This window comes from Beta vulgaris, chromosome 3, assembly GCF_026745355.1.
Source record: "Beta vulgaris subsp. vulgaris cultivar EL10 chromosome 3, EL10.2, whole genome shotgun sequence".
Classification (NCBI taxonomy): Eukaryota; Viridiplantae; Streptophyta; class Magnoliopsida; order Caryophyllales; family Amaranthaceae; genus Beta; species Beta vulgaris.
This window is the reverse complement of record NC_079204.1, coordinates 29,451,544-29,523,632: the sequence shown is the minus strand read 5'-3', so window position 1 is coordinate 29,523,632 and position 72,089 is coordinate 29,451,544. Positions and strand designations below refer to the sequence as shown.

Genomic DNA, 72,089 nt, shown 5'->3' with positions numbered 1-72,089 from the left:
ATCATCTGCAAACATAAGAGATGGTATACGAGTTCCCCTAGGGTAAATTTTGATCCTAAGGCCTGCATTTGGCTCAGCACTTTCTAGGGATAATTTTTGGATTAGAACATTCATGCAAATAATAAGGAGATACGAAGATAAGGGGTCCCCTTGTCTAAGACCTTTGTTGGGTCTAAACCAAGTGGTATTTTCTCCACTGATTTTAACTGAATAAGAGATATTGGTAACACATTCCTTTATCTAATTATCCATTGTTCAGGAAATCCAAGAGAATTAAAACATTTTCATAGGAAGTCCCATTCATTCTTGTCATATGCTTTTTCCAAATCTAGTTTTAGTGTACACCATCCTGTTTTGGAAGAGGATTTCGGAAAACATTCATAATTTCATGAACAATTAAAATATTATCCTGAATGGACCTTTAGATTTAAATGCATTTTGTAATGGGCTAATATTAGCTTTAGTATGGGGCATAATCTACTAACCAAAAGTTTAGAAATAGTCTTATAAAGAGTATTGATAAGACTAATTGGTCTAAAGTGGTTTGATGTTTTCAGGTTCGAATTCTTGGGGATCAATGTTATGATAGTATGCGTGAGGGACGGAGGTAGATTTCCATGGTGAAAGAAACTGTGAATAGTAATACGTATGTCATTTTTGATAATAGGCCAGTAGTCCCAGAAGAAATGCGCACGAAAACCATCAGAACCAAGAGCCTTATGTGGGTTCAATTCATTTCGAAGAAAATAGCTTTAATTTCTTTGGCAGAGTAAGGTGCAGTTAGTAGTGTCGCATCATGATTAAAAAAAATAGGTTGTATGAAAATAAGATCAATAGTTCTGTTTATGTTGACTGTGGAGGTAAATCTTTTTCGAAAAGCATCATAAAGAAGTAATTTTAATTGGTTCTTATCATCAATCTGAGTGTTATTTTAAGAGTGAAGTCGGTAAATCGAGGAATTTGTGTTTTTCTTTTTCATTCAGTTGTGAAAAAAAATCTACTATTACAATTTGTGAAAGCCATGTTTTTTTGGCGAATGTAGATCTTTTTTTTTGTCTGAAAAGAAGCATTTTTTTTCTTTCTAGCAGATTAAGCTGGTAAGGTGTTGCTGACGAATGGGATTAAAAGGTTGTTCTCGGATTCTTTACTCTACATATTTCATTTTTGTATTGTTTTGTATAAGCTTATCATTAGTATGTCTGTATCTTGTTTTTACCCATTGTTTGAGGGCAATTTAAATCCAGCCTAATTTTGTTGGATGTAGTGGAATCTAGAGCCCCTGATGTTTTGAGACCAGACTATGCGTACTGTGTTATGAGAAAAGGACTCCAAAGTCCAATAGTTTTGAAAACGAAGATGTCTTGTGGAACTGGCTGAGGATTTAGAATCATAAATAATAGGAGCATGGTCTGATATTGTACCAAAGTAGGTAATGCCATGAGGAAAAATAGAATTAATATCCTGACTTGCAATGGCTCTATCTAATCTTTCAGAATTGATGTTGTTATTAATATTCTTTTTTCGAGAAAAAGAGTTTTGCAGACAAGGAATGTCCATGGCATTGAGATCTTGGAACTGCTTTGGGAGTCTGATTAGCTTATTACGTCTAAGAGGTCTGCCACCTTACTTGTCATTAAAATGCAGCATTTCGTTAAAATCTCCTGTAATGATCCAAGGAACGTTATTTGATTCCAAAAATTGGAAAGATGATTTAAAGAATAATATTTTTCAGTTTCTTGAGCCGGGCCATAAATGTTGGAGATCAAATATTTTTTTATTAAGAGGCTTATAGTTAATAAAAAAGATGTGCACATTTTGATGTATTAAGATAGTTGAGAAGGTCGAACTTTATATTATTTAAAAGAATCCAAGTTCCTCCACTATGGTTGACGGAATCAGTGGTAAGCTTATTTTCATAACGTAACTCTTGTAGGATATTAACACTGTTAGTTCTTGATGTCATAGTTTCATAAATAAACATAATATCAGATTTATGTTTATGCATGGAGAATTCTGCAAGAGCTTTGAATTTCTTGGATCTTTGAATATTCCAACTAAGTATTTTCATAGGAAAAATTATAATGATTTACATGCTTACAACACACAAGTTGCCATTGTATAAGGGACGTACTGATGATGCTCTTTTTCCATTATACTTGTATTCACGTGTTGTTAGCTATGACCCATTTTTTCTTTTCTATTTTCTTTTCTTTTCAAAGGGTTTCTTTCTTGTTCCAGTAATTATTATTAATTTCTTTAATCTTTATCTACTTTTTTTAATACAAGTTTTTTTTGAAAGGTTTTCTTATACATTTTTTGTTTAAAATTATTTACAACCTTTTAACTTTTGACTTTTATAATTGGTCTTTGTGAAAAGTTGAAAATTATTTTTAAATTAAATTAAATATTTTCATAACTCATACTCGTGTTCAACTCTAAAACGACGTCCCCATATTTGTAATTTTTAGATTTGTCGTATCAAGGTCTCAAATTCGAATCTATATCCGATGCGCATACCTTGTCCATGTAATATAGATATCAATTAAGGGTTTAAAGTAATCAACAAAATAATTAGCATCATCGAAGAGAGGTTCTCTCTCTAAAAGTTTAGCTAATTAATCTCCCTCTCTAAAAATTAATCTAACTTCAAACTCTTTCCTTCGTGAGCTGCAGTTCTTCATTCGAATTCTCATCGTTCCACTTATACTCTCCCAATATCCATGCTAATCATCAATCACCAAAAGCACAGTGTGTCTACAGATTCCATAACCTATATCTCATCCCTACCCTAGATCCTGTTTATGCTATATATATGATGGACCAATCCTAATCCACGTCCAACTTTGTAATATGGCATCGCAAACAAGGTCCTATAATACAAACCCCCATCGAAAAATTTACTACCAACTCAGTAGATATGTCGCGTGTATTAGTTGGCAAGTTCTTGGACAAACGCAAGTTCCCACTTCGCCACATACAAGCATGGGTGGATACTTGGTTTACAAGGGGTCGTATATCAGTCACAAAGGAAGGAAAACTCTTTTTCTTCCAATGTAGAGAATTACAAGATAAGTCCGACATACTGGGCCTATACGATACCTTGAAATTCAGAGGGGCGCTATTAGTCCTCAAGTCCTGGGAACCTCTAGACTCATATAAATCATTCAATTTCTCGGAAACGGCGATGTGGATTAAACTGGAGGGTATCCCCCTGCTGATAAATTCCAAGAACCTAGATAGAGAGCTTTTCTCCCGTATTGGAAAAGTACTGCATTTTGATGCAGAATCTGAAAGACTGGGCCTTAAAAAATACTATCGTGCTCTAGTTTGGATGAGAACAAAGACGTCATTAATTCCAGGGATGTTCATTGAAGCCCAGGAAGGAAGGCCCATATGGGTAGACTTTCGGTATGAAGGAGTTTTTTTATATTTTGCAAAAGATGTGGTCGAATTGGACACAAGAGTTCCACTTGTACTCAATCATGGGGAAAAGAAAAGAATAGAATTGAACAAGCCATATCAGAGGCGTGCAAGCCAGCAACACCGGTAATGTTTGGAAGCCCAAATCCCTCATTGTATTCCAATAAAATTATAGGGTTGCCTCAATCTCTTGTATTCCTAACAACAATAATAAAATTAGACGAACGTAGACGACCCCCGTCATCGATTCCTCCTGTAGTAGCTCAGATAATGATGATGATAATCAAGCTAGTGATGAAGAAATGCAAAACGCATCAACGAATCAAGAGTCATAATCTAAGAGAGGTAACAACAGTAGTAACAATAACTCAGGCCCATCCAAGCGGCCCAGAACACCCGGGCCCATGAGCCGTTATTTCGAAAGGGGTGAGCCTAGCCAGCGACAGTTGGAAGGAAGAAGCAGGGGAAGTTTTCAGAAGTCAAACTCTCTCTCTCCAACTGGTAAGGGCATAAAAGTAAATTCATTTTCCAAAGCTTCCTTCAAAGAATCAAACCAAAAATTAAAAATGCCAGCTTTGAAGCACCTCACTGCAGTGCATATTGTTGACCCTTAAGTTTTGAAGATGACCTAACCACAAAAGACATAGTATATTTTATTTATGTTGTTGCAAGGTAATTCATGCTCGAGCTAAGAGAATATTTGATTGAAGATTAAAGCGGAGAATTAATCAAGATCGAAGTAAAGATGTTCGAGAGATGAAGAATCAAGCATGGAATGAAAATTAGAATACATTAGGGTATTTATTAATCTTCTTGTTAAGGTTGAGTAAAAGCTATATTAAGTTCGTGGTGAATTCTCAAAGGAACTTGGTTCTGTTCCCATGAAAGGAACAGACCTGGCACTATAGGAACAAGGCTAAGGAACAAGACTTAAAGACTAGGGAACAAGACTTAAAACTAATTTAGGAACTTCTAAGTGACTAATATTGTGCGCCTAAGTGAAATGTGTGCCCAATATAGTTGTTAGAGTTTTTAGGGATATTTTGACTAAGATCCATTATTTTAGGAAGTTAGTTTAAGTTTGTTAGGAAAAGATTTTAAATTAACTGATTTTCAAATAGGAAAAAGTGTTAAAAATAAGTTAACCTTTAACCGATCTTCTTTTAATAATATAACCACAGGATTATCCTGGAATAAGTCAACTTTGATGCCACTTAAGCCTTTAATGAGTTAGATGACTTATGACCTATTTAACCGGTAAAAAGAAAGGAAAAAATCCAGATTTTTTTCGTTTTTAATATTTCTCATCTATCCTCTCTCACCTCTCTCATGTCCTCCTTTTCTCATCTCTCATCACCTCCTTCTCTCATCTCTCATCACCTCCTTCCATGGCTGGCCACCTAAACCCAGCTAGCCTCAACCACGACCCAACACCAAACCCTCGACCCACACCCTCGCACAACACCCTCGTACAACCCAACACCAAATCCTCGAGCCACACCCTCGCCCAACCCCCGTAGCCCACCCTCCCCACACCCCTACTGCCACCCTCAACCCCCCTCAGTGCACCAACCACCGACGCTCCTGCTTGCAGCTCCGCCAACGAGCGTCACGCCTGCAGCCATCAACCGACTATACACACTTGAGCACAATCGCAATCTCGTTGCTCCTGCTTCCTCTCTTCTCTCTCTTGCTCTACCTCCTCTGCTTGGTGTCGCGTTACAACACCACCCTGCTATTAGCTCTGCTTCAATCACGCCCGAGATTGCAGTCACGCTGTGCAACAAAGGTGAAGAGTTCCGGCAAGGCAAGCAGAGGAGGCAGGCGGGTTTTGCGGGACTAAGAGGGAGAGGGTTGCGGGGCTGAAGGGGGGGAATGGGGGTTGCGGGGTTTAGGGAATGGGGGTTGCGAGGGTGGGGGGATGGAGGAGGTGTTTGCAGAGGGTCGGGGGAGGCGGTGGTGGCAGGAAAATGGGTTGGGGGACTAGGGGAGAGATGGTTGGAGGAGGGTGGGGAGGTGTTCGTAGGGGTGGGTAGAAGGTTGTTGTAAGGGTTGGGTAGAATAACCGGTTGTTCGTTGCATTAGCAGGTCACAATGTAATCCAACTTGTTTAATGCTTAAATGATATAAAAGATGGCTTATTCCAGGATAATCCAATGGTTAACTTATTAAAAGAAGACCGGTTAAAGGTTAACTTATTTTAAACAATTTTTCCTTTCAAATATTATCTTTTTAAAATATATATTTTATCTTTCGTATTTTATTTAAAAGATTTAGTTTTCGAAAATTTAATATTTCCGGTTTTTAAATGTTTCGGATTTTTAAATAAAAACTGTTTTCCGGTTTTATAAAAAGATTTTGAAAAAGATATTTTTCCTAAAAACTAGCTAAAGATTTTATTTATTTATTTCCTAAAATCTAGATTCACGCCTAAAGTTTACTGCTACAGTTTATGTAGTTAGTGGATTTAGTGGCTTAAGTTAATTATCCTCCAAGTATTTAATTAAATTAAATAAAGTTAATTATTCTCCAAGTTTTGCAAAAACCACGTAATTGTTACTGCTTCTATGAATGAAGTAGTGGATTAGTGGATGCTTACATGACATGAATAATTAATTTAATTTAATTAATTAATTAAAATCATGGAGAACATGTGATAATGGTCTAAGTTAGTGGAAACATGTCTTGTCTTAATGTCTATAAATAGGCGCCTAATTCATTTGAGAAAATTGTGTCTGACTTAGTTAATTTGTCTTAAGTTATCTAAAGTGTCAGTGCCTTTCCTTAAGAGAATTCATACTTACATTAATCGAGTTTATTACTCTTCCATTGTTTTAAAAGTGTATTTTTAGAAAAAGGGTTTGAGTGAACTCTTGTAAGTGTGAGAAAGCTTTGAGTGAAGCAAGAGAAAGAGAAAGAGAAAGAGAAAGGAACTTCGAGTGAAGTTTGAGAGAAACGTCAGTTGTTGGGAACTGTCGTTGGGAACTTGAGTTGAGTGACTTAAGTTGAGAATCGAGAGAAAAGTAATAGGTTGTAATCAGAGTTGTTTTGGCCTATTATAGTGGAAAGTTGTTTAAAATCCCTTGTGGTCGAGGTTGTTTCTTCCTACTAGGCCTAGGAAGTTTTTCCTCGTAAAATCTCTCGTGTTCCCATTGTTTGTTCCCAAGTTTACTTTTAATTCCGCAAAAAGTGTGCTTATTCTCTCACTATAATTCACCCCCCTCTTATAGTGCTCATATTATACAACAATTGGTATCAGAGCGGGAACTCTAATATTCAGGAAACCCTGTTGAGTTCAAGATCTTGAAAAATATGAATACTAGAGAGAAACTGGAAGAAGGGTACTCTACGCAGAGGCCACCAATGTTCAATGGTAAGTTTTACACTTACTGGAAGAACAGAATGGAGATCTTTATCAAAGCCGACAATTACCAGGTATGGAGAGTCATAGAGGTAGGTGATTTTGAAGTCACTACCACTAATGACAAAATGAGGTAATTCCTAAATCTATATCTGATTTTGTAAAGCTGATTTCGAAAAGATGGAAATTAATGCTCTTGCTATAAAATTGCTTCATTGTGGTCTTGGGCCTCATGAACACAATCGTGTCATGGGATGTAAAACCGCAAAACAAATTTGGGATCTTCTTGAAGTCACTCATGAAGGTACGAGTGAAGTTAAGAGATCAAAAATAGATCTTTTGATGAACCAATATGAACTTTTTCAAATGAAATCAAAAGAGTCTATCCAAGACATGTTTACACGCTTTACTAATATAATTAATGAGCTAACATCTCTTGGTAAAGTGATTACATCTGAGGAACAGGTACGAAAGGTCCTAAGGAGCCTTCCTAGGGATCGTTGGATGGCTAAGGTAACTGCCTTACAGGAAACTAAGGACTTTACTAAGTTCAATTTGGAACAACTTGCTGGTTCCCTATGACTCATGAGTTGCAATTGGACAATGAGAATGGAGAATGTCCAAGCAAAATCGATTGCCTTAAAAGCTGATGAAAGTGAAGGCTCAGAAACATATGAAGAAGAATCGCTCTCATGGTCCGAAAATTCAAAAGAATGTTTAGGAACATGAAGAAGGAGATTACAAAGGTAAGAATAAGAAATATTCTAACAAACTTGTTTGTCATAAGTGTGGCAGTTCTGAGCACTTCATCAAGGATTGTCCCCAATGGGAACAAGAAAAAGGCAAAGGAAGGGAACGAGCAGAGATAGGAACAAGAATACAAAAACTCCTATACTCGATCTGACATGAAGAAAGCTATGGTTGCTGCATGGGGAGACTCTGACTCGAGGAAGAAGATGATCCTCAACCAAATGAGGAGACTGCAAACTTCTGTCTTATGGCTCTTGACAATTCCGAATCTGATGAAGAGATTGAATCTCTTGAGGCAAGTCTAGACACCATCAAAACTCGTCTTAATTCTTTAAGTAAAGAAAAATTATTTGAGTTTATTGTTGACGCTGTAAATGATTGCAAAGATGAAACCATTAAACTAAAACAATGTCAAACATGCTTTAAGTGTAGCAAAGGAACATACCTCTTGGCTTAAAAGTGTTCGATTGATATTGAGAAAAGATTTTTCGAATTGTTTGACAAAAATCTTAAATTAAAAGAGGATTTCGAAAATCTTAAAAATGAGAACTACTTGTTAGCTCTTGAGTTGTCACAACTAAAAGAGTTTGTTCCTGAAGTAAGTTCATTTGACATTAAGTCAGTTCCCTTGCAAAGTTTCAAATCTGAAATAAACGAATTGAAAAATCATGTTTCATTTTTGGAAATTGAAAATAAGGAACTTGTAGGGGAACTGCACCAAATGAGAAATGAAAAGAAAATGCTACCTATTCCAAACTGGATTAAGAACCCTCAAACAAAACGAACTGAAGGTCTTGGTTTTAATCACAAAAAGAAATTTGAAAAACCTAAAAAGAGAGTTGATTTACCAAGTGATAAAGTTTGTATGTTTTGTGGGAACACTGGTCATTTTAGGAACTCTTGTCCTAAAAGACTTGGTCGCATCAATGAGAACTTGGAAACAAGTAAAGTAATTTGGAAAAAGAAATCTATTGTTCCTGAAGGAAAGGAACCCAAGAAAGATTGGGTTCCTAACTCTAACAATTAGTTTTCTTGCAGGTTGGAGTGAGGGGGAACACATGGTACCTAGACAGTGGTTGTTCTAAGCATATGACTGGAGATAAATCAAGATTTCTCTCACTCTCAGCCTAAATGGTGGAAGTGTGACTTTTGGTGACAACAAGAAAGGTAACATAGTTGCCATGGGCAAAGTTGGTAAGTCATCGTCACATTCCATAGAAAATGTGTTTCTAGTTGATGGATTAAAGCATAACTTGTTAAGTATTTCCCAATTCTGTGATAGAGGGAACTGTGTGAAGTTTAATAGTGAAAAATGTTTAATGTCAACAATAGCACAAAGGATATCATTTTGGAAGGAACAAGAAACACATATGTTGTGGATCTCAACCTTGTTCCCAAAAACAAATTCACATGCCTTAGTGTTATTGATGATGATTCATTTTATGGCACAAGCGTCTAGGTCATGCTAGCTTTTCCTTGCTTGACAAACTGCGTTCTAAAGAACTAGTTTTAGGTTTACCCTCTACTAAGTTTCATTTAGATCATGTGTGTGATGCATGCGCAAAAGGAAGCATGTTAGGTCCTCTTTCAAGTCCAAAGAATGTGGTGAGTACCACAAGACCTTTAGAGTTAATACATATGGATTTATGTGGACCTATGAGGATACAAAGTAGGAGTGGAAAGAAATATGTGTTAGTAATTGTAGATGACTTCTCTAGATTTACTTGGGTTATTTTTCTTTCTAGCAAGGACGAGACTTATGATGAGTTCCTTGTCTTTGCAAAGAAAGTACAAAATTTGAGTGGTCATAAGTTACTTCACCTTAGATCCGACCATGGTAAAGAGTTTGAAAATTTAAGTTCGATGACTTTAGCAGAGACAAGGATTAGATCACAATTTCTCGCCCCTAGAACACCTCAACAAAATGGTGTTGTTGAAAGGAAGAATAGAACACTAGAAGAGATGGCTAGGACTATGTTGATAGCTAGTGGCTTCCTAAAAACTTTTGGGCAGAAGCTGTGAATACTGCTTGTCACATTATAAATCGAGCCATGGTAAGACCTTTATTAAATAAAACGCCCTATGAGCTGTATTTTGGTAAAAAGCCCAATATTACATATTTCAGAACATTTGGATGTAAATGTTTTGTTCATAATAATGGGAAACAAAATATTGGAAAATTTGATGCTAGAAGTGAAGAAGCTGTATTCTTAGGATATTCTTCTAGTAGCAAGGCTTATAGAGTGTATAATAAAAGGTCTATGTGTGTAGAAGAAAGTGTGCATGTTATTTTTGATGAAACAGATAAATTTGATGCAAGCACACAGGTTGAAGATGACTTCGAAATAGGATTGAAAGATAAGTCTTATTGATGAGACTTTGGAAGACGAAGTCATGGGAACAAAGCCAAGGGAACAACATCCTGTTCCTGTTCCCAATGAGGAAGAAGAGGAACTAAGTGATGATGCACTAGTGAATGAATCCACTATTGTTGAACCTGGTTCCCAAGTACAGGAAAATGAAGATGATCAAGGAAACCAAGTTTCCATCCAGGATTTCCAACCAAAGCCTTGGAAAACTCATCGTTCCCATCCTGTGGAACTAATAATCAGTGACATAAAAAAGGAACTCAAACGAGATCTCAATTGAAAAACTTTTGTGCTTTTCATGCTTTTCTTTCTATGTTGGAACCTAGGAATCATGAAGAAGCTCTCACTGATGCTGATTGGATCGTAGCAATGCAGGATGAACTTCATCAATTTGAAAGAAACAAAGTTTGGCACCTTGAACCTAAGCCTAAACATAACAAGGTTATTGGTTTAAAGTGGGTGTTTCGAAACAAATTAGATGAGTTCGGAACTATATAAGAAACAAGGCCAGGTTAGTTGTGAAAGGATACAATCAACAGGAAGGCATTGATTATGAAGAAACTTTTGCTCCAGTTGCAAGATTGGAAGCAATTAGAATCTTCATAGCTTTTGCTGCCTTCATGGGTTTAAATTGTATCAAATGGATGTAAAATGTGCTTTTCTAAATGGTTATCTTAATGAGGAGGTATTTGTAGAACAACCTCCAGGTTTTGAAAATAAAGAATTTCCTAATCATGTCTTTAAGCTTGACAAAGCTCTTTATGGGTTAAAGCAAGCTCCAAGAGCATGGTATGAAAGACTTTCTAAGTTCCTTCTTGAAAATGAGTTTAAAAGAGGAAAATTGGATCGAACCTTGTTTTTAAAATCAAAAGGAAAACATTTATTAGTTGTTCAAATATATGTTGATGATATTATATTTGGTGCACTAATGAATCTTTGTGCAAGGACTTTGCTAATCTCATGAGTAAAGAATTTGAAATGAGTATGATGGGTGAGCTCAACTTCTTCTTGGGGTTGCAAATCAAGCAAACAGAAGAAGGAATCTACATCCATCAACAAAAGTACATAAAGGAACTATTGAAAAAGTATGGTTTGGAAGCATCCAAAGTAATCATACACCTATGGGAATTCAACCAGATTGGATGAAGATTCTATAGGAAAAGTGTGGATCAAACCAATATCGAGGTATGATTGGCTCATTACTATATCTAACTGCAAGTCGTCCTGATATTGCTTTCAGTGTAGGTTATGTGCAAGGTTTCAAGCCAATCCAAAGGAATCTCATCTCACAGCTGTGAAGAGAATCCTAAGATACCTCAAGGGAACAGATGATTTAAGCCTATTCTATTCGAGATGATACCTTTGAATTGAAAGGATTTGCGGATGCTGACTATGCAGGAGATCTGGTCAATAGAAAGAGTACATCAGGTATGGTTCAGTTCCTTAGTCATAGTTTAGTTTCTTGGAGCACCAAGAAGCAAAACACAGTTGCTTTATCTACAGCAGAGGCTGAATATGTTGCAGCAGCAGCATGTTGTTCCCAAATGCTATGGATAAAACAACAACTACGTGACTATGGAATCTACTTTGAATGTGTTCCCATCTATTGTGATAATACTAGTGCTATTAGTATTTCTAAAGATCCCGTCACATTCAAGAGTCAAACACATCCATATTAGGCATCACTTTCTGAAAGATAATGTTGAAAAGGGTCTTATTAAAATGGAATTCTGTGAGACTGAACGTCAAATTGCAGCATTTTGACAAAACCCTTAAATAGAGATAGGTTTGAGAAATTGAGACTTGAACTTGGCTTAATCAATTGAAATGATTGCTACATATTCCCCTTTGTGTTAATTCTTTGGCATTATGTCTGGATGTGCATTTTGATGTTTTTATTTGCTTAAATACATCACAATTCTTATATGATTATTTCATATGTATAAGTAAAAATGTCTGAAAACTGCTCACCAATGTCCAATAATATTCCCCTTATTGTTCATAGGACAATTCTATGCCTTAAGTGATACCAAAGGATTAAAAGAATTAATGGAGTTCCAAAGTAGCAAAATTTCATTGTTTCCATTCATTGCCCAAACGCTGTTTCCCAGCGTATTGATTAGATTTTTTTTCTTTCAAAATTCGAAAAACCAAAAATATTTGTTCAGATTTTATTTCCTAAAAATCTGATTTTTCCTTATATCTCTCAAGTTAGTTGAAGATATTTTTTATTAGATAGAGATTTTTTTTCATAAAACGTGTAAATACACGGTTTTATATTATTTATTTTTCCTTTAAACAAAACAAATTTTTTTTTCCTTCTCATAAAACCGAAAATTACTCCACAAATATGATACCAAAAACACTTCTCACTCTCTCTCCTCCCACAAAGCCGAAAAACCCTCTCCTTCCTCCTAAAATTGAATCACCAACACCCATGGATATTTCTCCCAATTCTTCATCTAGAATTCTAAGGAAAAGGAAGAAAATGGAAGAATCGGTTGAAATGGAGGTTGAAGAAGCTCATGCAACAAGTGAGGGGGAATCAGATGTTCCCGAGAGAGGAACAACACGAGTTGCTTGAAAAAATCCCACACTCAAGGTATGTGCATGGACTTTTTATTGATGTTTCTTGGTGCAAAAGAGTAAATTTCGTCAATCTTAATATGATTAAGTTTCAAGGTTGGGAAAATCTTTTTGTGAAATGTTATGGAAATAGTTTGATTCCTAAATTGATGGACGAATTTTGTGAAAACTTTTCCATGGATGAAGAAGGAAATTGTTCCACTTGGTAAAGGAACTCAAATTGATTTTAATGCTAAAATTTGGGTAAACTGCTTGGTGTTCCCGTGAGAGGAACGATGTTTATTTCAAGAAACAACGTGGTTCTATCCATTTTCGGACATTTCTTTGATCAATTGATTGTTAAGTATGGTGGTCAAAAGGGAAAAACATTTCTTGATCATAATCTTCTTTCCCCTTATCACAAAATTTTTTTTCACATCCTCAAGAAAGCTTTATTGCCTCGTCTTTCCAAACGTGCTCAAGTTAGCATGTTGGATTTAATTTACATTCATTGTTTAGCTCTCACAAACACATAAACTTTCCTCTTTAATGATTCAACATTTGAGTCATTGCATTGAAAATGGATTTGTTGTTGGCTATGGAGCCTTAGTAACCGAAATTTATTTAAGTTATAGTGAAAATTTCGGGAACTCAGTCCTAGTGTGTCCACGGGAAATATGTTAATGTGCGTGCCTTGAATAACTTAAATGTTTGTGTTGTGAATGGAGTAATTAAGGGAGGCTAACTTGATGATGATGAGGATGATGATGTTGGATGATGAAGTGGAAGAAGAAGAAGAAGAAAAAGAAGTTGAAGAGAAGAAAATGAAAAGGAAAAGAAAAAGAAAAGAAAATCAAAAAGAAAAGAAAATTGAAAAGAAAAGAAGAACTAAGAAGAAAGGGAAGAAGGTGGTTGATGAGGTGGTGAAACCGGTTTGAAAGCACTAGAGCTAGTCAAAGGGTTCAAAAATGAAAGTGCTTAATTTTCCTTTCTTGATGCCGAAGAAAGTTTGAGGAAGATGAAGTAAAGGTGATTGATAGGGAAGATTATGAATCTAACCTACCTCCTTCTAGGGAACCGACTCCTGTTCCCATGGAAACCAATCCTCCTTTTCCTCCATCTCCACAAAAATCTGCCTCACCCTCTACCCTAGCACCACAAATGATCCTATCCCTCCCTCTACCTCAAAACCCTCCTGTTCTGTTCCTAAAGCTAAGGAAACAGGTGTGTTCCCATTCTAGAGGAACAACCTGCTGTTCCCAAACCTAAGGAACAAACAAACGCACCCAATCCTTCTCAAGCTCCCTCGTCTTCTCAAAATCCTACCATTGGTTCTACATATACTCTAGCTCATGCTAGAAGGTTGGATTCTTTGTTTTCCTTGGTTATGGGTCATTCGGAAGCAATGATGGAGTTTGCTACGGAAGCTAAGGATTTAAATGGGTTGGTAAAAGGGGTTATGAGCAAAGTTGACAAAGCCTTGGATGGACAACAAGAAATTATGGCTCGGCTTGGTGAACTTTCTTCCTCCATTCAAGCATGAACTCTAGATTGTTGAAGTTGGAAGAATTGTGCTCAAGGGAAATGATACATTGGCCGAAAATCATCAAGAAGTGATGGCAAAGCTTCATGATGTGGTGGAAGAAGTAGAACAACCTCCCTCTCCTAAATCATAAACTTTTCTAGTTAGTTGTTTTTATTTTGTTGGGAACATGAACTTTGTTTAATATTTGTCTTTTCTATCCTTCTCCTTTAATCATGCTACAATGGAACTTTTTTTTCTAATTCTAAGTTTGATCTTTTTGCATGTGTGCGTCTAAATGAATGGCTAATATTCTTGGATTGCGGTTTTTGAGAGTTGAATGCTTTATTTGCTTATACTAACCAACTTATTTCTTACAAGTTTGGTGGTGTGATGTGTTTAGTGAATAATATTCATCTTTTTGAAATCGTGGACTATGTTTTTGAAGATGCCAAAGGGGGAAAGATAAGGCAAATCAGAGTAAATTTTTTTTTGTCATGATTATGTTCTCATATTTCGACTTTACAAAATAAAATAACGAGTCTATAATACTTAATTTAACTTGGTTACATACTTTGTTAAAATTGTTTTATATGACTTATGTATATTATTTTAGTATATGCCTTTTGTTGATCTTCAAAAAGGGGGAAATTGTTGACCCTTGAGTTTTGAAGATGACCTAACCACAAAAGACATAGTATATTTTATTTATGTTGTTGCAAGGTAATTCATGCTCGAGCTAAGAGAATACTTGATTGAAGATTAAAGCGGAGAATTAATCAAGATCGAAGTAAAGATGTTCGAGAATGAAGAATCAAGCATGGAATGAAGATTAGAATACATTAGGGTATTTATTAATCTTCTTGTTAAGGTTGAGTAAAGCTTTATTAAGTTCGTGGTGAATTCTCAAAGGAACTTGGTTCTGTTCCCATGAAAGGAACAGACCTGGCACTATAGGAACAAGGCTTAGGAACAAGACTTAATAATTAGGGAACAAGACTTAAAACTAATTTAGGAACTTCTAAGTGACTAATATTGTGCGCCTAAGTTAATTGTGTGCCCAATATAGTTGTTAGAGTTTTTAGGGATAATTTGACTAAGATCCATAATTTTAGGAAGTTAGTTTAAGTTTGTTAGGAAAAGATTTTAAAAGATTTTCTGATTTTAAATTAACTGATTTTCAAATTTATCTTTTTAAAATATATATTTTATCTTTTTATTTTATTTAAAAGATTTAGTTTTCGAAAATTATATTTGGTTTTTAAATGTTTCGGATTTTTAAAATAAAAACTGTTTTCCGGTTTTTAAAAAGATTTTGAAAAAGATATTTTTCCTAAAAACTAGCTAAAGATTTTATTTATTTATTTCCTAAATTCTAGATTCACGCCTAAAGTTACTGCTACAGTTTTATGAGTTAGTGGATTTAGTGGCTAAGTTAATTATCCTCCAAGTATTTAATTAAATTAAATAAAGTTAATTATTCTCCAAGTTTTGCAAAACCACGTAATTGTTACTGCTTCTATGAATGAAGTAGTGGATTAGTGGATGCTTTACATGACATGGAATAATTAATTTAATTTAATGAATTAATTAAACATCATGGAGAACATGTATTAATGGTCTAAGTTAGTGGAGAACATGTCTTGTTTTAATTGTCTATAAATAGGCGCCTAATTCATTTGAGCAAAATTGTGTCTGACTTAGTTAATTTGTCCTAAGTTATCTAAAGTGTCAGTGCCTTTTCTTTAAGAGAATTTATACTTACCTTAATCGAGTTTATTACTCTTCCATTATTTTATAAAGTGTATTTTTGAGAAAAAGGGTTTGAGTGAACTCTTGTAAGTGTGAGAAAGCTTTGAGTAAAGCAAGAAAAAGAGAAAGAGAAAGAGAAAGGAACTTCGAGTGAAGTTTGAGAGAAAACGTCAGTTGTTGGGAACTTGAGTTGAGTGACTTAAGTTGAGAATCGAGAGAAAAGTAATAGGTTGTAATCAGAGTTGTTTTGGCCTATTATAGTGGAAAGTTGTTTAAAATCCCTTGTGGTCGAGGTTGTTTCTTCCTACTAGGCCTAGGAAGTTTTTCCTCGTAAAATCTCTCGTGTTCCCATTGTTTGTCCCCAAGTTTACCTTTAATTCCCCAAAAAGTATAGCTTATTCTCTCACTATAATTCAACCCCCCCCCCTCTTATAGTGCTCATACTATACAACACATATCTCTTCAGATATGCTGCAGGTGACGGCGGACGCCTGCCAACCCAGCATTTCCCCCCGCCCCCTCTAATCTCCAAATTAATTTAAAATGCCTTCAAACCCATTTTCTAACCTCAAGCCCCACTTATAATACAATTTTACCCGATTCAGTTCACAGTACCTTTCATCAAAAAATTTCCATAAATGCCAGCTCTCCCAACTTGTCTCCTTTTAAATACTTAACCTCTTCTTCAAACCCACATGATATCCCTGAATTTATTATGGATTCTACTCCTTCTTCCCCACACTCATCTAACTCAATAACTCAACCTTGTGTACCTTTATCTCCTACTTTGCAACCTAACTATCAAAGTAATCCACCTCATTTAACAGCCTCTGTCCCCAACGAGGAGTACAATGACATTTCATAGTTAATACTTTTTCAAAATCAAATTGAAAATGATGAATTGCGTACCTCATGGGACAACTTATTGGGCTCTTCAAGTCTCTCTTCTTTCTTCAATTCTGAAGATAATACCGCCCTTAGGTGGACCCCACCTTTCGAACCTTTTGCTATAAATAATCAAATTGACTGGGATGATTTACACAGCATCTTTCCATCTGAAATCATCTCTTCTTTCCCCTCAAACCCCACTACAAATACCCGGTTCCCATTCCTCACTGCAAACAGGTTCATCCAGTTCTTTTCACTCTGCGGTGGCGGGTCTCCCGGCAACGGAATTCGCACAACTGAAAATCTTTCCTGCTTGGACCCAACCGATTGGCCAAATGCTGAACTCTAGTGGCCTTGCTGAAGAAATCTTAGGAAAGCAAAGTTTCGACGACTTCAACTCGGGAACTGACGAGGGTCCCAAAAACCTCAAGAAAAAGGGTCAGTGTGAGTTTTCGAAAGAAACTGGAAGGATGGAAGGTTTTAATCAAGGGTCGTGTGATAAAGAGCTGGAAAACAAGGATTTAATGGGCTAGGGAGTTTCGGTCCAACTCAAGGGTAAAGGAGTACAGGATTCCTCTCTCAATAGGAAAGAAGATGCTAGCCCCAAAAAAGGTAAGGATTTAAATAATCTTAGCCCACTGACCCTTGTCAAAGATGTTTATGAAAATCAAGTCCTACTTGGCCCGCCAAGAAGGGCGGCAGGATGTCCTCCGAAACCCAAGAGAGTTATTGTGCAAGCTTTGCTCTGTGAAAAGAAAAGAAAATTTGAAGAATTTGAGCCCATAATTGAGAATTTTGTGAATGAAGTAACTTTAGATCTTCATAAGTGGATTTCGGACAAAAGGCAGGAAATAATGATAAAATTTAAGAAACTCAAATACATGGTTTTTTTTTTTGGAGATGAAGGCTTGGACACTAGGCCGAAACAGTCTCCCGAGGCTCCATGAAGATTTTAGCCTGGAATTGGAGGGGACTAAAGACAGCGGACTCCCCTACAATTCCATTCCTGAGATGGATGGTCCGCAGATATCAACCACAAATCCTCTTTCTGTCAGAAACCAAGGCCACTGATGATATTAGTAGTAAACTAGCTATGTATCTAGGATTCCCAAATGTAGCCACTGTTGATTCCATAAATAATGCGGGTGGCCTAGCCTTATTTTGGAGTAATGATGTAATCCTAGAAATTAGTAGTAGTTCTGCTAACTATTTTGCATGTACTATAAAGGATGTAGCAAGTATCAATGTATATATATATGGAACCTTATTTTGCTGTACGGATCGCCTTATCTTGAACTGCGAAGTGAAGTCTGGGAGAAAATAGAGTTTGGTCTAGCTCAAAACAATCTAGATAGCGTCGTTATGGGCGATTTCAATCAAATTGAGTTCCTTGATCAAAAGATGGGAGGCTCAGATTATATACCAAGGAAAGAAGTTTTTTTCAAACTGGAGAAGCCAGATGCGATTATCAGAAGTAAATTTTTATGGACAGAGATGCACTTGGTGCAACAACCAATCTGGAACTGATAGAATTTATGAGAGATTGGATAGGGCATATCCTACTGAGAATTGGCTGCATAGATACCCTGAAGCATCACTTCTGAATCTACCTATACTGGTATCGGATCATAGCCCAATCTTACTGGACACATCCCCGATCCCAAGTAGGAAAAAAACACACATCAAAATGGAAGCTTGGTGTTTCGACTTTAATGAAATCTCATCCATCATAACAGAACACTAGTCAATGCCTATCAATGGTTCCCCGATGTTCAAAGTCGCTCAGAAAAGTCGCCAAATTAGATTTAAACTATTCCAATGGTGCAAGAATTACAAGGAGGTGCATAACATTTGATGGGAGGACTTTTTAGATCGATGTGGGGAAGTGCAGGCCAATCTCCCGTATCACGATGTAGGATGTTTAGATGAGGATGTTAAACGCACTACTCTGGCCGACTTGGATGTAAAATTGAAATTCTGGCAATAAAGGGCTAAAAGCAAATGGAGAGCTTGGGAAGACACAAATACAAAGTGGTTTTTTAGAAAAGCAAAGCGTAGGAAGCACCGTGATGAGATCCTCATGATCAAAAGCCCAACAGAAGGGCGGCTAACAAACAAAGATGATATCCAAAATGAGCTGCTACGTCATTTTACTAACATATACCAAAAGGCTCATCATGACACCGACTACTGGGAAGAACTGACCACACTACAACACTTAGTGCCTTAAATAACACACGCACAACAATTGGACCTAATAAAGCCAGTCACAAAGGAGGAAGTCAAGCAAACTGTTTTTCAGATGGGGAGCCTCAAAGCGCCTGGTCCAGAAGGAATTCCAGCCCTTTTCTACCAAAAGCATTGGTCCATCGTAGGTGATGATATTTGTAAAGCGGTATCTCATTTCTTCACCACAGGTTTTATCCTTAAGGATTGGAACGTACAAATATTTGTCTTATACCCAAATGTGAACGACCGGAGGAAGCCAATCAGTATAGGCCAATAAGCTTGTGCAACGTGATCTACAAAATAATTTCGAAGGTAATCACAAATAGGCTCAAGCCGATTTTGAAGACCCTGGTCTCCCCCTATCAAAACGCCTTTGTTCCTGGACGACTACTAGCGGACAATTGCCTTATCGCTCATGAAGTAGTTAACACAATCAAGCGACGCAAAAAAGGTAACCAGTATCTTGCAGCGCTCAAAATAGACATGTTCAAAGCTTACGATAAGGTTGACTGGGATTTCCTTGGATGGCTACTCAATACGATGGGAATTCCAGCCGTATGCCGGCAGTGGATCATGCAATGCGTTACTACAGTTTCTTTTTCTATCCTAGTCAATGGAGAGCCTACCAAAAGCTTCAAACTTACATGCGGCCTTAGACAGGGAGATCCTCTATCCTCTTATCTATTTATCTTAGTAATGGATGTTCTGTCTAGAATGCTAACGCATGGAGTAAATGAAAAACGGATACAAGGAATTAGTTTCGCTAGATCTTGCCCGACAGTGTCACATCTATTTTTTGTTGATGACTCGTTAATTTTCTTCAAGGCTATGCCAGGTACTTGCGAAGAAGTGAAAAAAGTTCTATCCTTCTTTAGTCGTGTTTCAGGAGAAGTAATCAACTACAATAATAAGTCTCATGTAATGTTCAGCCCCAACACTCCCACACGTTTCAAGCGCTTCATGAGAAGTATCCTAGGCACCCCCTCGGCTGATGAATTGGGGTCTTATTTGGGGCGTAACATTGAGATAGACGGCAGAAGTACTAGAAAGTTTAATCCTTTGATTGAAAAAGTTGAGAAAATAGTCTCAAGCTGGCATCATCTGGCTCTATCTCATGCAGGGCGCGTCATTCTAATTAATAGTATACTAGCAATGCTAAGTCTCAACATCCTAAGTGTCTTCCTTATACCGAAAGGAACTGCAGACAAGCTAAATTCGATTTTCGCCAGATTTTTATGGGCTGGCACCCGAGAGACCAAGCCTATTTATTGGAAAAGTATGAAAACTATTGAGCTTCCCAAAGGGGGAGGAGGCCTCGGTATTAGGAATGTCCATCTCTTCAATAAAGCTCTTCTTGTTAAACAAGCTGTTAGGATCCACAACTCCAATCAGCTTTTGATCTCACAAATAATGCGCGCTAAGTACATAGACTCTCCTGTAAATATAGCGTTATGAGGAATCCCTTCCAGGCAGAGTCTCTTGGGGGTTTCGTGGGCTCTGTAGATCAGTTTGGGATTGTCGGGAAGGGTTCACGAAAAGAATTGGAGATGGAACACAAACAGATATTATAGCGGACAAATGCCTCAAAGGTGATCAGGTTAGATTGAAAGATGGTATCAATCTGGAAGCTAGAGGTGTACGTAAAGTCAAAGAATTAATGATACCAAACCATAAAGCCTGGAATCCTCCAGTTATATGGAGTCTATTTACATCCAAAACTGCGATTAGGATATTAACAACCCACCTTCCGGAAGATGATCTGCATGACCACTATCATTGGAGTGAAACAAAGTCAGGAAATTTGAGAGTCAGGGATGTTTACTCATACTAGTTAAGACTAAGCGATAACTTGGGCACGACACAAGACAATAGGAGGTTCTGGCATAAACTCTGGTCGATGGACGTCTACCCCCAAATGGAAATTTTTTGTTTGGAGACTTCTAAATAAAGCCCTTGCTACGAACTCCAATCTGATTAAAAGGAATATTCCAGAGCAGGAAAACTGTTGCCTATGCCAGGTATTCAGGAAAACTGAAAGTCACCTATTTCGAGATTGTGATTTATCAACACGTGTGTGGGCATGCTCTAACCTGGGAATTAAGGTAAATACCGTTCCTCCAACACCCATTGAGGATTGGATCAAAAACTTTCTGAGGATCTTCTGGAAGGAGGATGGTATTAAGTCCGAGAGAGCAACAGAAATTCATTGCCATTTTATGGGCTATCTGGTTGCATAGAAATAACATTGTTTTCAGAAATATGAATGATAACCTGGTTTCCATCCTATTACGCAAGGACGCTCTGCTAAAGGATTTGGGGGAAGCCGCAGAGACAAAAAAGAAACAGTTTCCAGTCACTCATAATGAATCTAGGGCCCATCTAGAGGTGGAATTTGGCACGGATAATAACAGAAGCGAGAAATGCATCGTCTTAGTCGATGGTGCTTGGAAGAAAAGTAAGCAGCATTTTGCAAGAGCAGGAATAGGTTGGTCAACCTCATTAAGAAATACAAAAACTTTTGAAGGAAACGCAACGGTGTTGGCTCTGAGCCCCCTACAAACAGAAGCTTTAGCAATGCTTAAAGGGATAAGAACAGCATACAATAAAGGATTCAGAAACATTCAAATCTCAACAGACAGTTCAGAACTCGTACGAGCAACCACGAACATCTATCAACCATTTGAAATCTCTACTATAGTTCACGACATTACATCTATTCGTAGTAAGTTTAATTTCTGCAGAATTCGCAAGGTAAGTAGACAGGAAATAGTTCCTGCCCATGAACTAGCTATAACTACCCGCGCAGGTAAGTTAGTAAATTAGTTGTCCCTGCCTGTACTTGTCGTAAAAAAAAAAAAAAAAAACAAAAAAAGAGTTTAAAGTAGGTAATTGACTCCCAATAGCAAAAGGTCCAAGGTCCCCCTTAATTTAGTAAACAGATTACGGCAATTTTCCAGCTTACTTAACGTTATCGAAATGAACCATATGCATAGCCACCTACCCATGGGCCATTTCCATCCGCCAGCTTGGTGAAAGGTCTCAGGCGGTCAGGGCCATTAACAAGGACCCACAAGTGTGAAAAAAAGGAAAGAAATTCCAAATCCCAAAATAATACTCCACATTCCACAATGATAGAAAATTAGAAATACAAGGTGGGTGGGTCACTATGGACTAACACACATCCCCATAGCATACAGCGTTTGCTCCACCATATTCAATTCATTCTTCACCAGAACCCAAATCATAGAACCACCTCCCCAGTTTCTCAATCATTTGGGTATTTTCTCATTCATAGATTTCAAATATAGGTTATCTTTATAGCTAAAATTCTTCATCATTTTGTTGTAGAATATAAAAGACATGGCTTTGGATTTTGAATCATTAACTGAGGCAACATCAGGAGCCGTTGGAGCTCTTGTTAGTACCACTGTTTTGTACCCTTTAGACACTTGTAAAACCAAGTATCAAGCTGAAGCTCGTTCTCATCATCAGCAAAGATACAGGTTTTTTTCTCTTACTATTTCCTATGTTTTTTTTCCTCTTTGATGGGTCCTGCTCACTTTTATCTTTGGTGGGTTTTGATTGATTTCATGATTTATCTTTAGATGTTGTTTGATGTATTTGTTCACTATATCCCAGATGATAGTTATTGATTGTTTGGTGTCAATTCTTTTAGTTGTTTTTTCTGATCTTAATTTGCTTTATAGATCATGCATGAATTATTTCAAAATTTTTAATGATTTTTTTATTATTTATTGTTGGTTAGTAACCAGTTCTTGCATATTTGGAATCTGGAGGTTTAGGCCTTCTTTCTTTGTTTATATATTTTACCCTCCCTTTTCTAGACGTAACACTTTGACTTTGGGTGCTATTCATCTAAGTCTCTTTTACCATCAATTGGTATTTATACGTAAGTAAAACTATAGTAATGTAGGATCTTGTTGGATTCGTCTTGATATATCACTTTCAAATTATGTATTCCTTATAATTTATACATTTATAAAACTAGAGATATTGTGTATCAAAGTTGTGTCTCGACAAGTGTGAAAAGTCAAATTTCACCTCTATTAAAAAACGGAGGGAGTATAACATGCCTTGATGCAGAGGAGCCCCTATTATTGGCTAAAAAGGTAGATTAACTAAAAAATGAATGCTTATGATTGGATGTTGATTTTTAATTTTATGGAAAGTTGACAATGGGATGCTGGATAAAGTGGAGCCTTAGAATAGTGCTCTAAGCTTGCCGAGACTTGGAATGTCTTATATTGATTGTGGTGTGAACTTCGAATTTGTGATGCTTGATCTTGTGCCTACAATAGATTATGTTAATTGTTAGATATTTAATTGCTCCAAATGTATTATTGTATATGAACTGTCTATCCGATTATAAGCTGTCAACTTTCATGTGTATGCTTTGGTTTATTGTAGGATATTCATCGCCTTCAATGATGTTTAATGTTTCATTTTTCAGTTATAAGCTGACAACAAGCACTAGTATGTTTTGCTTGCCATTTTATTTTAGAGGTTGACAATTTTATACTTCCCCTGTTTCATAATAGTTGCAACATGAGGGGGAGACACAAATTTAAGGACAGGTAACAGAAATAGGGAAACAAAGAAGTATCCATGAAAACAGGAAAGAGATAGAGAGAACCCATTTTCAAAGAGAGTAATGTTACAACTGATTTGGAATTCAGAAATGCAAGTGTTGCAACTGAATTGAAACAGAGGAAGTACCTCTTAATCCATGAAATCTATCCACCTGCATCTTGCTGACTTACCACACTAACACCTACTTCTCCTTGCCGCTTCCTTGTACTTTCCTGATTTCTATTGCTTTTCAGAAACTCTGTCTAGATAAGGTGTCTAGAACAAAGAGTACAGGGAACTTTTATATAAAGAATCACTCAGTTATAGACAACTTAAGAGTGCTTGGGATGCTATCGAGTTAGGAGTCTTAACAAAAATGAACGAAAGACTTTGACTGTCGTTGAGTAAATCCTCTTTTGGTACTTTTTCCTCCATGGGTCTTTTTTTTTCTGATGGCATAACCTAGTCTAGAAAAAAAAAGTTAAAATCAAAGAAGAGAGAAAGATAAAGAATAATTTTGAGATGGAGGAGAATGATTCAAGGGTGCTAGTTTGCTTCTCAACTTTGCTCCAACTGGTCTTTTGAGTGACAAATTCTTGTTTATGGAGCAAAAGAAATCAGGTGCTGATTTTCATTGTGACGTAGATGCAAAGCTTCAGAGTTGTAGCATTGTGGATGTCAACTAGATTTACATACTATTAGGGATATCTTCATCAATATGTATCTCCAATCTCCAAGATCAAAAATTTCTCTCAACTTGATAATTATAAGCTACTTCTTTGTATATATACAAAATTTCAGGCTACTGCCTGCAAGGGACAGCTTTCCTATCGAGTCTAGTGTTTATTGTTTCAATGGTAAGCTTATGAAGAACGTGAGGATGTTGTGATTATATCTATGAAAGAAAGGAATAATGAGAATGCACAACTTTTCTTTCTAAAACCTTTTTCCCCTTAAATTTGAAAAGGGGATCCAAATTGAGATAATCTGAAAGTTTTTGTTCTTTTTCTAAAAAATTGTGGACTTCTTCACTCTTATATACTGGAGATGACAGAGTGAATACAATTTCAGACATATTATATTATTTTGCTAAATACATTATAACATTGGACTCCAAGATGATGAATGATGAAGGACCAAACTCATATCATCCTCGGAAACAGATTTTGCTTGTCTTTTTAAAATGATTTACAATGTCTTAAGCTTCAGGAACTTAAGTATACTAAAATGAAAATGATGGAGATATTTAGCCAATTTGAACAAGATTACCACGATGTTTCTGACAAAAGTCCTACTCTTTGCACGGAAAGGGAATTGTTGGATGTGCACAATCTTACTCTAGCGATGGTTGACCGTTATTTCCATGCGCAATGGGAACTGTAGATGTTTTAGTGAGCCATTTTAATTTGATATTGCCTGATTTGAATGGTTTCTGTAGTACTTTGACCTGAATGACTAAGAAATAAATTGTTCACAGATATAATGAGCTGAACTATGCTATAGGTTGATAGTTGTAATCTGGATGAAACTGCAATGTCAGAATGTTTCAAAATGTGTATCAGTTACATAGATTTTGCACAAGTAGTTTCTCCTACGATCTTTTCTTGAGCTATTATAATTGTTTTGAGCTATCGTTCAAAAAAGACAGCATTTCCTGTTATGAGCTATATATGGTAATGTACAATATATAATATGTGCTCTGCAAGACCGTGAATAAGAAAAGATCTTTGGAGGGCTTAGTGTTTGGCAAGTACAAAAAATCTGTAATAGAGTAGAAGTCATCAAAAAAAATTGTTAATGAGATTTTCTGATCACGCAGATGTGGCAATAATGGGTGAGAACTTGAGAAGGATCTGGAAATTGGGAAGATTGACTTGCTATTGATTGTGGCAGTCCTAAAGCTTATTTTGGGATGGGATGGGAAAGGAAATTGCCTCTTAGTTGCTGAACTGTTTTCCTATAAGGTCCTAAAGGAGTAGGTTTTGTTTTCATGGAATTCTCATATTGTGTTGCCTCTTTCATTTCATCTATTTGTTTCTTTGCTTTTACAATTTTATTTGAGAGGTGCTCTTTTCTTTTACTTTTATACAATTGGCTAAATTTAATACTTGTCATGCAGACATGAAATTGTCTTATGAGGGGCTGAATTATGTATATCTTATGTTTCATGTTTCGATGTATTATTTTGCTTCCAAACTTCCAAAGTCCCTTTATAGGATGAGTAAATAAACCAGTTGCAGTGGATGCTTAAATGGATTTTGTATCCTTTGTTTAGAGATCATCATTTGGAAAGAAGCCGTAGTGTTGTAACATTCTCAAGGGACATTTTTATTGTCGTAAGTAAGATGCTATTATGAAAGCGTCTAAGTTTTTGAGTTAATAGATTAGATAAATAGAGTCAGGACATTTCATTAAAGCATTTTCAAGGTAGAGATATGCAAAGTCCAGAATTCCTGTTTTACGAGGACACAAGGAGTGGTTGCACCCACAGTGGCTCCTATTGTTGGTTTTTGATGCATGCATCTAATTAAGTCTAAGGCGATTAGGATTCAAGAAAAACAATGAATCGAAGGGTAATGTATAGGTTTCAATTCACTTATAAAGTAATTGAAAGGATTTGTCTATAGGTAGACCTGGTTTTTTCTTGGACTGACATGATTAATTGTATTTGTGGAGTAGCAATGGAGGTCCAAGGAGTATGGAAGGGAGATGTATGGACACATAGAGACACATTATGGTGGAATGAGAAGGCGAGGGAAGCGATTAGAGAAATTTGGTAATGCTACCTAAAGATGGAAGCTATTTGAATGAAGAAAATATTTGAAGCATAAAAATGCAAGAACAAAGGCTAAAGAAGCGGTTTATAATGCAAAGTGAAGGTATCTTCTTCTGTATCTTTGCTATTGCAACATCATAGGTTGAGACACAATTTAATGAAGCCATGTAAAGAGCAGAGAGATAGAAAGAGATTAAAAGAGGGACCCATGTGATAGCATTATGGCAAAGAGAAGTTTTAGCCAAATTTAGTCACATTGCATCTAATGTTGAACTTCCATACTGGAGAAACTTTGCAATAGAAAAAAGGCAGAGGAAGTGTAAGGATCTTTATGATAAATTGCACCCAAAGAAACGTTAAAAGGATAATTACAAGATGGTGCAATAGATAGAGGTTAATGAAGCTCAAAATTTTATGTACGATAAAATTATTATCAAGGATAAGATTAGAGTTCTCTTCAAGGCTTCCTGTTATAGGGTGCAGCAGAATACTACCTCCGCTCAAAACAATTGCAGCCTTTCTTTTCTTTGTATGCCAAGATAAGTATATCAAAAATATGTACTTCCTCCTTTTTTTATTAGATGTTACACTTTTCAAATCACGAACTCCTAGGTGATTTTTGGAGAGGAAAGAGATAGAGAGAATGAAAAACAAAAAGGTCCCATGTGAACATGTGATAGGAGAGAGATAGAGAGAAATTATTACCCAAGATAAAAGTGTAACATCTAATTTAAAACTTCCTAAAATAGAAAGTGTAACATCTAAAAAAAAACGGAGGAAGTACAATGTTTCCATTTTTGGTGTGTCTCAATATAAGTGTAACATTTCTCCTTCTATTCAATTTTGGTAACTTCTGCTTAACTCTTTGTTTTGGAGTCATAGAGCATCTTATCCATTTGGATAAGATTAATAGAGCGTGGAAAAGTGAAAGACTGGAGATGGTGAAGGAATGAAAGAGGATAAGACTAAAGAAATCAGTTGGCGTGCATGCAAATTCTCCTCTAATGTGGACAGTTTGAGTAAGGTGGTTGTGAAATGATTAATAAGCCTCTCCAACAAGATATAGAAAACCAATAATAAGGTTGAGGGTATAGAAGAAAGGCACGTTAGTGCCGATTCTTACAAACAAAGAGTTAGTAAGAGATTGTTTAGACTATTGAGGGGTAAAATCAAGTATTTTTTGTCGAAAACTGTATTAAATGCCAAGACTTTTGAAGTTGACTACCTTTTAGAACATTTCTCAAAAAACTACCTTGAAATCCATAAACGTTGAGTAGCACTACCCATTATCGTTTCCGGTCAATTATTTTTGTCAAAGTGGCCCATGTCATGGTTTCCCCTTCATTGACTGTCAAATGAAAAGCCATTATTGCCTCTTGATTGCTTCTTTTACAACAACCTTCCTCCATTGGAATCCTAAATCCCCAAATTGAAAGCCTACCAATTTGATCTACCCCGATTATGATAATAATATAGGAAACCCAACTAGATGCAAGCACATATTTGCACATACAGAAATCTACTAAATTCCAAGTACACTTTGTAATTTAGATTTATGTTGGAGCAAGTTTTTTAGAGATCTTGAGTTTTGGAGTGAATTGTTGTGAAGGTGGGTTTCATAAGCAGCAATTATGAAGTTAAAAAGGGAAAACCATGAAATGGGGCTTACTACCGAAAATATTTGATAGGAAACAGTGAATAAGCTATTTAAATTTTAGGTTTCAGGTAGTTTTTTGTATTACCAATCTTTATGAGTTAGGACATCTAATAGGTAGTTTGTGGAAAAAAGTCCCTAAAGTTGAGATATACAATAAAATTATGGGAGGTAGATGTGTAATAATATGTTAAGAGATAGAATTCGACAATTCACAGTGAAGAGATTCGACGTATATCCTTTAATATTTGGTTTTGCATTTTTTGATTTGTACTTCCTCCATCCCTGTTGAGTTCAAACAGTTAAAATGGCACCTAGTTTTAGAAAACAAGTTGTTAAGTAATTATCAATCATCCCCTCAAAAAAAATAAAATAATTATAATCGTTAAAAAATTAGATGTGACTGGAGTTGTTGGGTTTTTTTGTTGAATGAGAGAAAGAGAGAGGAAAGTTTGGTAGGCCAAAGGGGGTAGAAGAAAAATATTAAAATATTAGTGGGATGACATCCAACATATCCTGGCAAGTGGCAAGTATGAGAAAGGAAAGTGTTCGACCAAATTTAGGGCATTAGTAACAAAAATTTGAAACGCATGCTATTTATAGGAAAATTTAGCAGGAAAAAAACCATATAAATTGTAAGTTTTTGTAAGAAAAAACCTTTAAAAAAATCTGGCACCATAAAACCTTTAAAACAAATTTCTCTGCAAGATGAAACCCAAATTCATTTCGGTGTTGACTCAACTTTACAGGCGTTGACTTACCATGTGCAGGTGACGTGACCTTTACAATTCCTTCTTTCTTTCATTTTTCCTACCTTTCCCTCCAACCCTCACCCTTCTGTCACTTTCCTTTACTGCCTCCTTCTGTCCTCCATATCAAATTCATCATAACAACAACACGGCTTGATTTGATATAATTATGAACAAATTTATTATGAATATTATAAGCCCAATCGCTAAATCAGTGCAACCTGTATCCTCGAAATCCACGAATTGAGAACAATGAAATCAGGGTTGTTCTTAACTTCTTATTATGTAGCAAATCAGGTAAATTAGCGTAGCGCCACTGATAAAGTCAGTAAAAAGGTTCAGATATTTGCCGGAGATTGAAGTTCCAAGGAGGTTAACAATAGCAATATGGTGAGATTTGCATATTGAAGATAGATTCTTCCGTAAAGTTGAGGGGTGTAGTGGTTAACGTTTTGGGATTTTCCTTGGAAGATGATCACGTCTTTGGCGTGCAGATTGCAAGTGCCAGCGGCCCAGCAATGCAAGCACGAAGTGTAGAAATTCTTGGCGAGGAAATTGTTGTTGCGAAAAGCAGTTCGAAGATGTCGTATGAGTGAGGGTTTTAAAGGAGGGAGCCTTTGAGGCTAGAGAGAGTGGCAGCTGGATTGAGAGGCGGAGGAGTAGGAGGTAGTATGGGGTGGGTGTGGAAGTGGGTTTGTTGTTGGTTAGGGCGGTGGAAGGTGAGAAAGAGGCGAAAGAAGTCGGGATTGGGCTGCAGGTGTGGCAGGAACAAGGGTGCGTGGCGGGAACAAGGGTGCGTGGCGGGAACAAGGGTTTTTATTTTGGAAGGAGATGTATGGGTGTAACGGCATCTATTGTCATTTTTGGGACGAGAAGGGTGAGAGCTGGAGGGGAAAGTGAGGAAAAAAAAGAAAGAAGTAATTATAAAGGTCATATGACCTGCACGTGGTAAGTTGAGAAGTTGGGTCAACACAGGTTAATGATTTTAGGTTTCATCTTGCAAAGAAATTTATTTTAAAGGTTTTATGGTGACAAATTTTTAAAAAAAAGTTTTTTCCTACAAAAACTTACAATTATAAGGTTTTTTCTCCCAAATTTTCTTTGATTATTTCATATTTTGGGGGCACTACTCCATCTTGCTCTTCATGAGTAATGACACCAACTGTTTATATAAGTACCTCTATAAAACATACAAAAGTGAGTAGAGAAGAAGTAATCGCGTTAAAAAGCTCATGGGCATGACAATTTGGTTTGTGTAGCAAACCTCATCCTAGTTGACTATAAATATGTCATAGAATGGGAATAATAAGGTTTGGTGTAGAAAAGCCAAGATGAGAGTGTTTGGGTGAAACACGGATAGGGCTCAAGTCAAGGGGCTCTTGTGTGATCAAGAAAGATCCATGTTTTAGGATGATTAGGTTAGATAAGGGGAGATCTTAATTGAAAGCATTGTAAGTCACAGTGTCATACACTCATACACATTACTGAAAGTTGTAGTGCATTGATTGGTGGTTTTTCTCTCGGTTACCAAGTTTCCGCATTAAATTGTTCTTGTGTGTTCGTTTTATTGTTGTTTCTTGCATATGTTCCTTGTTATTATTGCTTCCAAATACTTTATCGAGTGGGCTAAAAATCCTTATCGATAGTATCAGTATTAGTGGTTGTGGTAACACTGGTTATGGAATTGATAGCTGTAGTTGTAGTAGCAAGAGCAACAGGAGCAAGCAGTAGTTATAGCAGTATTAAGTAAGCTATAAGGATTAAGGTGTCGCATGCTTTATCAAACCTTCGTCCGTTTTTTTTTTTTTTTGCAACATTGAAGTATGACATAAGAATTAAGGAGAGGAGAGGGATCGAAAGAGAAAAAAAAAAGGATCGGCATGTGCTTGGAGATAGACAAAGATAATATATTGCCAAAAATGTCAATATTGCAATTTGCAAGTAATATGCTACTTCCTGAAATGAAAAACGTTGCAAGTAGAAAAAAAACGAAGGAAGTTTGTATCATAAATTTTTAGGAATTCCGTTTTTCCCTTGAGTATGCTGATAGGAGTATAACACTGAAAATTAGTCGATTTGGGATACTTAGAATTGCCTAATTTTCTGCTATATACCAAGACTGTGATAAAGATTATTGACTGGTCAAATTTGCTAAACTGCCCCAAATCTACTGATCTACCTCAAAATCCAATGTATTAATTGCAAAGCACTCCTGACATTGACACTGAACTACTAGCATTTTTATTTTCTTCCAATTAGCTTCAGATAGATATTTTACCTTCTACAAAGGTCTGCAGCTAGTTCCAGACCTCAGGCTAACCCTTTCCAAGACTTGTTCTCCAAACCAGCAACCTCTCCCGCACCCCCCTCTTCTCCCACACCAAAGATTAAGAGATGGAGAAAACGAAAAAAAAAAATGCTCAAAGCTAAGATTAAGCATTGAATGTAAGTAAATCTGACTTGTTTATTCTTCTCTCAGCTGTAAGATAGGCCGAATTTCAAATATGACACAACCAATATCTAATTTTGACACCATCAGAAACCTATTATTTTGTTGTTTTGTCACTTGCAGGAAACCTTATTATAAGTTTTTCTACATGTGTTTTCTCCCTTTTCCATATGTGGCTTTCTGCAGTAAGGGACTAATGTCTTTTTAAACTTTTACATAGTTGTTGAAGTCACGTTATCATGCTTTCTTTTGCAAGCTCTTAAACCAGCATCAAAGTATATTTCCTCTTGTAGGACTTCGACTAAATTTGTTATATTTGATGGTTTTTGCAATATAATCCTTTTATGTAGCTGATCCAGTCCCATTTCATTCTGAGATATAAGTTCGTTATGTGTTGCTTTTAGATGCTGGCAGCGTCTTGGTAATATGTCCGTTTCATTCCATGTCTAAGAGAACTGATATCATAAATTGAAGTTTGCTTGAAAGTTTCTTACGAGAATACCATATTGGGCCATAACTTGTTTTGAGGCTAGGCCTGGATTGTCTTCTTATTAAAGTTACAACATCCTTTTTCGGTTCCACACTACCTTCAACTATATGTACTGCCTTCTGAAATTGTTATTATTGTATTATATTATGCAGGAACCTTTCAGATGTCCTATGGGAAGCTATACGTCATGGTCAAGTTCTATCATTGTATCAGGGTTTAGGAACAAAGAATTTGCAATCTGTTATACAACAGTTTGTTTATTTTTATGGGTACAGCTTTCTAAAGAGGCTTTACCTGAAGAAAAGTAATTTTAAGTCGATGGGAACAAAAGCAAACTTGATTGTCGCTGCTGCTGCAGGCGCTTGCACTGTCCTCATTACGCAGGTTGGGTGGTCAATAATATATCATTGCTTGGTCTACCTACATGTGAAGCCTTCGTGAATTTATTCGGTTATGTGTCATATTTTGCTACATCCTTGAGTTTCGTCAATTCTAACTGAAGCGCTTCAATTTTTCTTTTCTGTGAAATTTATTTTCATAGAAGTAGGGGTTTCAGCTGAGTTTTCTTGTGCAAGAGAGGCTTATGCCTAAAGGTGTTTATATTTGTTTGGTGTTTCTGCTGCATTCTGATCCTATCATAATATCTGCTAAAATTTGATTTACCCATCCAAAAAAGTTCACACTTGAGCTTGGCATGGAGATTACGAACAGTTGTTAAATGTAAATTATTTTTGAAATGAAAATGGACAAGGTGAGGGGTAAAAGAAAGTATAAGTAGCTGCCGGGATGGATAGAGAAGTGAAGGTTAAAGAGATGGAGAGAGAAAAAGGAAGAAGTAATATTTCAATTGTTGACTTTAACTAAAAATGACAGGGGAGGTTCTTTCTGGGTTACTCCTAAAACATTAAGTTTGAAAGTTACTTGGGATGGAGAGTGTCCTGATTATGCTTTACCAATCCAGCATATTAGATGTCTGAGGTTTTTTGAATTAAGATAAGTTTTAGAATAGCATGATCTCTGATCTCATGCCCTGCTTGTGCTTTGAGTTGACAGCCTCTGGATACAGCGTCATCCAAGATGCAAACTAGTGAGTTTGGGAAGTCAAAAGGGCTCTGGAAGACCCTTACAGAAGGTAAGTGGAGTGATGCCTTTGATGGCCTTGGCATCTCTCTTCTCTTGACGGCAAATCCATCTATCCAGGTATCTAATAACATCTCCTGGTCTTGTGCTTTTCATGTGCTAGATGTTTACTTTATCACACATATTTTCCGATGGACTACTGATGTAACTGACTTGTTTTGTGTTGCTAGTACACCGTTTTTGATCAGCTCAAAAACAGGCTCCTGAAAACTAATGCCAGAAGCTCTGAGTCCTCCCCGCAAGCTCTCTCTGCTTCCACTGCCTTTTTGTTGGGAGCTCTCTCCAAGACTATTGCCACCTGCTTGACATATCCAGCTATTAGGTCAGTATGTAGTCGGTTTCCTTTTCTTTTTGGTATGTAGTCGGTTTACTTTTCTTTTTGGTTAACATATATATACATTCAACAACAATTGAGTCATGATTTTGGCCCAAATTACTACAGCTTCAAAGTTCAACCTCTAGTACCTGTGTCGTATTGTCGACACTCTAACATGGGTATACACCTTGACACTTCATTTTAGGCTAAAATCACGAATTGTTTACGAAATACCCTAGTAGGACACTTACGTACCCATGTTGATATGACTGCCTGAGTTCGAGTAATAAATTTTTTGGCAATATAGAGTACTAATAATCAATATGATGTGATACTTTAAATCTTGTGCAGGTGTAAGGTTGTGATTCAGGCAGCAGAAAGAGAGGAAGAAAAGCTCACAGGAACACAAAAGAAAGCCCATAAAACTATGTCAAGAGTATTCTGCAACATCTGGAAAAACGAAGGAATACTAGGATTTTTTAAGGGTCTACATGCCCAGATTTTGAAGACTGTTCTGAGCTCTGCCTTGCTTCTGATGATAAAGGAGAAGATCACAAAGAGTACTTGGGTCATGATGCTTGCTCTTAGAAAGTACCTATTGACAACCAATACAAGATTGAAAAGTGCATGAGTTCTTTGTGCATTCGTTTGAGTTATTTCGGCGGATGTATCGTGTATATAACCAAGAGCTGCCAGACTCGGAAAGATGTGTCAATAATTCAATAAGAGATTGATGTAGGGTGAATGGCCCTTCAACCGGTTTTACTGGCAGCATAAATTGTTTGTTTATCCTGTATTTTATTTTATTTTTGTTATCCTAAGGTCAAAATAAATAGGAAGAATATCCTTTTTTTGCCCTATGAAACATCTTTTCACCGTGTCTGTACCTGCAACCAGAACAGTTAATTTATGGTTTCTTTAGTATTTGGTAGTATGATAAGATGTACCATTCAAGTGCAAAATATGGAGCCTTGGAATGTTTATTATTTATGCTGGCATAATGGTAATATTTTGCTTTATTTTTGTTATCCTAAGGTTGGAATCTGGTTTCTTTGTGCATTGTGTAACTTCTGTTAGTTTGGTGGTTAGATATGTTTTTCATGGTTATGAGCTTTAGTGTAATATGTAAGCTTTTCATAATTCATACCAATGTCTATGATAAAAGAATTTTTCTCTAAAAATATAAGTTTCATTGTTAATTACATTGCTACTTAATGACATGGTTTTATGAAGAAAAGAAATATTTTGGGTGAATAATATTTACTTCACAACCTTTTAGTAGTAGTTTAATGGTAATGAATTTTTATGTAATTTTTCAAAATTATCTCATGTAAATGCCCAGTGCAACGTGTTAGTGTTTACTCACCTTCAGCATCATATCCAAGTCAGCAGGAAGTTACAAATCAGGCCCGAGCTACATAAAGATCAGCCTAGCTAAACTATTACAAGCTCAACATTGTTAGTTAGAAAGTTTGTTGAGGTTGTTAAACAGCTTTTTCTCTTCCTAGCTTGTAATAAAGAAGATGTTTACTCAGTATAAATAGTTCCTTATGTTGTAATAATTCATTCATTCAAAAATCACTACAAGAAAATGCTAAATTAACGACGGCTAGCAAAACAGACAGTGTTGGGGTAAATAACACCTGTTTAAAACCGACGGCGCCACCGATGGCTTTTAACCACATTACCGACGGCTATAGCGGACGTTGATATCAACGACGGCTTCAAACCGTCGCTGATGTAGAATAGACGGTCGTTGGGTTTACACGACTTAAAACACACTACTTCCTAGGGATGGCAATTGGGCGGGGCGGATGCGGAGGATGGTACCCCCACACCCGCATCCGCATTAAATTCTCATCCCCATCCTCGCCCCACTACCCATTGCGGGGGAAGATTTCATCCCCATCCCCGCCCCACCACCCATTGCGGGGGGAAATTCTAGACTCACCCCCGCCCCACCCCCGCACTCGCGTTGTACCCACGTCATACCCACTTTATCCCCGCAAAAAATCCACCAAAAAATCTGTCATAAGCCCATTATAGTTGTCTACTTCACAATATCACAATATAATATAGTAAAAGAAAAGTTAAAATACATTAACAAAGGCAAATGTTTTATTACATTTCAAAAGTGTCTTCAAATACATTAGTAATATATGTGTATAAATAGAATTTTAATAATAAATATGCGGGTACAATTTTAATCCCCATCCCCGCCCCATCCCCGCGAAACCTAGACCCATCCCCGCCCCGATTGGGCGGGGATGGGGCGGGTCTCCTACTTGACTCGCCCCACTGCCATCCCTACTACTTCCTAACCACGACTGTTTTTCAAAATTTCCTCCCTTCCACGAACTGTAACTCGTTTTTGAAGAACTTGGGTTTGCTAAACGCGAAACAACCGGTGAAAGGATTGAAGGAAATTCCGGCGACCGGGTACCTGCGACCGGCGACAAAGACCACAATTCCGGCGGTAATTTCTACCCCTCTTTGTTTTTAAATTTTTTTTTACCATTTGTTACCCTAAAAATTGGGTTTTTGGATACAGGTGGGCAACACGCCGGCGTAATTCAGTACTTCAGCCTTCGCCTCCTCCAACGCGTAATTAACTACTTTAACCTCCGCCGCCTCCGCCGCGCGCGTTTTCTGCCAGTCCAGTCCGTAGCTTTTCTCTGGTAATTCATGTTGTTGTTTAACAATTGTTGTTCGTTGTTGTTGTTGTTGTTGTTGTTGTTGTTGTTGTTGTTGTTGTTGTTGTTGTTGTTTTGTTCGTATTGTAACTTTTGGTAATTAGTGTTGTTGTTGTTGTTGTTTAATTTGTTGTTTAATTTGTTGTTGTTGTTGTTGTTGTTGTTGTTGTTGTTGTTGTTGTTGTTGTTGTTGTTGTTTCGCATTATGTTGTTGTTATTAATATTATTACACAAAATCTAATTCTCTCTCTCTTTCTCTACATTCCATCTTCTTTCATTCATTCAGTTTATTCTTTGAATGTGAAGTTAAAACTATGACCAGTTGATAAACTTCAATATGGTATCAAAATCCGCACAAAACTCTTTAATTTTCTTTCAGATTTTCAGTCAAAAGATTGAATTTCATCTTGAGGTTGTCATACAAACTTAGATAATTTCTGATCGCAATTTTAAGTTTGTTCTTCCTGTTTTCTTTACCTCAGATTTCTTCTGAATTTCTTCATCATCTCGTAAATTCTTATTGATTTGTTCAAGTTCTAGTTCACTTGAATCAGTTCTTGAAATTTCAAGTGGTATTGACTTGAAATTGTTTGATAAATCTTGTTTCAAGTGGTATTGACTTGAAATTTTTGTTGATTATGCAAATCAAGTGGTATTGACTTGATGATTAATTGATTCTGGATAATTAAGTTGTATTGACTTGATAATCAGATTTTCTTTGATTGACCATTTAATTAATCATTTATGTATTAGATTGTTCAAATTTTCTTGAAATAGTTCTATCAACCTTCATTTCAATTGAAAATGACTGACATTCCTGAAAACAATTCTTTAAACAATTCAACCTCTTTTTCTTTACCTCCTACACAAGATTCAACTAGCATTTACTTCATTCATGCATCTGAAAATCTTATTGTTCCTCTTGTATCTGAACGTTTTAATGGAGTAGGATATGGAGAATGGAAAAGAAGCACGATTATTGCTCTCTCTGCTAAGAATAAAATCGCATTTGTTGATGGATCATTAGAAAAACCACTGAAAACTGATAGGTGTTACAGTGCTTGGGAGAGATGTAACAATGTTATAATCTCATACATTTTGAGGTCTCTTGATACTAGTATTGGAAGAAGTGTCATATATTGTACTACTGCAAGAGAAATCTAGCAAGATTTAGAGGTAAGATTTTCTCAGAGTTCAGGTCCTCAATTGTACTCTTTACAGCAAAGTCTTCATTATCTTACTCAAGATCCATCTGCTTCAGTAGCTGAATTCTCCACTCGGATTAAGAGTATTTGGGATGAGTTAAGTGCTGCAAATCCTATTCCTATTTGTACATGTACTGCTTGCACATGTGGAATCACAAGAAAGATTCTAAAGCAACAACAAGAAGAGAGGTTGATTCAATTACTGATGAAAATTGATGGCAAATACAACAATGTTAGAAGTAATCTTTTAATGACGCAGCCACTTCCTAATGTTCACCTGGCTTACAAGCTACTCAGTCAAGAAGATAAGCCAATACAGGCTAATGCATTAACTTCTGAGAGCATGGGACATATGGCTTTCACAGCATATGATTAGAAAGAAAGAAATTTAGTCCAAAAGCACATAAACTCTCATCAAACAATAAGAGTTTTTCTTCTACTGGAAGTTCTTCTTGTGACTTCTGTCACATGGCAGGACATACTAAAGAAAAGTGCTATAGGCTACATGGATTTCCTCCAAGTTATGGTGCAGGAAAGGGCTATAAAGGAAAAGGTAAAGGAAAAAGAGTAGTTGTTGTTGCTTATGGTGATGCTGAAATCGAGAACATTGATGATGAAGAAGATGCTCCTATCTCTATCAGCCAAAATAATCACCTGCTTCAGCTTATCAATAAACAAAACTCTGATGTTCAGAGACAACACTCAACTACTCATAAATTACAAGGTGCAAGTGCTCATGTAGCAGGTACTTGCTTACTTTCTTGTTCTTATTCAAAATGGATAGTTGGCAGTGTTACTAGTGACCACATTTGTTCTAACCTAGAACTCTTTGAAACATATTCACCCTTTACTGCCACGCCTGATACTATTACTATAACTGATGGCAAGAGAACAATAATAGAGAATATTGGCATTGTTCTTCTTGATAATGACATTAAACTTGACAATGTTCTCCATGTTCTAGGATTTAAGTTTAATCTTATATCCACACACAAATTATGCAAAGATTTATCATGTGAAGTTGTATTTTCTCACAATAAATGCATAATTCAGGGTCCCAACATGAATCCTTCCCAAGTTCTTGGTGAACCACATTCTGGTTTGTATGTAGTGGAGGATAAATGTTCTAAGCTGAGTAATATTGAAGATGGTGCATCATGTACAACAACTCTTGAAGATGCCAAGTTATGGCACCTGAGATTAGGGCATATGCCTTTCAATAAACTTCATTTTGTTAAGGAAAATTTGTCAGAAACCACCTTTTATAATCACTTTTTTTGTGAGAAACCACCTTTAAAATTTTTTTGGTTAATTAGCCACCTTTTTGGTTCTTTTTTTTTGTTGGAAGCCACCACTTGCCGGAATTCGGCGTTGACCTTGATTTTCCGGCGTTGACCATCATATTTTCGCTATTTTTTTCCGGATTTTCGCCATTTCTTCCACTTGAGATGTCGGGGGATGCGAGGGATGAGATGGGCTTAGGGCTTGGAGGGTGGGGATAGTCGTGAGGGGGTGTTTGCCGGCGGGTTGTGAGGGAGGAGGGGGGTTGCCGGGGGATGCGAGAGGGGGGCGGTTGCCGGGGATGCGAGGGGGGAGGGTGGGTTGCCGGGGATGCGAGGGGGGGAGGGGGAGAAAGATAAAGGGGGAAGAATGGCGAAAATCAGATGGTCAACGCCGGAAAATCGAAGTCAATGTCGGATTCCGGCAAGTGGTGGCTTCCAACAAAAAAAAGAACCAAAAATGTGGATAATTAACCAAATTTTTTTAAAAGGTGGTTTCTCACAAAAAAGTGATTATAAAAGGTGGTTTCTGACAAATTTTCCTTTTGTTAATGACTGTTTTGCAAATAATGTTGCTTGTGACACTATTTGTCAAATCTGTCCAAGAGCTAGACAAACTAGAGTTTTTTTTTCCTAAAACTTCTTCTCTACAACTGTTAAACCATTTAAATTGTTACATGTTGATGTATGGGGCCTTATAAGGCCAAAACTCATGATGGATATAACATGTTTTTAACTATTGTAAATGATTTTACAAGACACACTTGGGTGTTCTTAATGAAACAAAAGAGTGATTCTGTTATTATTCTTTCCATGCTTATTGCTCTCATTGAAACACAGTTTAATGCACATATTCTTTGCATAAGGACTGACAATGCTAAAGAGCTATATGAAGGGAATATTTGGCAGCTTTATACAGTTAAGGGTATCCTACATCAAAGGATTTGTACTGACTCCCCACAACAAAATGGTGTTCTGGAGAGAAAACACGGACACCTTTTGGAAACAACAACGACATTGTTCTTTCAGTCAAGAGTTCCTACAAGGTTTTGGGGAGAATGTTTACTTTGTGCAACACACCTCATAAACAGAATGCCACTCAGCAATGTTCATTTTCATTCACCCTATGAGCTTTTACATGGTTATAAACCTTCTCTTACTCATTTAAAAGTCTTTGGTTGTCTTTGTTATGCTTTCACAGTCAAAGCACACATATCCAAATTTGAACCTAGAGCCATACTTTGTATATGTCTAAGATATCCTTCAGGACAAAAAGCATACAAGGTGTATGATTTAGAAAATCATAAATTTCTCGCTTCTAAGGATGTCAAATTTCATGAGAAACATCTTCCATATCACTATTCTTCTACACCTTATCAAGACTTTGATCATTATTCATAACCTATTTCTCCACCTATTTTCTTACCTGCTAACACAACATTTGAAAATGGAAGCCTTCTTTGATATACCTGACCCTTTCATACTCCCTACTTCATCAAATACATCTTCTATTTCTTCTAATTCTGTTTTAGATCATATTCCTACCTTTATTTCTTCACATCACAACATATCTTCTCCATCTATTCCCAATATAGCTAATGATCCTGCCCCTCACCCTCCCCCCACCAACAAGAATATCTACAAGACCTAAATACACTTCTAAAAATCTTGATTCATATGTTTGCACTAGTAGAATAATTGCTTATTGCTGCGATTTTACCCATACGCAGCAATATATCACGTAAAAAGAAAAGAAAAATATAAAATAACCATATTGCTGCGGTTTCGGCCGAAAACCGCAGCAATATGGTTTTAACAGAATTTTTTTAAAAATCTTTTACTATTTGACCAAATATATTGTTGCGGTTTCTGACAAAACTCGCAGCAATATATTAAAATAATATAAAAAAATATTATTTGAACCTATTGCTCCAGTTCCTAGAAAAAACCGCAGCAATAGGCTTTTAAAATTAATATTAAGATAGTTGGGGGGCGTTATTATGTCATTTACCCAATTAGGGTTTCCCTTCCATCTCGCTCCTCCTCTCACTCTCTCAGTTTCACGCCTCCCTCTCATGTTTCACGCCTCCCTCTCATGTTTCACGCCTCCCTCTCATCAGTTTCTCTCCTCCTCTCACTCTCTCAGTTTTACGTCTCCCTCTCATCAGTTTCTCTCCTCCCTCTCATCAGTTTATCTCCTTCTCTCTTCCTCTAACCATCTCATCGTATCATCATCGTCTGATGCTTTAACCACATGACCGTTCGACAACATTCACTGCCCGGCGACCGTTCGATAGCAGGCTGCGGCGGAGAACAAAACAACGTAGATTTTCTCGTCTCGGTGGCTCATCTCGAGATTTTCTCGTCGTCGTTTCAAGATGGCGAAGCAACGCAGCTTCAATCGTCGTCATTTCTCGGCGTTGGTTTCTTCTCCCTCTCTTTCGTCCTCACTATGGCGAAGCAACGCAGCTTTTCGACCTCCGACGAAGCAAAATTCGTCTCTAGATTTCTGTTTCTTTTTTCATTTTTTTCGTTTTTTTCATTTTTTTTATATCTGTTTGTTGTTTTTTTCCTTGTAGATCGTTTTTTTGGTTGCTTTTTCATATTTCGTTGTAGATAGTTTTTTTTCATTTTTCTAGATTTGTTTTTTTTTTTTTTTGTTTCGTTGCTCATTTTAAAAATGTTTGATCAAGCGGCGCAATAGTTCGCCCTGGAGGAGTTATTGTATATTCCACTTGTACGATAAACCCAGGTGAAAATGAAGCACTGGTGCATTATGCTCTCGATACGTACAAGTTTCTGTCACTGTGAGTTGGTGGACCGGGGTTCCTTGGTCGCTGTGAGTTATCTGATGGGTATACAGATGAATGGTTAAGGCCAGGGGAGGAGGAACTTGTGCAAAGATTTGATCCTTCAGTATCCGACACAATTGGGTTTTTTATAGCCAAGTTTAGTGTTGGCTGCAAAGAGACATAGGTGAGGTTTTTCCATGTGCATTTTTCACAGAAATGAAAATCAAACATATCATAGATATGTTATTGTTGTTTGAACATATCTATTTGTCAAATATTTATAGATATTGTTTGAACCAACATTCTTTAGTGGTCTTATTTTCTGATTATTGAAGAATTTAGATCTAATCAATGTAGTGTTCAGAGAAAAATACTAAACTTTGTTGCTTGTAAAATTGAAGTATAGTTTTTTTTCTTCATTAGTTTCATTTTCTTTTTTTTTTGTGTGCAGTTTATTTTATTGTTGTTTTTTACTTTGTTCAGTTTTTTTATTGTTGTTTTTTCTTTGTTAGTTTCATTTTTGATTTTCTGATGTTTTGCTATTTTTCTGAATTTTTTTAATCTTTCGTATTTAATGGCAAAATGCAAAAAAAAAAAAAAGTTTTTGCTTACACGTGTACCTATTGTTGTTGTATTCCCAAGAAACCACAACAATATGCCTATTTTATATTATTAAATACAGCATATTGTTGCGGTTTTTCCTAGAAACCGCAGCAATATACTTTATGAATATGATATTAAATATATATATTGTTGCGATTTTACCCAGAAACCGCAGCAATATGGTCAAATATCATTGCCGTTTAAAACCGCAGCAATATATTAATTACCTATAGCTGCCCCCTCAATTGTTGTGCGCCCAAAACCGCCGCAATAGGCCACTTAACAACCGCAACAATAAGAATTTATTCTACTAGTGTTGTGCAGCACAAAATCTCACTTCTCATTAGTGCAAGATTGTTCTGTATGATCATCTTCCTCATTCCATTAAAGCTCTCATCAGTAAAACATGCTCTTTGGTTGAACCTACAAGTTACTTAGAAGCCTCTCCGATGCTGGTTGGGTTCAAGCAATGCAAAAGGAATTAACTGCTCTAGAACACACTGGTACCTGAGAACTTGTTCTTCTTCCAAAAGGAAATAAAGCTATTGGATGCAAATGGGTGTTGGTTAAATTGAAAGCTGATGGTACTTTAGAAAGGTTAAAAGCAAGGCTAGTGGCTAAGGGTTTAACACAGAAGTATGGTATAGACTATGCTGAAATATTTTCACCAGTAGTGAAAATGGCTATTGTTAGGTGCTTACTAGCTGTTGCAGCATCAAGAAAATGGCACATACATCAACTTGACATCAATAATACCTTCCTCCATGGCACATTAGAGGAAGAAGTCTATATGAAAGCTCCTGAAGGGTACCACAATTCAGATTACTATTTTTGCAGACTTAAGAGATCCCTGTATGGTCTCAACCAAGCATCTAGATAATGGTTTGCTAGATTGCAAGCTGAACTGGTTACTCAAGGCTATGTTCGATCACAAAATAATTACTCATTATTCATCTCATCCACTCCACATCTTACAATAGCAGCCATGTATGTGGATGATATTATTTTGGTTGGTCCACATCTTCCTACTAATGAACATCTCAATCTCACTTGCATCTTTTGTTTAGTATTAAGGACTTAGACACATTGAACTATTTTTTAGGCATTGAGGTCATACACATTAATGGAGGCATCATCTTAACACAAAAGAAGTTTACTAAGGAATTAATTCATGATTGTTGCCTAAATATTTCAAAGTCTACTAAGACTCCTTTACCTATCAATCATAAACTTCTCACATATGAGGGAGAGTTCACTGATACAGGTGTTTAGTTGGCAAACTAAATTTCCTAACCTATCCCAGGCTTGATATTTCTTTTGCTGTATAAACCTGAGTCAGTTTATGCATATGCACAAGCCCAGGCTGCCTCACTTACAAGCCCTCATTCATGTTCTCAAATACATAGCTCACACTAATGGTCAAGGCATTCTTTTGCAAGCTACTGATACTCTCATCCTTCAGGCCTACTCTAATTCTGAATGGGGTTTTTTTCCCAACACCAGAAGATCAGTTACATGTTATGTCTTATTACTAGGTAATTCTCCAATCTCTTGGAAATCTAAAAAGCAAGGTACCATTTCCAAGTCTTCAAGGGAAGCTAAATATAGAGCAATGGATGCCACTGCCTCAAAAATCACTTGGATGGTTAGATTGCTTGCTGATCTTCATGTCACTAATCTTAAGCCTGTTGTCTTGAACTGTGACAATCAAAGTGCCATATCCATATTAGCAAGAATCCTGTCTTCCATGAGAGGACAAAACATATAGAACTTGACTGTCATTTTACAAGGGACAAAGTCTTGGAAGGCTTAATAAACCTATTGCACAATATTTAGCAGATGTGTTCACTAAAGCTCTTTCCTCTCCACAATATAACTATCTTCTTTCCAAGCTAGGCATGTCAAACTTGCCACCTCCTAGCTTGCCGGGGGGGAGGGGTGTTGGTGTTTACTTACATTCAACACTAGACCCAAGTCAGCAGGAAGTTACAGATCAGGTCCAAGCTGCATAAAGATCAACCCAGCTAAACTATTATAACTCAGCATTGTTAGTTAGAAAGTTTGTTGAGGTTGTTATGACAACTTTCTCTCTTCATAGCTTGTAATAAAGAAGATGTTTACTCGGTATAAATAGTTCCTTATGATGTAATAATTCATTCATTCAGATATATTACACAAAATCTAATTCTCTCTCTCTACATTCAATCTTCTTTCATTCATTCAGTTTATTCTTTGAATGTGAAGTTAAAACTATGACCAGTTGATAAACTTCAATATAATGCAACTTCATCCTAAAACATCAACTTTTCTTAATAAATATTCATTACCAACTTAATATTGCCTCTAAATTTGCACTTGATATTGTCAATAACTAAATACTACAATATCACTAATAAAAATATATACCACTATATCGCCCTACGATGACAGGAAGGTTTACAAGGGGAAAGGGGTAAGTAATAGAATTGAGATTTTCAACCCAATGTCTTTTTATTATCAAATCAAATAAGTTGAATACCTTAATCATAAGAGTATATCCAACAAGGACTTTATGAGGATAGAGAATCTAAAAATAATATAGAAAAAGAAGAAAGAGAAAAAAGGAGAGGAGAGAGAATGTTAAACTGTTCATGCAGATGAACCGATCATCACAGTAGAGAGAGAAAAATTAGCACTCGAATAGAGGTTGGGAAAAAGAAAAGTGCTAGATGTTACGAGATTACTAGGTGCGTGTTAGCCATCCAATGGCTTGATCTCAACGGCTACATTTGAAGAGATATATTGATGATTTTTTTAACCATTAAGGGATTGTTTTGTTGCATGTAGGAATTAGTATTTTTCTTGAAATTTCATTTCCTAGGTTCTGGTAAAAGTTGTTTGGTTTATCATGGATTCTATTTACCTAGGGGGCCTAGGTAACTAAGGTGAGTGACTTCCTCCATTTTGTAGGAAGTAAAACTTCTTACATTATTGTCAACCAAGTAACATCACCTTATCTTCTTAAGAAGTCTACTTTACATGAATTTTTATGTCAACAAAACAACCCTAACAATGGTCATATTTAATAAATAGAAAAAGGACCATAAGATGATTTTTTTACCCCTTTTTTACCAGCATATAACAAGTTAGGTTTGGTTGGATTGTCGAAATGGATCAACTTTCACCAACTCAAGTCTCAACACAAGGTATAACAACATAATTTCTCTTTTCTTTATTCTTGGAAGTACGTGTAAAAGTTTGCACCCAGCAATTTTGAAGAAAAAAGCATCAACATAGGTCATTCTGCCTGTCAAAAAAAAAAGTATAGGCGATTCTGCTCTTCCCTACGCAGTGTCTCTTGAACTAATATAAAAAAAAAATAGAATCCCTTATCAATGCGATATACAATGTATCCAAATGCACATTGTGAAATGACAACTCTCCCACATAGTTGGCCCTCAACCAACATCATCAAACAAAATGAATGACATAATGGTATATTCCACCCAATTCAGCTTATAACAAGAAGACACAGGCCAGCAAAAACATAATGAAGTGGTAAAGCTTATTAGGACTATAAATGAAACCGGTAGAACCCTCGTAAGTCTCAAAGCTACCTGATGAAGAATTGGTGGTTAGGACTACGACAATCCAGTTACCCTCGGAGGCAATACCGGCTCCTGAATACGTGGAGTCATTCAGATTTCCTGAATACTGGGACTTTGTAAAATTCATAAGCACGAGGCTTGGATCCAAGTCTGGTACGCAAGCAGGCATTATCTGGCCATCTCTAGTGTTGGTGATGTTTAAATGGCAATGAGATAGAAATTCTGGGTAGGATGCAAAATTGTTCTCGGTGCCTGGTACAGTGTTGGACCCTGTTGTATTTGTACAGGGTTGGTCCTTGTATTGGTCAGCTATTTGTTCAGCAAGGCATGCTGCATTGTCATTCTTGGTGAGGGCTGTCAAGTTTAATGATGCCCTGTACTTGTTCATGCCTTGAAGAAGATTATCCTCATCTGAGACATATTAAAGAAGAGCATTAGATGACGGAAACCATCAAAACAAATCCATATTACTTTGTTATTACTTATTATTGTAAGCTATGTTGCTCGGACTCTTCATTTCACCTCAAGTACCCGTGTCGGATCCTCGACAACCAGACATGGGTGGGACACTTGGACACTTCATTTTGGGCCAAAAATTGGAAAAAGTTCCAAAAAGTAGCCGAGTCAGACACTTGGACACGTACCTGTGTCAGACATTGGTGCCCGAGTCCGAGCAACATAGATTATAAGAATGCAGCCTTATGTATGTAGTTGAGCAATTGTATCAATTAGTCCTAAAGAGAACATGTGTTCAGTATTATTACCACAAAAATGCAGAAATACTGACTGGACTTGAGCGGTGTTGAACACAAAACCAGTACGACAATCAATCAAGTGCAACATTTAAAAAGACAACATCAAGAAACTTTACGGGCTTATGGTCTATTTTGCTCAACTTATTCTTACTTATTTTCCGAAAGGTAAGAGAAGTTTAAAAAAGCATAGAAAAATTAAGAAATGACCAAAAAAGTAAATAAAATTTTAAAAAAGTTCTAAAGAGTTACGAAAAATAAAGAAAACTTCAGACGATAAATATAAGTTGAATAGGACGGGACCCTTACTCGACATAATTTCATCATAATCATGAAGTACATGCAAATCAAGCATGAAGCTTGCAGTATAACAATACAAACATGATTTTCTAATGGGATAAGCATGTCACACTTTTCTCATGCCAATTGTTACCAAACGAATGCCAATTGCCGCCACACAAAATCTCTGGAACTATTAATCTCTTTGGTTAGGAGTTGGAACAACAGAAGGGATCTAATAATTCGGACAGGACTTTGCTCCAGAAGGTGCTTATATAGCAGATTGCTCCCTCTTAGCTATGAATTCAAATAAAATTCTTTTAGGTCAAAGCTAGAAGTGAGCAGCTAAGCTTTGGCTGACACTTTTTTTGCTATTAAATTTTAATTTCCATAATTAAAAAAAGGCTTTTATCAGCTTAGAATGTTTACAGTAACCACGTATGATCCAGCTCTATAAAACTCATCCCTATTCCTTACTCCTTCGCTAAGCTGTCGGCCACCTGGCCCATGATATTTGCCTGATCGATAGACTATGCTTTCTGATTGCTAATTTCTGAAATAAAATTATAACCATAGGTGTAGGTTTATAATTTGATGACCAAGGGGTTCGAAGTTACTTTTGTCGATTGTTATAACTTATAAGTATCAGATATCAATAGCTGCAATGAGTACAAATTGGCAAAGATGATGGAGGTCTTTAACTCTTTATAGCCTGATGCAACCTGCCTAAATTCATACCAGAAACTAATCGATTTCGTTTCAACTTATGCAACTTCAACTGGAGCTGTGATATCAGTTGCGCACGCATTATATAATACTAGCAAAGACAGCTTCTATATGCCAAATTATCTCCTTTTTCTGTATACAACTGCAACTTCAGAAAATACCACATCTAAATTCTTGTAGGACTGATTTTATACAGATAAGACAGGCAAATTAACCCAAATTTTTAGTGTAACATATCCACATATGTGGCTTCCTAAGTTGTAATAATTTCCCCAAAGAAACACCTTTTTACACATTAGATCAACTGATCAAGAGCATACAGATATAAGAAACAATTAGCAAGAAGCAATTCTTCACATTCATCAATACTCATTATTTACCAAATAAATGCTCTGCTACCAAAACTATAATTAGAAAATTTCATTATTTACTACTCAAATTTAGAAATAACTATCACCATGTTAGTATAACTTGAACTTAGCAATGTGGCAACCATGATAGTAAGGAGGATCAGATTAAAACTCAATTTCAGATCTAGAACAACAGATGGGACCATTAATACTCACTCGATAAAAAAAAGAAAAAATTAAATAAGAAACAATTTTTAATCAAAAACTAAACATAATAAAATAAGTTCAGCTCAATGATAAATTGGCAACACAACAGAAGTGATGAAAAAGTACTGAAAAGATAAACTATCCATTAAATAATGTCATGGAAGCAGAAGATAAATAAAATGAAAGACATATTTGAGAATGGAAAAGTTACCATCAGATCTGACTTGGTGGTTAATTAAAATAATGGCTTGAAACAGCAAGAACAGGAAAGTGGAGCTCTTGAAGGATTTCATGGCGGATGAAAAAAAAACAAGGATGGATAAAGAAGAAACAAATGAAATAGTGTTGTGGGTTTCAGTATAAGAGAGTGCGTGCAGGTCTGCAGGATTTCAGAGTTTGTTATTGTTAGTTCCTATTTGGACATGTTAACCACCATGCCCACCGACCGGGATTTATCCCATTAAATTTTTCTGAATTTTGTTAAATGTCGTCCGAAAATTACTTATTAACAACTTAAATATAGTATTTTTATACATTGTATATGTAAACTTTCATTTCTTTTCATTCCCTATCGCTATTTGTCCCTCGTATTTACTAAAAATTACTCGTATTTTTCCCTTTAAGTACCCCCATATCCCTCCCATTGCACCCCACTCTGTCTCTCTCATCCAACCTCACCCTACTCCAACTTTCTCACCCCTTTCTCACTTGCATTATCACCACCGGTGGCGACACACTCGAGCACCACCACCACCCGCACATCACCTCCACCGACGAACCACCATCATCGGAGACACAGTTGCACACCACCACCACGCCCAAACAACACTACCGGAGCACCACATCACTGTTGTAGACCACCATTGTCACAGCACCATCGCAGTAGCACAATGTACGGTGAAGTACCGTCAACGCCGCCAACATCACCAAAACGAAATGTGGTAAGTTTTTTTTAAAAAAAAAATCCGCCACCAACGCAGGATAACGTTTTTTTTTTTCGTTTCCTATCCCAAGGAAACGGAACAAATCTCTGTTTCCTCGGTGGAGGAAACAAAACAAAATTTCGTTTCCTCCATTATTCCCTTTGTTACCACGGTAACGAAATGAATTTCCGTTTCCTCTATGGGGGAAACGAAGATATGTTCCGTTTCCTCCACCGAGAAAACGAAAAAAGATATTGTTACCTTGTCTGTTAGTTCATACATTATTTATTTAAAATATTTTGATAATTAATAGTAGTTTTCATATTAGCATATATAGTTATTGTGAAAATCAATTAATGTTGTTAATGAATATTTGTTATTAGGTTGTGTAATTATAAATTTAAAATGAATATATTTGCGTACTATTGGAATTAATTCTTTGTAAGTAGTTGTTAGCAAATAATGGTCGTGCAAAAATTTGCTATTTTGTTAATGGATATTTATTGAACATCTATACAAATATATTAAAAGGCGTGCATAGCAACGTCGATGCGCCACGTGGCACCCTCCTCCTGCCACCAGAATTTTGCCATGTGTCTGCTAACCAACAAAGTCAAGTGGTCATTATTTAAAAAATAAATATGCTGAAGCCCGGGCTCGAACCCCTAACCTTATGTAAGCGTTTTTAGAGAATCACCATCTCATCTAACATCTCTAAGTGATCCATGTTTACACAAAATTACAAATATGTGTTGTAATTACTTAATGTTATAAAACATATCCCTTGCATCCTTAAAAATATATAAATTTGCATGTTTATTATTAAAATTAACTATGTATGCATGATACCATTTGAAGAGCAGTGTTGACCACTATAGTACTACCCCTAGGGAGTTTTAGTTCATGTAATCTATGTACAATAAAAAAATTTAGAAATTGCGTAGTATATGGTTTGATCCCGAGACCTCAAGTACATATACTAAAGTCTTAGCCACTAGGCTAAGTTGTATTTATTGTTATTATCATAAAGTATTATATTAATAAATGAAATTTTTTTCTTACCCGGGGAATAGCCCGGGTCTAATAACAAGTTCAGTTATATTAATAGTTGTGATTAATTAAGTTATTAGTAGTGATTATTACATGTCAATAGTGATTATATGTTGTCTAATAGTAAATGGTAAAAATATTTTAGGTTTATTTGTCGGATTTCGGGGGTGATTATATAGATTATAATTACATGTTTTATAATAAAACGCTTTGGGCTGAGAAAAAGGATGTACAAGTTTGGGTTAAAACAAGGACACATGAAATTGGATTTGTGATCGTAATTTCGTCAAATCATAGACTCGAGTCTAGTGGTCGAGAGTATGCTTATATGAGATGTAACCGGGGTGAAAGATACCGGGGTGAAGGCAGGGATCTTAGTGTAGCTAAACTTGTAGCTACGAAAACAAAAGCATGTGGATGTAGAGCGAGAGTTAAGATAATGTTTTTGGATTACCCTGATCGAACGGGATGGGTGACCAAAGCAGATCCAGGGATAAGTGGCATGGACAATCATGAGTTCATTCATTACTGTGAGGGGCCCCGACCCATGAGCGGCCTTAGTCCGGCGACTAAGGTTTTCGCTCGCGATATGATTAAGGCGCATGTTAGGCATGCTGGTATCATGAAAGCTGTTAATGAAAAATTTTCCGATGATCATCCAAATATGAGACACTTCTACAACCTAAAGGAAAAAGATAGAAGGGAAGCAATGTATGGTAGAGATGTGATGCAACAATTCCTCCACCTTGCTCAAGAGCAAGACTACCTTCATTGGATAAGACAAGACGAGGAGACAAATGTAATGACACAGGCGTTCATGGTGCACCCTCGGTCGGCAAATATCCTCCGTACTTATTCGCATGTTGTTGGTATGGATGCAACATACAAAACCAACAAGTATAACATGCCTTTTCAAGAGCTCATTGGTATGACACCTTGTAACAAGAACTTTATGGTTGGTTATGCTCTGATGGCCAACGAAACAGTTGATAGTTACATGACAAGTTTGGTTGCTTATAGGGGTGAATGGTGTTCCTGTTACACTCATAACTGACCGTGATTTGAGTTTTATGAAAGCGGTCCTGGAAGTGTTTCCTAACTCTGCACATTTGTATGTAGATGGCATATTATAAGTATGTTTTTATTTCGCCTATGAGGGATGAGCGCGTATTTGTATTTGACTACCCCACTGTAAAGGTTGTTTGTATTGAAAACGTTTTGAAGTCGCCAACAATTCTTTAAAGGAAGAATCAACAACCTAATTGGATATGGAAAAACCGCAAGGACAAATTTTCCAATGTAGATTTTCCGTCCTGACTCCATAGATGGTCAAAATGAACCAAAGATTGGGTTCGGGGGTAAGGGTACAACATAGTTAGGAACTATGTTGCCCATTACTGACCTCTACTAAATATCGATTCATTATAGATTTTATGCTAAAGAATAATCATATAAGTTTTAAACCCCCTAAAAATAATTAGTCTAGATTGGTTCAGGAAACACATTAAAAGACTATTTTTTAAGTGACATGTTATTTAGGCAATCAATATTACAAGGAACCTAACAGGTTATCCAAATTAATCTGATTAATGTTAGAACAGCTCGTTAGGTACTTGACTATCACAAAAACCACATCACATTTGTTTCCATTTGACATTGTTCATATTAGTGTTGACATTGTTGCTTCTTCTTTTATATCTAAAGAGTAGATCTCGTGCAACCCATACTCAAGTGTAAGGTCGAAATCTTGATTTTGGAAAAGTGCAATCACGCCTTTAAAACCATATTTGAGACCCTTGTTCATTGTTTTAGGTCTAACATAATAATTGGTGTTTACCAATGCTTAGATTATATATGTCGGAGCATGGTGTGTAATGTCCTCATATTTATGGCTAACAAGAGAGGAGACAAAGAGGAAGAGGAGAAAGGGGGCTTAATTATCTATATAGAGGAGTATATATGGTGATTATAGTTAGTGCTTTTTTTATTTAGAAATTGGAATTCTATTCACTTTTATCGCCGCCTCATTGCAGAATCTACGATGATGGCTGGGAGACAACACAATGTCGCATTTTTTGAACCCGTTCCTTTTCTTCGCCTACTTCCCCTTCTCCTCCTTCCACTTCTCTTCATCAGTATTTGTATCTCTTCATTACTTAACCTCATGTACCTCGTCAATTAAAATTATTGCTCTTTTCTCCTTTCTAAAAGTCTATTTCGGTGATAAACGGGTCACAACTAGGATACTTAGCACTCCCATATAAGTATGTAATTGGTTAAATTTGGTGTTTGTTAGAACTAGTTGTTGCAACACGTGCTAGCGCATGCGTTGCTGCAGATAGCAAAACCTATATTTGAGCCAAGCATTTGTACAAATTAGCAGTATGTTATTTATGGCTAGATAATGTATATAGAGTCAAATAAAGCAGTTTTGACTTTTCAAAATTAGTTATAAATAATTATGTAAAGTATGCTTTATAAGTTCTTAAACGAATAATTTTATATTAAATTTGATATGATATACAAAATACTTCCTCCGTTTCTAAATAAGTGCAACATTTCTTGTTTTCACGTTTGCCAATGCATTATTTTAACCATTAATATATTCAATTATCAATAACTAAAAATTATAAAAAGTTGATATTAAAAAAATCACATTCAGACGAATCTAACAAGATCCCACATGACTATGTTTTTCCTAAAATGTAAATCACCAAAGCTAATTAAAGTTTAAACTGTGAATAGTAAACACTATGCAAATGTTGCACTTATTTTGAAACGGAGGAAGTATCAATTATAATTTTCTGGAATACAACTTTATAATATGAGAAATTAGTTTATAATCGATGAAAAAATATTACAATTTAATTCAACAATATTTTCCTCCATAACCACCACCACCTAGCCACCACTACTTCACCCCAACCCTTACAACCCCCCAGGCCCCACTTGATCCCACCCCCACCCCACCCTACAACCCGCAGACAGGTAGTCATCCCCCTCCCCACCCCCGTTGTCCCTCCCTTTTATCACATGTCCCTGTCCCCACTCCCCCCTTCTCCCTTGTTCGTTCTTGTCACCCTTCCCCCTTCTCCCATATCCCTGCCACCCTCCCCCCCTCTCCTCTTAATCGTCGCTTCCCACCCCCGCCGCCCATCCTTCCCTCCTCCTTCTCCCTTCTCCCTTCTCCCTTCGCCCCTACCCCTATCAACCCTCCCCACACTCCTTTCTTCTGTGTTCACCAAAACCTGCTAAATGTCAATTTTAGAAAAATCCCTACCCCTTCTTCTTCTTCTTCTTCCTCTTTCTCCATGTTTTGAAATTTTTTTTAAAAAAACTATTATTCACTGAAACCTGCTAAATATCATTTTCAAAATTTATAAATTGAAATTTAGAAAATAATTCATTACGAATTTTGAATAATATAAAAAAATTAATTCTATATACATACATCTGTGCATATTAGAGATATATAATATGTGAGTATATATATAGTGACTAGTTTTGAAGCATGTGCTTTGCACGGGTTATTCTTTATTTTATTTTTGTAAACTTTTGTTAACATTGTTGATTTTTTGTTGATGCGAAATGAGATTTTTCAACACAATTACTATATAATTTCTCCATTCTTTTTATGTTGCAACAATTACCACTTTGAGTAGTTTCATTTATTCGAATCACTTAACTTTTGGTTAAAAAAACAACTATAGTTGACAACATCGTTATTACTTTATGTTAATAAAATCATCATTAATCACTCGAATTATCTCATAAAGTTGCATTTACTTTATTAAGGATTTACTTATCCCCTACTCTAGTTTAACCCTCTATGCTAAACTTTCCTTTTTTATTCTTACAAACCATGCCCAAACTCATTGTTGCAATGAACTCAGTGTTGCAATAGAAAAAGACAGAAAAAGTATTGGTTGTTATACTTTAATTTCTAGATTTGTTATTGTGATATATAAATTTTATATTTTTAATGTTCAGTTGAATATTGTAGCTAAGTCAATTAAATAGTATCCCAATAATTGGTATAACTAACAATAACTAGCACATTTTTAACATGAAAAATTCTCGAATGATACTTTAAGAAAGTAGAGGGTAAAAATTTAATAGATGCAGGACCAAAAGAATAGAGAAAAAAATATGAGCGTCAGCCACAACTTTAGCCTTTAATTATTAGCACATAAACACTAACACATATAAAATAGAAGATGAGAAAGCAAAAAAGAAGATAATAATGATGGTATCATGGATAAATTAAATTCAATATAAAATTAACCACTATTAATAATCGAAAATACTATTTAAGAGAAGAAATATATTCAATAATCATGACCATATTAAGACTTATCAAACTTCCCTTTTTTATGATCTGCGACCTCAAATATTCTAGAAACTCAAACCCTGATTTTTCAATTAGTTTTAGTAGAATTAAGTTCATTGAGAAAAGAATAGGATATGACATATAGATATATGAAAAATAAAAACATAAAGGAAAAATTGACAATAGAGGTCTGAACTTTGTTGAGTGATAATTTTTAAAAGGTCTGAAGTACTGATTAACTTGTGTAGGTCCCAACTTTAGGGGGTCTTAACTTGTAGCGGGCCTTAGTGACTTAAAACTGGCTTAATAGGTCATCACTTGTAAAACTTGGGTCATATCAGAAGGGTTAATTGAGGGAGGGATGTAGGAACTAGGTGAGATTTAAAAAAAATCTTCAGTTTTAAGTCGTCGAGGCCCGCTAAAAGTTAAGACCCCCTAAAGTTGGGACCTACACAGGTTAATCAATAGTTCAGACCTTTTGAAAATTATCACCCAAAGTTCAGACCTCTATTGTCAATTTTTCCAAACATAAATGATTATTTATACAACAAATATTCTAAGAATAAAATAATTAGTTAATTGCATAATACCTTTGCAATGTCGTTGACAAACATTCATTTGAATCTTCATGCATCATGGTATGATATAGGTCCAAAACTATATGTTTGTATTTTTTTTCTTTATATAAGTCAATTTTTAAAAGTATGATTTTGAAAAGCATAATTGTTATTGTTACATATAATACGCTATTTTTATAGTTAATTTTACATGTAATCAAAATAAAAAATCAATAATACGTTATTGTTCATCTAAATAAATATATTTTCTTAAGTTATAAAATTATATTGTATATGGAACTTATTTCAAAACATATTTCAAACAGTCTCAATGGTAAAAAAATATAATATTGCGAATTATGTAAAAAAAACTATATTCAATTTACATAGTTGAATAATTTAGGTTGTTTATTCAAAATCATAATGTAATATTCACATATTAAAAACACCTTATATGTAATTATATCTATATTAAACACTATTTCAAAACAAAATAATAATTTAAAAGAATGACATGTCATGCTTAGGTGGAGCGCTCTATAATATTCTAAGGTTGTATCATACTCTAATTTTTTCATAATATCGCTATGGATTTTAATCTTTGTTGTAACAATAAAATTTTCTTAATATTTTTTTTGGAATACTAAATTGTTTTGGTTCAGTTGAGTAAGGCTGGTGTTTGGATCCTTTAGAGTTCTAAACGAACTCTACAATACACTCTATTTTTTCTCATCAAAATCCACCCCCTTATCTCCCCCCTTTCCCAATACACACTCTTAATTTTAAAATGTATGGTTCATATACAACTCTACCTTGTAGAATTTTATTAAAACTCTGGAGGATCCGGACTTGTAAGACTGAGGTTTTGAAAGATAATAAGTTTAATCATGCAAGTTGAACCTATGATTAAATGCTATAGTCACATACAGTACACTATAGCTATAACTTATAACTGTTATTATATTTATCTGAAAGAAATACTTAATAATGTCTTACCGTTCATCTAGTTAAATATATTTATTATGAGTTGTAAAACTATATTGTAAATGGGTCTTCTTTTGAAGTATATTTCAAGCACTATCAAATGGAAAAATTATAATGTTTCGAATTAGGTAGAAAAAATTATATTTAATTTATATAAAATAATAATTTAGGTTGTTTATTCAAAAGGAAACTCTAATTTCTCATTATCCACAACTCTTTCTATGCATTTAAATATATGAATGACTCTATTTTTTTAAAATATTTAAAGTAAAAATTAATGACATGATAATCCTACATAGTGCTCTCTGTTTCATAAATTGTAGAACTATATTGTAAATGGATTATTTGGAAGCATATTTCGAGCACCATCTAGTGGAACAAAAATTATAATATTCCAAATTACGTAGCAAAAGTTATGCACAATTTACATAATATAATAATTTAGGTTGTTCATGCAAAATCACTCTAATTTTAGCTTATCTAAAACTTCTTATGTGTATTTAAATCTATGTATAACTCTACTTTTAAAAATATTTAAAATAAAATTTAGTGACATGACAATCCTACATGGTGGTCTCTATTTTATACTCCCTCCATTTCCTAAAGATCTTCCCTATTTCCGTTTAAGTGCGTTTCCAAAAGATCTTCCCTCTTTCACTTTATTCCTTATTTGAAACTTTTTTGCCCTTTATACCCTCTCATTTCCCTATCATATGGTCCACCATTACATTATTAATTCAATTTTACTTCCTTTCTCTCTCCTACTTTAACCCCTTTTATTTGTTTATTTATCTTAAACCCTTTCTCTCTCCTACTTTACCCAACCCACACCCCACACAAGTGGATTCTCTTGGTATCTGTAGGAACAGTAACAAGGAAGATCTTTAGGAAACGAAGGTAGTAAGTTGCAGAACTATATTTTAAATGGATCTTTCTTCATAGCATATTTCGAACACTATCCAGTGGAACAAAAATTATAATATTATAATTACATGGTAAAAGTTTTACACAATTTACAATATAATAATTTAGGTTGTTCATGCAAAATCAAACTCTAATTGTAACGTATCTAGAACTCCTTATATATTTAAATCTATGTAGAACTCTATTTTTGTAAAAGAGTTATCGTTATCCAAAACTCCTTTTATGTATTTAAATATATATAGGACTCTTTTTTGTAAAATATTTAAAATAAAAATTAATGACATGACAATCTTACGTGGCACTCTCTATTTCATAAGTTGTAGAATTATATTGTAAATGAATCTTATTTCAGAGCATATTTCAAGCACTATCCAATGGAACAAAAATTATAATATTTTAAATTACGTAGCAGGAGTTATATACATTTCACATAATATAATAATTTAGGTTGTTCATGCACAATCAAACTCTAATTTTAGCTTATCTATAACTTCTTATGTGTATTTAAAATCTATGTAGAACTCTATTTTTAAAAATATGTAAATAGAAGTTAATGATATGACAATCCTATGTAGCGCTCTCTATTTCATAAGTTGTAGAAATATATTGTAAATGGATCTTATTTCAGAGCATATTTCGAGCACTATTGGAACAAAAATTATAATATTCCGAATTACATAGCAAAAGTTATACACAATTTACATAAGACATAATTGGCTAGAACAGCACAACCTTTGGCTCAAGTGCAAGGAACAACACAACCTTAAGCGGGTGCAAAGTGTAGCATCAACTTAAATATGTGGTGCAGAAAATAGCATATATGGCACCGAAGCACGGAGATTCCACCGGAGCTAGGGAATCTTCGTTTAAGGTTATGTTGTTCCTTGCACTTGAGCCAAAGGTTGTGCTGTTCTAGCCAACTTCAAACTTCAATCTAAAAAAAATTGATCTCCTCTTTACTCTTCTTCGTTGCTGTGCTACTTCCTTATTTTGCGATTTTCATTCCATGTTCGACGCACCACAGATCTTCACATCATCAACAAATTGCATCAGCGCCAATATCGAAATCAAGTCATTGGATTTACTTATATCATCATCAATAATTGACGTGTAACAATTAAGGAAGCTGATATCAGTTTCTCCTAGCTCAATATTCACTGTTGATTCACCAAAGACCACTCCACATGCTGTTTCTGAAAGGGTTGGTTTGATGAGCGCCTACTTCGAGGTCGCGCCATGGTCGCTCAAACTTTCTGGAACTCTTCTGTTTTGTGGTGAATTAGTACGGAGCGTCTGCTCTTGTGGGCTGGGAGTAATGCGGTGGAGATGGTGTTTGGTGTGGTGCTGCTATAGTGTTTGGTGTGGTGCTACTATAGTGTTTGGGGGCAGAGGATGACATTGTTGGAGTGGAGGTGGTGTTTGGTATGGTGAAGGAAGATGATGGTGTTGAGGGCATTGGTGGCGTTGTAGTGTTGTGGGTTAGGGAAGAGGGTGGTGGTGATGTAGTGTGGTGTAGGGTAAATTTAGTGTGGTGGAGGTTAAGGAATAGTGTGTTTAGTAAAATAAGGGTTGTGGTGTTCCTTGCATTTGAGCCAAAGGTTGTTGTTACCTAGTGCTAGACTCGTAAATTAATACTACTATCCCCAACAGTAGGTTCTAGAATTGGAGACTTTGTGCAACAATGCCTGGACCCAAAATCCGAACTTGCGCTCCGCCTTCGAACCTGCAAAAAGGGACCCACCCTGGAGGTTTGGATGGTATTACCACTCCGAAGCTTAAGTCAAGTATCAGCCCATTATTTTTATTTCTCAGCAGGAACCCCGTTCATTTCAGGAGGCTATGAAGGATGCCGGTTGGAGGGATTCTATGCAAGCTGAAATTAAGGGTCTAGAGGCTAATGGCACGTGGACTTTGGAGCCTCTTCCTCCGGGAAAACAAGCTTTGGAGAGTCAATGGGTGTATCGTATCAAGTATCATTCAGATGGGCGAGTTGAGCGTCTCAAATCATGTTTAGTTGTTTTTGGTAATCATCAGCAGGCCGTGATTGACTATAATGAGACTTTTGCTCCCGTTGCCAAAATGACTATTGTTACGTAGTGCTAGACTCGTAAAACAATACTACTATCCCCAACAGTAGGTTCTATAATCGGAGACTTGTGCAACAATGCCTAGACCCAAAACCCGAACCTGAGCTCCGCTTTTAAACCTGCAAAAAGGGACCCACCCTGGAGGTTTGGGTGGTATTTCCCCCTCCAAAGCGTAAGTCAGGTATCAAGAGTAGAAAGGAATCTTTTAGAGAGAGATAGAAAGTAGACAGAAAGAATTTATAGCAGAATAACAGTGCACTTCCCTGAAAAACGTATTTTTCCCCTGATTTCAAGGACTATTTATAGTTTCTGAGAAGACTGTTGTACCTTGATGTCATTCTAATTTGAGAGCATCTGATTGGCTAAGCAGTAATATTATGACAAGTGGCGATCATTGACTGGAGAGTACGCATCATCCATTCTATAGGGATGTTCCTTGCTTTTAGTGGGCCTAAGTACATGTTGAGCCAGAAGGGGACTACAACATCCTTCTTTAAAGTGTACTTTAGGCCATGCACCTTTCTGGGCCATGCACCTTTAGGAGGCTATGAAGGATGCAGGTTGGAGGGATTCTATGCAAGCTGGAATTCAGGCTCTAGAGGCTAATGGCACGTGGACTTTGGAGCCTCTTCCTCCGGATAAACAAGCTTTGGAGAGTCAATGGGTGTATCGTATCAAGTATCATTCTGATGGGCGAGTTGAGCGTCTCAAATCATGTTTAGTTGTTTTTGGTAATCATCAGCAGGCCGGCATTGCCTATAATGAGACTTTTGCTCTCGTTGCCAAAATGACTATTGTTACGTAGTGATAGACTCTTAAAACAATACTACTATCCCCAACAATAGGTTCTATAATCGGAGACTTGTGCAACAATGTCTAGACCCGAAACCCGAACCTGAGCTCCGCTGTTGAACCTGCAAAAAGGGACCCACCCTGGAGGTTTGGGTGGTATTTCCCCCTCCGAAGCTTAAGTCAGGTATTAGAAGTAGAAAGGAAACTTTTAGAGAGAGAGAGAACTTATAGCAGAATAACAGTGCATTGCCTTGAAAAACGTACCTTTCCCCTGATTTCAAGGACTATTTATAGTGTCTGAAAAGACTGTTGTACCTTGATGTCATTCTAATTTGAGAGCATCTGATTGGCTAAGCAGTAATATTATGACAAGTGGCGATCATTGACTGGAGAGTACGCATCATCCATTTTATAGGGATGTTCCTTGCTTTTACAGGGCCTAAGTACAGGTTGGGCCAGAAGGGGACTAGTACATCCTTCTTTAAAGTGTACATTAAGCCATGCACCTTTCTGGGCCATGTACTTGACTGCAGCAGAAAAGTGCCATGTGTAGGGTGGCGATGGAGCCACGTGTCTCATTTATAGCCGTTGATATTTTAGGCCACAATATTTTCCCCTAAAAAGAGGATTTTTACCATTTAGGCGCCCATACGGTTGGAATTCTCTTTTAACCGACGGGAACTGCCCTATCTTTTTCAAGATGGAAAGGGCACCATTTTGCCGGTCTTAACAGGTCAACCCAATGGTTTTTTTGGGGTACAACGGTTACTTTACCGGAGGGGGAGGTCATTTTTACCTCCCTATAAATATGACCCCTTGTCCTTTCTGAAATCACTTTCACATCCTTTTGAGAATTTTTTAGAGAGAGAGACTCTGCTTAATTTTTCACTAAACTTTAGAGCCTTCGTCAAAGATTTCGTTAAGTTTCTTCAATCTGTCCAATATCTCGTTAAGTTTCCTTCATCCGTTCAAGTAATTCAACAGGAATTCCTTCTGCTAATTCTTATTTTGTGCTTTTCCTTTTTTATTCTTTTTAAGAAAAAATGGATTTGTCCGCAAATAATCCCGATCGCTTAACGGTTGGTCTTAACCCTATAACAGAGAGCCTTTCTTCCTCGGCACATTCCAGAGTTAGGCCTATTCTGGCCGGACATGCATTCTAGTTTTATAGACATGGACGACAAAGTCATACGACCCAGTCTTTACCTGTGCAGGGTAATCTGGCGCGCGTCAAGCAAACAACTTGTATTAGACGATGGGTAAATCTCCCGACCTCGAGCTCGGAAATGGAGGCATCAACAGGCCGAATCCCTGAAGGAGGGGAGGGTGAGATTCAAAGTGCTCGGCCAGCCAACCGAACTCTCTCTCCTGAGAACGTCCAGGAAAAGAGGATTACTCAGAGGCCCTCCGAGGCCAGCTCGTCCGGAAAAGCTTTGCCGGTGGACGAGTCCAATGAGGTGGAGGTCTTCTCCAACCCGTCCTATGATTCGGGGGAGCCGTCCACCACATCTTCTGAAATTAGACGTCGCTTAGGTCCCCTATCAGACCCTAGATTCATCCTAGGCGACAATAGTTGGCTTGGACGAGTAGGATCAGACCTCAAACACTTTTCTTCTACAATACCAATGTCGGGGTTCTCCTTCGTACTGCTAGGTAGGGAGGATACCATAGTAAGTGCCCCGGCCGGCCATTTCGCCGTTTACCGGCTGGCTTTGGACGCAGGGTTACGATTTCCCTTGCATCCATTCATAAGCCACCTTCTTCATCATTACAACATTGGCCACAATCAACTGGCCCCTAACTCATTGCAGAACATTATAACTTTCTAGGCCGTCTGTGAGTTAAAGGGAGTTGATCCTTCTTTGGCCGCCTTTACTGAGATAAAACGTCCAAAATGCACGCTTGGAAGGCAGAGTTTCTATTCGTCCAAGCTCCTCCGAAGCAATTGCCAGACGCTGCCGCTATTTCAGCCGAGCCCCAACTAATACCGGACGAACGGCTTCATTCCTAGAGCTAGAAGATGATTCAGCCGAGAAAATGATGGAGTACTTCCGAATTGCGGAGTACTCTACCTCTAACAATTCTTCCTTCAAGGGTCCGTCCAACTGGATTCCCTTTAAGGAGATGTTTTATAATGAAAACTTTCTGGTTGCCGCAGGCTTGCGGCAGGCCGAGGATAGAGGTATATTCGCTCAGATTTTGCTAAGTAAATAGCTTCGTCTTACAATTGTATCTTAACCTCACTGCTTTTTTCTTTTTCAGCTGCAGCCAAAGCCGTCTTGAAAAATTCTTGGTTAGGGGACATAAGTATGTCTAAATTCACCAGCTCGTTGTGGAAAGAGTACAACAAGTCCAATTCAGAAAAGAGGACGGACACCTTGGTAAGTTATCTTTTTTTTTTTTGGCCGGCTAACGTCAGTCCATTAGACTCGTCCGGGGAATCAACATTTTGGTTGATTTCCTTGACGAGCCATAACGACTGGACGTTCCCTGCTTCGAAGAGAAAGGCGGTCAAACTTCTCATGGTCGGTTTCCTTCTTTTGCAAGAACTCGTCCTAGGAGTCAACATTACGTTCAATTTCTTGGACGGGCTCATGTATAAGGACGCTGCCTTCTCCCAAGAGAAAGGCGGCCAATCCTCTTGTGGCCGGTTTTCTCCCTAGGTAGGCGTTGTCCATAAATGCTTTGTTAACTTCCCTGGATGAACTCTCACCCAACACGAAAGGCGACCATGGGATTCGATGACGATCTTCCTCTTTGGCAGGACCTCGTCCAAGAGCCAACACTCTATTGGTTATCTGATGATCCCAACTTTATTGGACCTTGTCAATCTCCTTCTTCGGGCAAACCCCGTCCAAGTTGGAGTTTTTATTATTCTTAGGACAATTCCTTTTTCTTTGACGCTTACCCTTTTGACTTGTCTTTTTTCAGAAGAATGCTGCGACGTCCAATGCATTGGCGGAAAAGGTGGCCACGAAGAAGAGGTCGGTCACTACAGGAGATGCTCCTCTTTCTAAGAAATCCAAAGGCTTCACAGCCAAAAAGAAGAAGGTCGAACGGCCCTCTCTGCCGAAGATCGAAATTCCTCCGAAAGCCTTGGTCCCATATACTGGGGAAACGGGTTTGGCTCCCCCTAATACGATTGATCAACCGGATGCGGTTGTTATCTTGGACGAGGTCGAAAGGGCCGAAAAGGACATTTCTCAGCCAGACGCAGCTAAGGACGGCTTGGCTTTTTCTGGGTCGGTAGCGGGGCTTGTTTCACAGATAACCCAGGCTTATAGATCGACCACTCGATCTTCTGGTGAGTCTTATTATCCTAACATAGTTAAAACTCTGCGTGTTGGTGGACGTCAAATGAGTCCACTTTCAGATAAAGGCAATGGGGCAGCTGAAGTAGCTCCTGACAGTTCTCCAATCTTATCGGACGACGACTCCTCAGCGGCTTTTGCGAGGATGACTTCGGCCAACCGTGAGAAGCTCAAGCAGGAGCTCTTCAAATGCTTCACTGAGCCTTGCATTAAAGTCTTAAGAGGCGCTTCATCCAGGCATGTAGGCTACATGTCCCAACTAGCTGCTGAGGTATAGTCTTCTTTTTTCTGCCGTCTTTCTTTCATACTTGTCAATTTGATTTCTTTTATGATCGTCCTGACATGGTTTGACCTTCCCTTTTTCAGCTATTTGCTCGCAGCATAATAACAGAGGACTGGGCAAGATTGCTCAGAAAAGAAAACAAGCAGTTCATCCGGGATGCTACAACTGCTGGGGACAAGGCTCAAGTTTCCATGGCCGAGCAGGAGGTACTGCATTGCCAGTCAAGGGAAGCTTGGGAGAAACGGTGAGCCGAGCTTGAATCGACTAACAAAAGATATCTCCTCCGGCTTACCGAACTTATGGACGAGAAGGCTGCCCTTGAGCTGGCTCTCAAGGACGAAAGGAATAATTCCCTCCTGACGGTCGTTGAGCTTCGGAGAGAGAATTGCTATCTCCGAGCGAAAAATCACGAGTTGCAGAAGGAGGCCGCTAAAGCCTTTGTCAGCCAAGGAGGCTCTGAGTGAGGTGATAGAAACCTCTAAAACTTGGGCTGTGAAAGCATTTGAAATGCTAGCCGAAGCTGATGACATTCCTAGATACGAACGTCGCCTAGACTTCCAAGAAAGCCTTCACAAAGCCACTCTGGCTGAGAAGGAGCTTGCAATCTTCCAAGAGGCTTCGGATGATGAAGAAGAGGAGGAGGTGGCCAATTCAGAGACTCAAGCCGATGACACCAACGTTCCTCCTGAGCGGGACGCTTAGCTTTATTTCTGTTAGATCTTGGCCGCGGGCCTTTTGTACTTAGAGTACCTTTTTTTTCACTTTGTAGCCTAGTATTGTAATCTTCCTTAAACTTTTATAACAAAATCTCTTCTTTCACTTATTGTCTCTTGTTTTCAACTTCTCATGATTATGAACGAATTGTTCTGGATGAAGAGAGTTATAACTTTAACAATTCAATCCAAATAACTTTAACAATTATGAGAGAATTGTTCTGGATGAAGAGAATCATAACTTAAACAATTCAATCCAAATAACTTTAACAACTATGAACGAATTTTTCTGGCCGAAGAGAGTCATAACTTACACAAATCAATCCAAATAACTTTCACAATTTTGAACGAATTGTTCTGGACAAAGAGGATTATAAATTTTACGCGTTCAACAATGGATGAATTCAATCCAAACATTATTTGAACAATTGATGAAGTTGTTCGGCCTAAGATGCGGACAATCCAATCATGGACGAACTAATCCAAACATAAGAATTATAACACCAAGTGCCAAAGTTGTTCGGCCTGAAATGCCAGAGTTGTTCGTGAGAACTCGCCCAAAATTGCACAAGGGCTTGCTCCTCTATACAAGGACGATTTGCTACTTGCTTTAGTGTATTTACTATGTGCTGGTTCCCTCCCCCCCCCCCCCTTCTTGAACGAAGAGATTTTAGCAAGTTCTTCGTTCTGAGAAGGAGAACGAACATGCTCGATAGTGATATACTTTGCAAGGCAGAATAATCTAGGATTTTGGCAATCCGTCCGTCCTTGTGAAAGTTTCTAATAACTTATTCCTTTACTAAGGTAGTTATTACGGTGAGTGGCCTTTGGACGGAAAGTAAGACCCCTTTACTAAAGTTTCTTAATTTCAGCTGCCTTCGTTTAGGAGATTGATGTTAACTTTATAAGTTTATCAATTGGTGGCGTTCATCATGTTTAAACCTTAATGGGTTATAACATGTTGGTTGATCTCCTAATAAAGGTGTTTTTGTTTTACTGTTCTTTATTGAAGATTTTATTCTGGACCACCAGTTTGGCCGGTGATAGGGTTCCCCTAATCAACAAGTAAGGCATAACAAGTAAAGAGACAGTCATAGAGTGAAAGTAGATTTGTATTATATGAATTTTTCTTGGCTGAGAGCCAAGATACATGTATACATTTCTACTTTTTCATTAATGTCCTATGGCCCTTTGTTATCAGGAAGCTACAACTTTCAAATTACATCAGATGTAGTATTTTTTCAAAGTGTCCGAGTTCCACGTCCGAGGAATGGGACGACCATCCATAGCCTCCAGACGGAAGGTGTCACTTTGGACTTCTTGGACGATCTTGTAAGGCCTTTCCCAATTCGGCGTGAGCTTGCCCATTTCTTTGGCGCGGCCAACTGCTTCCATTTTCCTTAAGACAAGATCCCCCACCTTGAATGGTCGTCTGGCCACCCTCTTGTTAAACTGACGAGTCATTCGCAGTTTATACAACTGCATTCTTAATAGAGCATTGCCCCTTACTTCTGGAACCTGGTCCAAGGTCGTGCGAAGGGCAGCCCAGTTGGCTTTCTTCTGAATATAGCATAACTCGCAGAGTGGGTTCTTTTATTTCAATGGGAAGGACGGCTTCCGAGCCATAGATAAGCATAAATGGAGTCTCCCCAGTTGAGTTCTTGGCCGTAGTTCTGATTGACCAAAGAACTAACTATAGTTCCTCTACCCATAAACCTTTCGCATTGTCCAACTTTTTCTTTATGTCGTTGGAGAGGATTTTGTTAAAAGCTTCTACTTGTCCGTTTGCCTGAGGATGGGCGACGGCAGCAAAGTGAGCTTTAATGTCCTGATCGGCCAACCATTCCTTGAGCTTGGACGTCTCAAATTGCGGTCCATTGTCGAACACAATAGACTGAGACATACGAAATCTTGTAATGACGTTCTTCCAGATAAAACCTTTTACATCATTAGTGGTGATTCCTCTCATAGCTTCAGCCTCAACCCATTTAGTGAAGTAGTCTACTGCTACTATCACGAATTTCTTTTGGCCGACCGCTACAGGAAATGTCCCCAAGATATCCATCCCTCATTTGGCGAAAGGAATGGGAAAAAGAATTGGGCTCAAATAATTGGACGGCTTCTGATACATGTTGTCATGCCTCTGACAGCTATCGCATTTTTCGCGTAGACCAGAGTGTCTTCCTTTAAGGTAGGCCAATAATACTTATTCTTAAGGCCTTCTCTCCCAATGCTCTTCCCCCAATGTGAGAGGCACAAGCTCCTTCATGCAATTCTTTCAAGACATCTAACCTGTCCTCCCAGGTAATGCACTTCAGGAGTAGCCGGTTGAATGCTTTTTTGTACAAGGTTTCATCCCAAAGCTCGAACCACTTGTCCCTTGCCTTCACATACTTGGCTTCCAAGGGATCTGATGGCAGGCGCCCGATCTTCTTGAATTCAATGATGGGATCCATCCAAACATTTCCTCGGCTAAGGAACAGAACTTGCTCTTGATCAATAATCTTTGCCGGCTTTACCTATCAAAACACAGTTCGCGCTACATCCCCTTTGACCGAACTGGCTAGTTTCGAGACAACATCGGCTTGATGATTCTCTGACCTTGGAATCTGGTCGAGTACAAATCGCTTCAATGTTTTTATTTCTTCTTGAATCAACGTCATCTATTTACTCATGGATGCCTCCTTCCATTCGAAGTCACCATTTACTTGACTAACAACCAACAGAGAATCTGTTTTTGCCTCAATTTCTAAGGCTCCAGCCGCTTTGCACATTTTAATGCCGGCTAACAGCACTTCATATGCTGCTTCATTGTTTATGCCTGAAACTGGAATCTAATCGCATACTCAAACTTGTCCCCTTCTGGTGATTAGAAGATTATTCCCGCCCCGCAGCCATTTGCAATGGACGACCCATCCACCATAAGGGTCTAATGTCATCTTCCCTCAGCTGGATCTGGACGGACTCAACAGTAGGCCGAGTAAGCTCTACGATGAAATCAGCTAAGGCTTGACCTTTGATTGCTTTTCTGGGCTCGAATGCTCTGTCAAACATGCCAAGCTCCACGCCCTATTTTAACATTCGTCCAGAAGCATCCATCTTATGTAAAACTTACTTTAGAGGTTGGTCAGTGTAGATGAGGATGTTATGAGCCAGACAGTATGGCCTTAATTTTTGGCTGGCCATGAGCAATGCTAGGCCGAATTTCTCCACCAGCGAGTATCTACATTCGGCATATTTTAGCACATGATTGACAAAGTAGATGGGAACTAGCACTGAATCTCTTTCGGCCAGGAGGACGGCGCTTACTGCATGAGCCGAGACAGCCAAATATACAAACAACTTTTCCCCTCGAGGCAACTGCCGGAGATGCTCTTTAACCTGCTAGAGAGCTTAATCCGCCTCTTCCGTCCACTAAAATTTTGCCTTTTTCTTGATTATTGAAAAGAAATGATGACACTTATCCCCGTATTTGGAAAGAAAGCGTCATAGGGCCGCCAAGCACCCTGTCAGACGTTGAACTTCCTTAACTTTCGACGGGGATGTCATGCTTAGAATGGCCTGAATCTTATCAGGGTTTGCTTCAATTCCTCTTTGGTCGACCAGGAATCCCAAGAACTTTCCAGCCACTACTCCAAACACACATTTCTGCGGATTCAATTTCAGCTTGCACTTTCTAAGTGTTGGGAATGTTTCTTGAAGATCCTCAATATGATCCACTCAGTAATAAAGGAAGTGTTGTCCTGATCTTCTGGCCACATTGGAATTTGATAAAAACTAGAATAAGCATCCATGAAACTTAATAGTGCATGCCCAGCCGTGGAATCGACTAACCGATCTATTTTTGGCAGAGGAAAAATGTCCTTTGGACAAGCCTTATTTAGATTAGTGTAGTCCGCACACATCCTCCAAGTTCCATTTGGCTTAAGGACCATGACTACATTAGCTATCCAATCCGGATAATAAGTCTCCCGGATGAATTTTGATTTCAACAGCTTCTACACTTCTTGGTCGACAGCTTGATTCCTTGCCGGACCGAGGTGCCTCTTCTTCTGCTGGATTGGCTTTTGATTAGGATATATGTTTATCTTGTGAACGACAACTTTAGGATCAATTCCTGACATTTCTTCTACCGCATATGCAAAAACATCTCCATATTCTTTAAACAGCTTGATCAGCTCGTCTTTGATCTTGGGATCTAGAACAGACCCAACTTTCAGCATCCTCTCCGGAAGTCTTTCATCCAAGCAACCCTCTACTGGTACTTCTACTGGCTTCGTCCACTCTAGTCCAATTCTCATGATGGCCTTTACTTCTTCTGATGAAGCCTTTTCTTCTTTGATGGCCATGCACTTCCTCTTCTTGCTCGGCAAGAGGATAGACGACTTACTCATTTGAGGGGCCTTCGTCTGAGTTCTATTTACTTCGTTCTTTAACTCACTTATCTGGCCCTTCACCATCTCGATCGCTTCTACATCTATTGCCTTTGGTTGTTCTGATTTTTCTCCCTTCCATGATGAAGGTTTTAGAGTGGTGAGTCTCTTGCTGCTTGCTGATCTCCATATAAGGATCCAATCTTCCCTCCATCACACTCAAACTTCATTAACATCTAGTGAGTCACAATAACAGCTTTAATGTGGTTCAAGGTGGGTCGTCCGAGAATAACGTTGTAAGCCGTCAAATCTCGTACCACCAAGAACTTCACAAACAATGTTCTGGAGGCCTCCTTGTCCCCCTACCCTCACAGGCAAGGTGACAGTTCCCATAGGATGGATTATTCCTCCTCCAAACCCTATGATGGAATGGTGAACTGGGACCAAGTCATTCTCATTGAATTTTAGTCTTGAAAAACAATTTGCACTAATGATATCGGTCGAACGCCCCGTATCAATCAAGATCCTTCTCACTCTGAGATTTGCAATCTTCATTTCTGCAACCAAAGGGTCGTCATGGGGGGTTCTTATCTTCCCGCGATCCAGCACATTGACGACTACCTTAGGGAAGGGGCCAGACTCTGCCTGATTGGTAAGCATGATCTGGCCGAGTTCCCTTAAGTAATTCTTGTGTTCCCGGTTGGTTGGACCTCCTGCTACAAAACCTCCAAATATGACAAGCACTACATCTTTATCAGTGCTATCGCTTTATGTCCGTCGGTTCTGAAACTTTCTTCCTCCTTGAGGTAGATATGAATTCATCTTCCCCTTACGAGCTAAATCCTCCAAAGCTCTCTTCAGATGCTTGCATTATTTTGTTTCATGACCATACTCTTTATGAAAGTGGCAATACTTACTTTTATCCTTATTTTTGTAGGGAGTTTTCATTTCAGCTGGTGCCTTTAGTGCATGCTGATCTTTTATCTCCATAAGAATAGAATATTGATCTTTGCTGAATTCTATAGGTTCCACCGATGTTGCTGGTTCACTTCTTTTGCTTCTCTTGAATGAGGTTGTCAATGAAGTCAATGCCCAAGTTTCAGCTTTCTAGGCATTGCTCTTTTTTGGCTAAACTGCTTCTTCAGTCTTTTTTGTTTCAAGATGCTTTGCTTCTGCACATACTTTCGTACCATGGATACATGCCTCTGCCTCCCGAAGGGCTTCGGCCAGAGTGTAATCTTCTTTTTCACCAGCTCAAATTTGAAACTTCCTGGGCTTAGACCCTTGATGAAGGTGTCAAAAGCCACTCCTGCATTCAGATCCTGAATCTGCAATGTTTTTATATTAAACCTCTTTACAAAACTTCTTAAAGCTTCCTTTGGTCCTTGGATGACCTTCCCCAAATGCATGCTTGTTTTCTATTCCTGTCGATTTGCTACGAAATGACCAGTGAACATAATACTAAGCTCTGTGAAGTTGTTCACGGAGTTAGGAGGAAGGTTATTGAACCATTTTTGCGCTGCTCCTTTCAAAGTAGCTGAAAAATTCTTACACGAAGTAGCATCATCGACTGCTTGAACATACATCTGATGCTTGTATGCTGGATGATCATCTGGATCAGTAGTCCCGCCAAAGGGTTCTATCCTAGGTAGCTTAACCTTTGAGTACGGAGAAGACTCCATGATTCTGACCGAGAATGGAGCCGGCCAGTTAACCTTGAGTGCCCCCGCATGTCCCTCAGTGGATATGTGCTCCCGACGATATTCCTTTAACACATGATTAGAGGAGGTGTTAGCTAGGCCTTGATGCCTATACACCATAGGTTGCAACACCGTTTTTTCCTGCCTTGGCTGGACAGTCAAAGGTCTTTGACTTCTTCCTTCAGTTCTGGTTGGCAACCTTAATGGAGGATCCTTCATATAAGGGGTAGACCTTGAGGCTGAGCGTTGAAGAGCGGCTGCCTTTTTGGCCTCCAGGTACTCCCTAGCATCCGTCTCTATTTTATGATCGTTGGGAGGTATATTATCTCCAGGTCGGACCACCAACTTTCAATCCATCTTCCTCCGTAGCTCACTGACCACCGGCTGCTTTCCTTTTGAAACTCGCTTGAACACTTTCTGTCGAGGAGGTCGGCTTGTCTTTAGACGACCCTCCTGAGACTGCCCCCTAGGCAAAGCTGCAGCAGCTTGATTCGGATTGACTTGAAAGAACAACATGTTGTTCTTAATTTACTCCTCCAAGACAGCGGCCATCCTAGTCTGAAAGTCATTCAGGACAGTTTCCAGACGCTTAGAGTTTTCTTGAATGATAGGCTCCCTACTTCATCCAGAAAGGTTGACAACGGCAGGGGACCTATCTCTTTCTCTTGGTGGTCTTTCATCACCCACCGCGTCCTCCACTTGGATCTCAAAACTCCGGTTTCTAGGAACATTGGATGAGTGATAATCAGTCATTGTTATGTCTTCCCACAGACGGCGCCAAATGTTACGTAGTGCTAGACTCATAAAACAATACTACTATCCCCAACAGTAGGTTCTATAATCGGAGACTTTATATGCAATAATGCCTGGACCCAAAACTCGAACCTGAGCTCCGCTTTTGAACCTGCAAAAAGGGACCCACCCTGGAGGTTTGGGTGGTATTTCCCCCTTCGAAGCTTAAGTCGGGTATCAGAAGTAGAAAGGAAACTTTTAGGGAGAGAAAGTAGAGAGAGAGAAAGAGAAAATTTATGGCAGAATAAAAGTGCACTGCCTTGAAAAACGTACTTTTCCCCTGATTTCAAGGACTATTTATAGTGTCTGAAAAGACTGTTGTACCTTAATGTCATTCTAATTTGAGAGCATCTGATTGGCTAAGCAGTAATATTATGACACGTGGCGATCATTGACTGGAGAGTACGCATCATCCATTCTATAGGGATTTTCCTTGCTTTTACTGGGCCTAAATACAGGTTGAGCCATAAGGGAGCTAGTACATCCTTCTTTAAAGTGTACTTTAGACCATGCACTTTTATGGGCCATGTACTTGACTGCAGCAGCAAAGTGCCATGTGTAGGGTGGTGATGGAGCCACGTGTCTCATTTATAGTCGTTGATATTTTAGGCTACAACAACCATTGCTCGTGATTTTCTTGCCATTGTTGCATCCAAGCACTTGGAGCTTCATCTGATGGATGTTTACAATGCTTTCTTACATGGCGATCTTGAGGAAGAGGTTTATGAGAAACTTCCTCCTGGCTTTGCTCGGTCCGACTCTAATCTGGTGTGTCGATTGCGCAAGTCTTTGTATGGCCTCAAACAGGCTCCTCGATGTTGGTTTGCCAAGCTTCTCACTACCTTGAAAGGGTATGGTTTCTCTTAATCCCACTCGGATTATTCTTTGTTCACTTTCACTCATGGTACTATTCAGCTCAATGTCTTGGTGTATGTGGATGATCTTATTATTTCTAGTAACAACTCTGTGTTATTTCCTCGTTCAAGGCATATTTGAGTTATTGTTTTAAGATGAAGGATTTGGGTCCTCTTAAGTATTTTTTTGGCATTGAGGTTGCACTTAGTACTTCTGGTTTGTTTCTGTGTCAACGGAAGTACACTCTTGATATTATTTCAGAGGTTGGATTGTTCGAGGCTAAGCCGTATGGTTTCCTATGGAGCAAAATCATCGTTTATGTCAGGATACTGGTGATTTGTTTGATGATCCTTAGCGGTAGCATCGCCTTGTAGGGCGACTTATCTATCTCGCTGTTACTCGACCAAACCTTGCTTATTCGGTCCATATCCTTTCCCAATTTCTTCAGGCACCTCGAGTTGCTCATTGGGAGGCTGCGATTCGTGTGGTTCGCTATTTGAAAGGTTCTCCGGGACATGGAATTTTGCTTCGAGCCGGTGGGGATCTCACTCTTCAGGGCTGGTGTGACTCCGATTGGACAGCTTGTCCTATCACTCGTCGTTCCTTGACTGGTTGGCTTGTCTTCTTAGGTCATTCCCCTATTTCATGGAAGACAAAGAAGCAAAATACGGTTTCCTTATCTTCGGTCGAGGCCGAGTATCGTTCTTTGACGGCTATCACTTGTGAGCTTAAATGGCTGAAAGGTTTACTTTTGAGTCTTGGGATTCAACATCCTAAGGCTATTCCTCTCTTCTGTGAAAGGCAATCCGCTCTTCATATTGCACAAAATCTGGTGGTTCATGAGTGTACGAAGCACATTGAGGTTGACTATCATTTTGTTCGTGAAGCCATCAAGGATGGACTGATTGCTCCCTCCTACGT

At 37.5% G+C, this 72,089-nt stretch overlaps 2 protein-coding genes across 3 annotated transcripts; one reads left to right on the top strand and one right to left on the bottom strand.

The window, feature by feature from the left end:
• The first annotated feature begins 21,992 nt into the window (after window positions 1-21,992).
• On the top strand, window positions 21,993-34,050 carry LOC104883897 (peroxisomal adenine nucleotide carrier 1). 2 transcript variants are annotated; one of them, XM_010668467.4, is made up of 6 exons: window positions 21,993-22,133; window positions 22,205-22,359; window positions 31,717-31,948; window positions 32,618-32,764; window positions 32,875-33,026; window positions 33,372-34,050. In XM_010668467.4, exons 2-6 carry the CDS (start codon window positions 22,217-22,219, stop codon window positions 33,649-33,651), a joined length of 954 nt encoding a protein of 317 aa, XP_010666769.1. In that variant the 5' UTR covers window positions 21,993-22,133; window positions 22,205-22,216; the 3' UTR covers window positions 33,652-34,050. The 2 variants fall into 2 exon arrangements, with proteins under 2 accessions (XP_010666769.1, XP_048493488.1); XM_048637531.2 differs by having other exon boundaries at window positions 22,015-22,359.
• Window positions 34,051-44,941: 10,891 nt separating this feature from the next.
• On the bottom strand, window positions 44,942-47,930 carry LOC104883898 (hypothetical protein). The gene is made up of 2 exons (XM_010668468.4): window positions 47,706-47,930; window positions 44,942-45,591 (listed from the first exon to the last, which is right to left on the bottom strand). The coding sequence occupies exons 1-2, from the start codon at window positions 47,785-47,787 to the stop codon at window positions 45,089-45,091; spliced, it is 585 nt and encodes a 194-aa protein (XP_010666770.1). The 5' UTR covers window positions 47,788-47,930; the 3' UTR covers window positions 44,942-45,088.
• Window positions 47,931-72,089: the final 24,159 nt, after the last annotated feature.

Excerpts from the sequence above, each read along its gene's own strand:
- LOC104883898 (XM_010668468.4), bottom strand. The coding sequence starts at position 47,787 with ATGAAATCCTTCAAGAGCTCCACTTTCCTGTTCTTGCTGTTTCAAGCC. Across the intron at positions 45,592-47,705 it reads CCACCAAGTCAGATCTGATG|ATGAGGATAATCTTCTTCAA; the intron begins GTAACTTTTCCA and ends AATATGTCTCAG.
- LOC104883897 (XM_010668467.4), top strand. The coding sequence starts at position 22,217 with ATGGCTTTGGATTTTGAATCATTAACTGAGGCAACATCAGGAGCCGTT. Across the intron at positions 32,765-32,874 it reads CGGCAAATCCATCTATCCAG|TACACCGTTTTTGATCAGCT; the intron begins GTATCTAATAAC and ends TTGTGTTGCTAG. Across the intron at positions 33,027-33,371 it reads TTGACATATCCAGCTATTAG|GTGTAAGGTTGTGATTCAGG; the intron begins GTCAGTATGTAG and ends AATCTTGTGCAG.